The following is a 72,089-nucleotide window of genomic DNA, read 5'->3' as shown; positions in this document are numbered from 1 at the left end:
GTTTGCTAATTTCTAATTTCACTTTAAAGGTCACTTTGTGAGAACAGCAAAAAGACTTTTTTTAATTTCACTTTAAAGGTCACTTTGTGAGAACAGCAAAAAGACTTTTTTTTGAATAACTTACCTGAGTTAACTATATTTTATAACTAATACAGGTTATAAAATGCTTGAAAAAGTAACTGAAATAGGTTACATAACTTAAAACAGTTACACCCCTGACTGTACTATGTAGTATGTACATACAGTCTGCATATGCAATCTTGTGGCTGCCTAATCTTTCAAACCCTTGCACACAATTTAATGAAACTTCACACAAGTGATTAGTACCAACCCTAGTTGTGCACGGTGCATGTTACCTTCTTTTAGATAAATATTCTGCATAGATATGGGACTTTGTTTTTTGTTACTATACTGTATACATACAGTCTATATACATACAGTCCACATAATTATGCAGTCTTGTGTGCGTCAAATTGCAGTGTACTGTGTCAGTGCATGAGGGGGGTACATTCATCACCTTTAGTGAAAGCTCTAGTTGTTTTCTGTTGTTTTTCAGATCACCTGTTGTTTTCTGTTGTTTTTTAGATCACAGTTATCTGTATCTTTCATTAGATAAGTATCATCTTTCAAACTACTGCTGTTGTTTTATCTTGTTGTTTTTTAGATATTTTCATTAGGTAAGTATGATCTTTAAAACTAATGCTGTTATTTTCTTTGTTTTTCAGATGCATGTTGTTTTCTGTTGTTTTTTAGATCACTATTTTTGTATTTTTCATTAAGTAACTGTCATCTTTAAAACTAATGCTGTTGTTTTATCTTGTTGTTTTAGCTCACCTGTCACATAGTGACAAGGTGAGCTTTTGTGATCACCCTTCGTCCGTCATCTGTCGTGTGTCCGTCCATATGTGCGTCCGTCAACAATTTCTTGTCTGCACGATAGTGGTTTCATTTATGATTTTATTTTAACCAAACTTGCACACTTGTATCACCATAAGATCTCGATTCCTTTCTTGAACTGGCCAGATCCCATTATGGGTTCCAGAGTTATGGCCCCTGAAAGGGCCAAAATCAGCTATTTTGACCTTGTCTGCACAATAGCAGCTTTATTTATGATTTGATTTTTAGCAAACTGGCACACAGCTTGTATCACCATAAGATCTTGGTTCCTTTCTTGAACTGGCCAGATCCCATTATGGGTTCCAGATTTATGGCCCCTGAAAGGGCCAGAATTAGCTATTTTGACATTGTCTGCACAATAGCAGCTTCATTTATGATTTGATTTTAACCAAACCTGCACACAACTTGTATCACTATAAGATCTTGGTTCCTTTCTTGAACTGGCTAGATTTCTTTATGTGTTCCAGAGTTATGGCCACTGAAAGGGTCAGAATTAGCTATTTTGACCTTGTCTGCACAATATCAGCTTCATTTTTGATTTGAATTTAATCAAACTTGCACAAAACTTGTGTTGCCATAAGATCTCAGTTCCTTTGTTGAACTGGCCAGATCCCATAATGGGTTCCAGAGTTATTGCCCCTGAAAGGGCCAAAATTGGCTATTTTGACCTTGTCTGCACAATAGCAACTTCATTTATGATTTGATTTTAACCAAACTTGCACACAACTTGTATCACCACAAGATCTTGGTTCCTTTCTTGAACTGGCCAGATTCCATCATGGGTTCCAGAGTTATGGTCCCTTGAAGGTCAAAAATTGGCTATTTTGGCTTTTGCAGCCATATAGAGACTTCGTTTATGGTTTTATTTGATACAGACTTCCAAAATATCTTCAACAACAATAAATCTTGGATTCCATGACAAATCAGATGCAATAGTAGGTTCCAGAGTTATTTTATATCTGATTACCTCCCCTGATTGTAGTCAAAATGGATTTATATCAGTAAGTACTTATAGGTTATAACACACTAAATAGCCACCACTATATATTCTATATAAAATGACAAGTTTTCACAGTGCAGCTATACACACCTAGACCCATTTTAAATTTCTTTAACTTACATTTTCTTGTAGAATAACATTTATACTGTAAAAATATCCAAAGAAAAGTAGGGGTCATGTTTGATGCAAGAAAAATATTTCTGGTCAAATGGACACACCATAATTTTTACACTGAAATGACAATCACAATTTAGGGTAGGGGTGTATGAATAAATTTCACATGTTAAATCAGTTTGGAGTCTTTTTTCAACATGCAAATGCTACCAGTATATCAAGTATAGGCATGCAATATGATTTCAACCAATATATAGCAATGATTTCAAGGAAAAATCCTTCTTACAGCAAAAGAAACTGAGAACTATTTGAATCCGCCATTATGCGACTACCATTTTTAGCTCATCTGATTTTTTGAAAAAAAATGATGAGTTATTGTCATCACTTGAGCGGTTGTCGGCGTCGGCGTCGGTGTCGGCGTCGGCGTCGGCGTCTGCGTCGGCGTTGCCTGGTTAAGTTTTATGTTTAGGTCAGCTTTTCTCCTAAACTATCAAAGCTATTGCTTTGAAACTTGGAATACTTATTTACAATCATAAGCTGACCCTGTATAGCAAGAAACATAACTCCATCTTGCTTTTTGCAAGATTTATGGCCCCTTTTGTACTTAGAAAAATATCAGATTTCTTGGTTAAGTTTTATGTTTAGGTCAACTTTTCTCCTAAACTATCAAAGCTATTGTTTTGGGAAACTTGGAATACTTGTTTACCATCATAAGCAGACCCTGTACATCAAGAAACATAACTCCATCTTGCTTTTTGCAAGAATTATTGCCCTTTTGGACTTAGAAAATCAGTTTTCTTGGTTAAGTTTTATGTTTAGGTCAGCTTTTATCCTAAACTATCAAAGCTATTGCTTTAAAACTTGCAACACCTTGTTCACCACAAATCTTGGTTCCCTTAACTGGCCAATCCATCAGGGTGTTTCAGATTTATGGCCCTTTTTGAAGGTAAAAATTCAGATTTCTTGGTTAAGTTGTTTATGTTTATGTCAGACTTCCTTTCTCTTCAAACTAATCATATGCAATTGCTTGTTCAGATATTGCTATACCTCCTTGTTACATATAAAATGGATATTCAGTAAGCAAGGTAAACAAATAACCCTATCATGCTTATTTGCAATTTAATTTGCCTTTTACACCTTTAGAAAAATCATTTTCTTGTAGAGTATTATGTTTAAGAATATCTGTTTATCAAAACAAACTATTCTTTAAAAATTGCACACATTTTTTACACGAATACAATAAATTGGGTAGGGCTGTATGAATAAAACATAATCTTTGAGCTTTTTGCAATGAAATGCCTTTTCAGATTAGGACAATATGGGTTCACCAATATATCAATATTTCAAAAAAATCACAGCATGATGGAACAGACCCCCCAATGCGAGCTACTTTTTTCATAGGTGCTCAGGCTATTATGTGTCTGTATGCCTATAGTATAGGACTTATTTGAAATTTCATTATTATCATTAGTTGGACTGAGTCAATAAGGGTAGATACCTATGGACTGTTTTTATGTCAAATTACCTCCCTTTATTAACCAGGTTTTCAACGAGTTATTAGATTGGGGTATGTCATTGGTCGGGCGGGCGGATGGCGGCGTCAAACTGGTGTTTCCGGTCAATAACTTTTGTTTCGGTAAAGATATTTGAATAAAACTTGGTATGTATGTAGCTTATATCAAGACAAAGGCTGGCATTGATTTTGGGGTTTCTGGGGTCAAGGTCAAGGTCACTGTTACTTAAAATAGAAAAAGGGTTTCCGGTCAATAACTTAACTTAGGAATGAGCTATCATGATGAAACTTGGTGAATAAAAAATTTATATAAAGTTTGCTTGGATTGTTTTTGGGGTTTTTCGGGGATAAAGGGTCAAGGTCTTTGGTTACAAAAAATAGGGTTGGGGGTTTTGGTTAGCATACTTCTACATAAAAAGGAGGGTTTTGATGAAAGGGGGGCAAAATTTTTCACCTTTCTTTAGACGGAGTGTCAGGCCCCAAGAACCACCCCTGGGCCAAAGGGGCCCCCCCAAAAATTTTTTTCCCCCCTTTAAGTAAAAAGGATACAAAAATTGACAATTTTGCCCGGGAGCATATCTTTTTCATGCAAAGAGGGATTTTGTAAAAAGGGGCCCAAAATTAAAACCCAACCATGAGACAAGGGGGCTTCCAGTTCCCTTCTTTAAAAATTCCCTTCCCTTTTTTGTTACAAATTAAAAGCTTAAAATTGAAAACTTTTCGGTCTAACATCCATTTTTGGGGTGTTTTTTGCCCAATCCTTTGTGGACTACAATTTTTTTTAAAGATTAATTTCCCCTTATTTTTACTAAAAAATAACTTAAATTGTAACTTTTTAAAAATTTGCCCAAAAAGGGAAAAAAACCCAAGACTATTTTTCTTGGACAACATAGTTGTTATTTTCCAAATTTTAAAGGTGTTTTTTTAAGGAAATCTCTACCGGGGAAAGGGAGTTTTTTTGTGAATTTAAAAAAACAAAAGTTTAAACAATGATTACAAAACAAACAAAAAATTTAAAATTTACATCTGCAAATAAAGGGGCAAGTAAAGAAATTTCTGTAAAGGGGCAATTTTGGTGAATTCTGGGCACTCTTTTTTTCTTATGAAAAGCTAATGATTTTTTTTTTGTCTTGTTGTTTTTCCAATTTTTTTCATTTTTAATTTTCATCTTTTAAAGTTATGCAGATTTCGGTTTTTTTCAGATCATGTGTTTTTTTTTCTGTTGTTTCGTTTGATCGCGTTTTTTCTGAAATTTTCTTTTTTTTTTATATTTAGAACTAATGGGGTTTGTTTAATCTTTTTTTTTTTCCCGGATTTTTTCTTTAAATGTATGCATCATCAAAAAACATGTTTTTTTCTGTTGTTTTATTTGATCGCGTTTTCTGTATTTTTTTTTAAATATGTTTTATTTTTTGAACAATGCTTTTGGTTTTATCTAGTTGTTTTTCGATATTTTCATTATGTATCCCTCACCCTTTAAAAACATGTTTTTTGGGGGGTTTTTTTTTTTCCTGATCGTTTGTTTTTTTCTATTTTTTTATTATTTGGGCCTTTTTCAGTTTTTTTTCTTTTTCATACATATGTACCCCGTATGTTCACCTTTCTTTGTTTTCCCGGGGCCCAAAAAAGAAAGTTTCTCAAATTTGGAAAATATAAGCAATATTGTGTTGATTTTTAAAATTTCAAAGTACTTAATATTTTCAACTTATAAATTGCAAGTTTTTATTTCCCCAAAAAAAAGGAGAGAAAAATCCAGAAGAAACAAAAGGGGAAATTTGCACCCCTTGCCTCTTAGTTTCTTTTTTCTGTTGTTTTTCAGATGCTTTTTGTTTTCTGTTTTTTAAAATTTTGATGGGGCATATTTCGGGATTTTTCATTAAGTAATATCATTTTTAGAACTAAGCGTTGTTTTACGGGGGTTTTTTTCGTTATTTTCAAAAATTTAAGGCATCATCTTTAAAATTTTAATTTTTTTTTTTTAATTTTTGTTTTTTATTTGATCCCCGGATTTTCTGGAATGTTTTTTTTAAAAAGAAAAAATTTTTTTTTAGGGTTTTTTTTTTAGAAAATTTTTTAATTGCTTTTTTTTGTTTAACCCTGGTTGTTTTTTTTTTTTTCCGATTTTTAATTTCATTAAAATTTTTTGCCAATGTTTTCTTTTTTTTTTTAAAAAAATTTTTTTGAGGGTTTTTTTTTTTCTTGTTTTGTTTTTCCCTTTGATCGCGTTTTTGTTTTTCCTTTTTTTTTAAATTTTTAAAAAATGGTTTTAATATTTTTTCTTTTTTTCTTTTAACAAAATGTTTTTTTTTTTTCCGTTTTTGTTTTTTTTGGTTTTTTTTAAAACTTTTTTTTCCCCAAGGGCTAAAAACATTTTTTTCTTTTTTTTTCCAATTTTGGCAATTTTTTTTAATTTGAAACAAATTGAATTTTTCTTCAAATTTTGGAAAAATTTTTTTTGGAAACAATGTTTGGGTTTTGAGTTTGAATTTCAAATATTTAAAATATATCAACTTTATATATTGAAAGTTTTTTTTCTAAAAAAAAGGGGAGAAAAAAATCCAAAAAAACTGAAAGGGATTTGAAACCCCTTTTGCCTCTTGCTCTGTTTTCTGTTTTTTTTTTCCAGATGGGGTTTTGGGGTTTCGGTTTTTTTTAATTTGATCGCATATTTCTGTTTTTTTCATTAAGTAGATACCCATATTTAAAACTAATGCTGTTTTTTTATCTTTTTTGTTTTTTTTTGATTTTTTCCCTTTTATGTATCTTCATCTTAAACAAACCCCAGGTTTTCGTTGTTTTTCAGATCGCGTTTTTTGTTTCCCCTTTGGGTTTATTTAGATCCCTTTTTTTCTGTATTTCTCAAAATTTTTTGGAAATGAAATTTCATTTTTAAAAAACAAATTTGTTGTTTTATCTGTTTTTTTTTTCCAATATTTTCATTATTAGGGTTTTATCTTTAAAATTTAACCAGTTTTCTGTTGTTTTAAATGGGAGTTTTTTTTCTGTTGTTTTTTTTTGATCGAAATTTTTTCTGTATTTTTCTTTAAGTAATACAAAAATTTTAGAACAAACCCTGTTGTTTTATGGGGTTGTTTTTTTTTCTAAAATTTTTTTCATTATGAAAGCATCATCTTTAAAACTAATCCATTGTTTTTTTTTTTTTTCAGATCGCTTTTGTTTTTTTTCCTTTGTTTTTTTTAGATCGCCGTTTCTGTATTTCCCCTTATGTATGTTTGTATGTATAATCATTTTTTAAAACTAATTTTGTTGTTTTACTTGTTTTTTTTCCCAAATATTTTTCATTATTAGGGTTTTATCTTTAAGACTTACGCAGTTTTTTTTTGTTGTTTCAACGCGTGTTTTTTTCGTTTTTTTTTCGATTGCGTTTTTTCTGTACCCTTTCATTATGAACCCATCATCTTTAAACTAATGATGTTGTTTTGGTCTTGTTGTTTTTCCAATATTTTCATTATGTATGTATCATCTTTAAAAGTTATGCAGTTTTCTGTTGTTTTTCAGATCATGTGTTGTTTTCTGTTGTTTCGTTTGATCGCGTATTTCTGTATCTTTCTTTAAGTTTTATATTTAGAACTAATGCTGTTGTTTAATATTGTTGTTTTTCTGATATTTTCATTATGTATGCATCATCTTTGAAACTGATGTTGTTTTCTGTTGTTTTATTTGATCGCGATTTTCTGTATGTTTTATTAAGTATGTTTTATATTTAGAACTAATGCTGTTGTTTTATCTAGTTGTTTTTCCGATATTTTCATTATGTATGCATGCATCATCTTTAAAACTGATGTTGTTTTCTGTTGTTTTTCCTTGATCGCGTGTTGTTTTCTATTGTTTTATTATTTAGCGGTTTTCAGTATTTTTCATTTCATACATATGTATCCGTATGTTCATCGTACTTATGACTTGTTTCCAAGGCTAAAGCAGTTTCTTCAAATTTGGCAATATGAAACAATGATTGTCTTCAAATTTGGCAATATGAAACAATGATTGTGTTGAGTTTGAATTTCAAAGTACTTAATATATCAACATTATATATTGCAAGTTTTATTTCTCAAAAAAGGGGAGAGAAAAATCCAGAAGAAACTGAAAGGATTTGCACCCCTTGCCTCTTGAGCTCTGTTTTCTGTTGTTTTCAGATCGCGTGTTGTTTTCTGTTGTTTTATTTGATTGCGTATTTCTGTATCTTTCATTAAGTAGATATCATATTTAGAACTAATGCTGTTGTTTTATCTTGTTGTTTTTCTGATATTTTCATTATGTATGCATCATCTTTAAAACTAATCCTATTGTTTTCTGTTGTTTTTCAGATCGCGTGTTGTTTTCCGTTGTTTATTTAGATCGCCGTTTTCTGTATTTCTCATTATGTATGTTTGTATGTATATATCATCTTTAAAACTAATGTTGTTGTTTTATCTTGTTGTTTTTCCAATATTTTCATTATGTATGTATTATCTTTAAGACTTACGCAGTTTTCTGTTGTTTTAAGATCGCGTGTTGTTTTCTGTTGTTTTATTTGATCGCATATTTCTGTATTTTTCATTAAGTAGATATCATATTTAGAACTAATGCTGTTGTTTTATCTTGTTGTTTTTCTGATATTTTCATTATGTATGCATCATCTTTAAAACTAATCCTATTGTTTTCTGTTGTTTTTCAGATCGCGTGTTGTTTTCCGTTGTTTATTTAGATCGCCGTTTTCTGTATTTCTCATTATGTATGTTTGTATGTATATATCATCTTTTAAAACTAATGTTGTTGTTTTATCTTGTTGTTTTTCCAATATTTTCATTATGTATGTATTATCTTTAAGACTTACGCAGTTTTCTGTTGTTTTCAGATCGCGTGTTGTTTTCTGTTGTTTTTCGATTGCGTATTTCTGTATCTTTCATTATGTAACTATCATCTTTAAGACTAATGATGTTGCTTTGTCTTGTTGTTTTTCCAATATTTTCATTATGTATGTATCATCTTTAAAAGTTATGCAGTTTTCTGTTGTTTTTCAGATCATGTGTTGTTTTCTGTTGTTTCGTTTGATCGCGTATTTCTGTATCTTTCTTTAAGTTTTATATTTAGAACTAATGCTGTTGTTTAATATTGTTGTTTTTCTGATATTTTCATTATGTATGCATCATCTTTGAAACTGATGTTGTTTTCTGTTGTTTTATTTGATCGCGATTTTCTGTATGTTTTATTAAGTATGTTTTATATTTAGAACTAATGCTGTTGTTTTATCTAGTTGTTTTTCCGATATTTTCATTATGTATGCATGCATCATCTTTAAAACTGATGTTGTTTTCTGTTGTTTTTCCTTGATCGCGTGTTGTTTTCTATTGTTTTATTATTTAGCGGTTTTCAGTATTTTTCATTTCATACATATGTATCCGTATGTTCATCGTACTTATGACTTGTTTCCAAGGCTAAAGCAGTTTCTTCAAATTTGGCAATATGAAACAATGATTGTCTTCAAATTTGGCAATATGAAACAATGATTGTGTTGAGTTTGAATTTCAAAGTACTTAATATATCAACATTATATATTGCAAGTTTTATTTCTCAAAAAAGGGGAGAGAAAAATCCAGAAGAAACTGAAAGGGATTTGCACCCCTTGCCTCTTGAGCTCTGTTTTCTGTTGTTTTTCAGATCGCGTGTTGTTTTCTGTTGTTTTATTTGATCGCATATTTCTGTATTTTTCATTAAGTAGATATCATATTTAGAACTAATGCTGTTGTTTTATCTTGTTGTTTTTCTGATATTTTCATTATGTATGCATCATCTTTAAAACTAATCCTATTGTTTCTGTTGTTTTTCAGATCGCGTGTTGTTTTCCGTTGTTTTTTTGATCGCCGTTTTCTGTATTTCCATTATGATGTTTGTATGTATATATCATCTTTAAAACTAATGTTGTTGTTTTATCTTGTTTTTTTCCAATATTTTCATTATGTATGTATTATCTTTAAGACTTACGCAGTTTTCTGTTGTTTTAAGATCGCGTGTTGTTTTCTGTTGTTTTATTTGATCGCATATTTCTGTATTTTTCATTAATAAAATATAAATATTTAGAACTAATGCTGTTGTTTTATCTTGTTGTTTTTCTGATATTTTCATTATGTAGCATCATCTTTAAAACTAATCCTATTGTTTTCTGTTGTTTTTCAGATCGCGTGTTTTTTTTCCGTTGTTTATTTAGATCGCCGTTTTCTGTATTTCTCATTATGTATGTTTGTATGTATATATCATCTTTTAAAACTAATGTTGTTGTTTTATCTTGTTGTTTTTCCAGTATTTTCATTATGTATGTATTATCTTTAAGACTTACGCAGTTTTCTGTTGTTTTCAGATCGCGTGTTGTTTTCTGTTGTTTTTCGATTGCGTATTTCTGTATCTTTCATTATGTAACTATCATCTTTAAGACTAATGATGTTGCTTTGTCTTGTTGTTTTTCCAATATTTTCATTATGTATGTATCATTTTTAAAAGTTAGCAGTTTTCTGTTTTTTTTCCCAGATCATGTGTTGTTTTCTGTTGTTTCGTTTGATCGCGTATTTCTGTATCTTTCTTTAAGTTTTATATTTAGAACTAATGCTGTTGTTTAATATTGTTGTTTTTCTGATATTTCATTATGTATGCATCATCTTTGAAACTGATGTTGTTTCTGTTGTTTTATTTGATCGCGATTTCTGTATGTTTTTATTAAGTATGTTTTATATTTAGAACTAATGCTGTTGTTTTATCTAGTTGTTTTTCCGATATTTTCATTATGTATGCATGCATCATCTTTAAAACTGATGTTGTTTTCTGTTGTTTTTCCTTGATCGCGTGTTGTTTTCTATTGTTTTATTATTTAGCGGTTTTCAGTATTTTTCATTTCATACATATGTATCCGTATGTTCATCGTACTTATGACTTGTTTCCAAGGCTAAAGCAGTTTCTTCAAATTTGGCAATATGAAACAATGATTGTCTTCAAATTTGGCAATATGAAACAATGATTGTGTTGAGTTTGAATTTCAAAGTACTTAATATATCAACATTATATATTGCAAGTTTTATTTCTCAAAAAAGGGGAGAGAAAAATCCAGAAGAAACTGAAAGGGATTTGCACCCCTTGCCTCTTGAGCTCTGTTTTCTGTTGTTTTTCAGATCGCGTGTTGTTTTCTGTTGTTTTATTTGATCGCATATTTCTGTATTTTTCATTAAGTAGATATCATATTTAGAACTAATGCTGTTGTTTTATCTTGTTGTTTTTCTGATATTTTCATTATGTATGCATCATCTTTAAAACTAATCCTATTGTTTTCTGTTGTTTTTCAGATCGCGTGTTGTTTTCCGTTGTTTATTTAGATCGCCGTTTTCTGTATTTCTCATTATGTATGTTTGTATGTATATATCATCTTTAAAACTAATGTTGTTGTTTTATCTTGTTGTTTTTCCAATATTTTCATTATGTATGTATTATCTTTAAGACTTACGCAGTTTTCTGTTGTTTTAAGATCGCGTGTTGTTTTCTGTTGTTTTATTTGATCGCATATTTCTGTATTTTTCATTAAGTAGATATCATATTTAGAACTAATGCTGTTGTTTTATCTTGTTGTTTTTCTGATATTTTCATTATGTATGCATCATCTTTAAAACTAATCCTATTGTTTTCTGTTGTTTTTCAGATCGCGTGTTGTTTTCCGTTGTTTATTTAGATCGCCGTTTTCTGTATTTCTCATTATGTATGTTTGTATGTATATATCATCTTTTAAAACTAATGTTGTTGTTTTATCTTGTTGTTTTTCCAATATTTTCATTATGTATGTATTATCTTTAAGACTTACGCAGTTTTCTGTTGTTTTCAGATCGCGTGTTGTTTTCTGTTGTTTTTCGATTGCGTATTTCTGTATCTTTCATTATGTAACTATCATCTTTAAGACTAATGATGTTGCTTTGTCTTGTTGTTTTTCCAATATTTTCATTATGTATGTATCATCTTTAAAAGTTATGCAGTTTTCTGTTGTTTTTCAGATCATGTGTTGTTTTCTGTTGTTTCGTTTGATCGCGTATTTCTGTATCTTTCTTTAAGTTTTATATTTAGAACTAATGCTGTTGTTTAATATTGTTGTTTTTCTGATATTTTCATTATGTATGCATCATCTTTGAAACTGATGTTGTTTTCTGTTGTTTTATTTGATCGCGATTTTCTGTATGTTTTATTAAGTATGTTTTATATTTAGAACTAATGCTGTTGTTTTATCTAGTTGTTTTTCCGATATTTTCATTATGTATGCATGCATCATCTTTAAAACTGATGTTGTTTTCTGTTGTTTTTCCTTGATCGCGTGTTGTTTTCTATTGTTTTATTATTTAGCGGTTTTCAGTATTTTTCATTTCATACATATGTATCCGTATGTTCATCGTACTTATGACTTGTTTCCAAGGCTAAAGCAGTTTCTTCAAATTTGGCAATATGAAACAATGATTGTCTTCAAATTTGGCAATATGAAACAATGATTGTGTTGAGTTTGAATTTCAAAGTACTTAATATATCAACATTATATATTGCAAGTTTTATTTCTCAAAAAAGGGGAGAGAAAAATCCAGAAGAAACTGAAAGGGATTTGCACCCCTTGCCTCTTGAGCTCTTTTATTATCGAGCAAGAAACAATATTTTTTATTCGGTAATTGTCATCTTTAAAACTAATGCTATTGTTTTCTGTTGTTTTTCAGATTGCGTGTTGTTTTCTTTTGTTTATTTAGATCGCCATTTTCTGTATTTTTAATTATGTATGTATCATCTTTAAAACTAATATTGTTGTTTTATCTTGTTGTTTTTCCAATATTTTCATTATGTATGTATTATGTTTAAAACTTACGCAGATTTCTGTTGTTTGCAGATCGCGTGTTCTTTTCTGTTGTTTTTCTATTGCGTATTTCTGTATTTTTCATTAAGTAAGTATCATATTTAGAACTAATGCTGTTGTTTTATCTTGTTGTTTTTAAAACTAATGCTGTTGTTTTCTGGTTTTTTTTTTCAGATAGCGTGTTGTTTTCTATTGTTTTTCAGATCGTAGATTTCTGTATTTTTCATGAAATAAGTATCATCTTTAAAACTAATGCTGTTGTTTTATTTTGTTGTATTTTTGGTATTTTCATTAGGTAAGTTTTGTTTCGCGCATATAGCCATCTGCGCATTTGGTAAATCGCGCAGCACAAATAATCAATTTGTTATTTACGCAACAATTTGGAAATCGGGCAACCAGCGTCTCAATTCCTGCCCTAAACAGAAGTGTAATGTCCTCCATCAATGTGCCAACTGTGAAGGACCAACCTATGGTGCCTCCAAATGTAACAGACCAGCTATCCAGCGTAAGCCAACACAATCTTCGAAACATCCCTCTAAAAACTGACTTTCTCCTACCTACCCCAATATCTGCTAAGCGTCTGGCTTGGTAACTTTCAGGTTACGACAGAGGTGAAACCTCTAAACTGGTATCAGGTTTCACTGTTGGTTTCCCATTGGGCACTGTAGGTTCCATCCCACCAAGAACTGCAACAAATCACCGTTCTATTTTAGAACACATTTCCTTCGTTCAAGATAAGCTAAGCAAAGAAATTACTGATAAACGTATCAAAGGGCCATACCTGTACCCACCTTTACCAAATTTCTTCTGTAGTCCTCTAGGTGTTGTACCAAAAAAGACACCAAACAGTTACCGTCTCATTCATGACCTATCCTTCTCAAGAGGATTACCTTCCGTAAACTCTATGATACCGAAGAAAATTCTACAGTCACATTAGAAACTTTTGATCATGTTTCTGCCATGGTCCTGCAATCCGGGAGAAATTCCCTGATCTCTAAGGTTGATATTGAAGAAGCTTTTCGTATTGTCCCAATCACACCTTTAGATTACAATAAGCTTGGATTTACCTTCCAAGGCCGTTACTACTTTGACACTTTACCTATGGGAGCTTCCTCTTCGGTAGCTATATTTGAATCCTTAGCACAAAGTATTCAATGGATCTTACAGAACAAATGCAATGTTTCCAAGGTCTCGCATATCATAGATGACTTCATTTTTGTAGGGGCTCAGGACTCGTCAGAATGTAAAATAGCCCTTACCGCCCCACCACCTTATTAAAGAACGGAGATGATGGAAACACAATGGCACGCGCTTGTGTCTCGATCATTTTAATGTCTGTCATAAAAGAGCTATACCGGTAATATCAAAGTAATATAGGTTTTGACTGATTAAAAATGTAATAGCGCTTGACTTTTTTGACTTGACAAAAATAATAATAAATTAATAAAAAAGAAGCGGAAAATGAATACTATAGTCTATAGGATACCCACTCTACATATCATTTATACATTTTTTTATTTATTGAATTATGTTTTGTATCAAATCATCATACTATACTTCAAAAACAAACTGCCATACTGCCACTTATCCAATTGAAATAATATATCTTTATTTGGATCTTTGGTTGTTTGTTTTTACTTTCCATTTTGAAATTTAGCAGAAACGATTAGCAACCGTCCCGTCGCAAAAAAAAAAGTGTAAAAGTTCATTTCACCATTTCACTTCTAGCTAATGTAAACGTGGGTAGTCTTAATCTGAATATCATTGAAAGAAAAACAGACTTTGATCAATACCATAAATATATAGTAATTTGGATGACATATTTTTCAAATGTATTAGATTTATTTTACAGATAAATCAGATATCTGCCGGGACAATTTTTTTCTTCATATTCCGTTTTTCTAGTAAGTTTTTACTTTTTTAAAAAAAATGATTATTATACTATTCAATAACTTTACTGGTATCTTCTGTCCTTTTTCCGCAGAGTATGCATAAGTCTGGAATAAATAGATTCTGTTCTGTTAAAAAAATCAATTATGAATTAGTAGGATACATCTAATTATTACATGTTATTCTTCGTAATCCCATTATCTTCAGGCCATTCGCACCTTTTTTTTTCAGATCTTGGGGGACAATGACTTTCACAGTAGGGTCCCAATAAACAGGAGTCATTGTTTATTGGAAAGTCGGTCTACTTTATATTGTACCGATAAGTGAGAAGAGGGGACAGTTGATTTTATAAAATCATGAATAAATAAATTTTGTTAGAAAACACTTTTAAAATACATATGCGATTACTTTGAAAATTGTGCACATATTTAAATGTGATATTCAAGAAAAGTGTGACATTCATTTTCAGATAAGTGCCGGATGTGTTTGGTTGTTTTTGGTGCTCTGTGCTTCGTGAAAGAGCTACCGATTTTTTTTAATTTGATCCTATCACATTATATACCACCACCACCCATAATAACAACAACAACAAGATAAAAAAAGATGACTGCGCATTTAAGAGAAAATCAGTTTCTTTTCCCTTCTTTTTGTATTGTGCACAAATGTAATGGTAAGATCAAATTCGCAGTTACAACGTGTTTCATTTGCTTTAATGACATTTATAAGCAGATATTTTCAATGCAAAGGTCGCAGAAGTCATGGTTATGATATTTTAACTATGGCGATGATGATTATGACGATGATGATACTTGGAAAATGCTGATAGTCCGCAGACAAAAAAAAGTTTGAATTACGTATGTGAGATGAAAACGCAGACACTGTATTATTGGCGATTATAAGTTAGGATAAGTGAGTAAGTAAATGTTTAATATAAGTTAGAAAACGCAGACGATATAGTTACATAATGAAAACGCAGAGATAGGCCTAGACAATGTGCATATATATGTAAGTAAGTGAGTGAGTGAGTGAGTGAGTAAGTAAATGTTTTTATGTATGGTAGAAAACGCAGGCGATATAGTTACATAGTGAAAACGCAGACGATAGAGTATGTGCATATATAAGTGAGTAAGTAAATGTTTTTATGTATGTTAGAAAACGCAGATAATATAGTTACATAGTGAAAACGCAGACGATAGGGTATGTGCATATATAAGTAAGTAAATGTTTCATGTAAGTTAGAAAACGCAGACGATATAGTTACATAGTGAAAACCCAGACGATAGAGTAAGTGCACATATAAGTAAGTAAGTAGGTAAGTAAGTAAGTAAGTAAATGTTTTTATGTAAGTTAGAAAACGCAGACAATACAGTTACATATAGTGAAAACGCAGACGACAGAGTATGTGCACATATAAGTAAGTAAGAAAGTGTTTTATGTAAGTAAGAAAATGCAGACAATATAGTTACATATAGTGAAAACGGAGGCGATAGAGTATGTACATATATCAGTAAGTAAGTAAGTAAGTAAGTAAGTAAGTAAGTTAGTTAGTTAGTTAGTAAGTATAAGTAAGTGTTTCTATGTAACTTAAAAAACACAGACAATATAGCGCATATGTCAGTAAGTAAGTAAGTAAATTAGTTAGTAACTAAATGTTTTATGTCATTTAAAAATGCAGGCAGTAGTTACATAGTGAAAACACAGATGATGTGCATATGTCAGTAAATAAGTTAGTAAGTCAATGTTTCATATAAGTTAGAAAACGCAGACAAAATATTTATATAGAGAAAACGCTGACGATAGAATCTATGCATATATAAGTAAGTAAGTGAGTAAGTAGATGTTTTTATGTTGTTAGAAACCGCAGACAATATAGTTATTTATTTTATATATATAGAAATTATATATATTTTCCGCAAGTTCATTTGATTAATATTTGTACATTTAAACATAGGCCTGTGTTATTCAAAATTCATATTTCATGTTTTGTTGTTTCTTTTTTTAAAATAAACGCTAGATTTCTATTTATTTTTGCATTCGAAATACAATATACAACGTTGCTTCAGGAGAAAACGAAGTCCATGTCCAAATTGCCCCCTTAAAAATTCCCTCGAATCTTTGTATGTCTAATTATCTTTTCTCAGTTAATATATAAACAAATGAATTAATAATTTTATCGATTATTATCATTTTGTTGAACTTCCTTTGTAAAAACACCTCTTTCATGCAATTAAATATTGTTTTATTAGCCTGTCTGCGTTTTCCAAAAAGTCGTCTGCGTTTTCCCTCTATAACTATATGGTCTGCGCTATTCGTCTGCGTTTTATACAGGCCCCTTATTTACATCTGTTATGGGGGGGGGGGGGGGGGGCAAGGGACAGTAAATTTGAAAACTCAACAACTCTGCGCTGATACCAGTGCGAAAAAAAATCATAAAAAATCCAATTTCGACAAATTCAAGGCAATTGTTAAGCGAATGTCTTGCGTAGACATAGCACTTCATTATGTGACATTTTCAGTCTGCCGATTCTGTTGCTTCTGTGATAAAAACGAGTAAAACGCAGGTTTCAGGACACTAAATTTTTAGACAAAAATGGCCCAAAATGCACACCTTGCGCGACCCGTACCGTATTATCTGCAAATGACTGACCTAAAACACATGCATATTTTTAAAGCATGTGGCCAGACGAAAATAATGGTGGGAAGAAAAGTGTCTCATAACCGTTTACTTTTTCCGCAAATTTGAGCTGAAGCTGGATGGATGGATGGATGACCGTTTCCAATTCGTCTGACTTCCGTTACCTCAGGTAAAGTTTTAGACCCGGCCGTCTACATGGAGCTAGGAAAATCGATACATGCACATATTTATTTTACACAATAATCACTCGTACGCAGGAATCCTTAGTTCTATAAACATCATAAATAACCAGTTGAATATATATGCCTGTAAAGTACATATGTCTATTTTATTTAAAAAACGTACCCGGGCCAAATGCGAAACTGGCCCCTGCCACTTTATATGCGCAGGGTAACTGTGTTGCGCGTTTGGTAAATGAGTCTGCGCTTTTAACATCTGGATGATATCTTCCGGTAAAATTGAATCTCGTAAGAGGGCTAGACTTGTTGGCCTACATAAAATTGTTTAATTTTAAAACTGACGGTGATCAGGCACGCGTAAAGGTGTGAATTGACTTAGTCGCTGTTAATTTGTAAAGAACAAGAAATACATAGATCTGTTTTTCTAAAAGTAAATCAGCGTGTTTATGCGGTAATTTCACGTCCCTGGTAGTTTACGGACTATAAATTTCTGTTGAAGACGGTATTAAGAGCCATTAGTCATAGGTGTTAAAAAACTTTAAAATAACACCAACTATCCAAAGTATATTTTATAAGAAAAGTTTTTTTTTTTTTTTTTTTTGTTGTTTTTTTTTTTTTTTTTTTTTTTTTGTTTGTTTTTTTAACGCCGTAGCCTGTGCGGAAATCTGAAATGACGCCGATATTTCAAATTAATATCATTTCTTACAGATCAGATCGTATTGATATTTTTTTTTAAATGATTTATTGTATAAAAGAGTAAGATGCGTGTCCTGTGCTAATAGAAAATCTGGAAATTACTCTGATAACTTGAATATCTGCCATAAACCATGTTAACTTTCACATTGTTTAACAATTACAGACTAAAATTGTAAATCTTGGTTTTCAAAATAGTTTATTGTTTATTTCAGTCTCATCCATTTACATGTTTACAGTATAAAAACATGACATATACATAATAAAACACAAGTAAATGGCCACTCAAATTTGAATTACAAGAGACTATATATATAAAATTTCTACATATCACATATTTCACAATATAAAAGATACAAATATGTGTCATAAATTTGTTTCAACATCAGTAAATTCATAGCAGTCGGTCACTAGGTTTCAATATCTACCATATCATACAACATGCAATAAAACTCAAACATGCGTGGTGTGATTTCCTTCGGGTAGCACACATCGTCCTCTCTATTTTTCATAACTAAAGTCTTTTTACTTCATTTGATCTCACACAGTCATTTTATACCGGATATTGAACATAAAGAAGACGTACATAAAAGAAATGAAATGCCACACACTTAGCACATTGAAAAGCGCAATTCTTTTTACCAACGTGGGCATATCTTTTGACATGGCTAAGATTAAAAATAAAATAAAAATAAGCAGAATTAAAAGACAATTCGTACAGATCTTTAATATTTAATTTTTTTATGTTTTATAGTGAAACAGATAAAATAACTTGTTATTTTCGTCAAAATGTAAACGAAATTTTACATTTTGTAGCTGCGCAAGATGTTTGTCCTGCGCTAATAGAAAATCTGAAAATTACTCCAATAACTTGAATATCTTTTACAAACCATATAAACTTTTACTTCGTTTTCCGATTACAATCTAAAATTTAAGCTTTGCAAAATAATGTTACATCTATAGTCTGTGCGGGATGTTGTTCCTGCGCAAATAGCAAATCTTGAACTGACGCCGATATTTCAAACATATTTCAATTCCAAAAGTTACAATTTATGTAACTTCTTAAAAAAAATGTTTCCAGAGTAGAAACCAATTAGAAGGAAAAGTGATTTTCACCATAACGAGAACGAAATTTTACATTTGTTATCTGCGCAAGTTGTGTGTCCTGTGCTAATTAAAAAATCTGGAAATAATCCTGGTTTCTTGAATATCTTCCATGTTAACTTTACCATTGTTTTATGATTACAGGCTGAATTGTAGCTTTTGAAAAAATGAATATTTTGTAACCTCTGTATCCTGCGCGGGATGTCGGTCCTGCGCTAATAGCAAATCCTGAATTGACGCCTGTATTTCAAACATATTTCAATTCTAAAAGACACTATTTATGTAATTTCTTAAAAATGTATTCAGAGTAGAAACTAATTAGAAAGAAAAATGATTTTCGTCACAACGGGAACGAAATATTATATTTGTTATCTGCGCAAGATGTGTGCCCTGCGCTAATAAAAAATCTAGAAATAATCCTTATTAATTGAATATCTTTCATAAAACATGATAACTTTAATTTTGTTTTACGATTACTAGCTGAAATTGTAGCTTTTGCCAAAATGAATATTTTGTAACATCTGTAACCTGCGCGGGATGTCGGTCCTGCGCTATTATAATAGCAAATCCTGAAATGACGCCGATATTTCAAACATATTTCAGTTCTAAAAGATACTATTTATGTAACTTCTTAAAAATTGTTTTCAGAGTAGAAAATAATTATAAAGTAAAGTGATTTTTACCAGAACTAGAACGAAATATTACATTAAAATTTTGTTAACTGCGCAAGATGTGTGCTCTGCGCTAATAAAAAAATTCTGGAAATAATCCTGATTACTTGAATATCTTTCATAAACCATGCTAACTTTAACTTTGTTTTATGGTTACAGACTAAAGTTGTTGTTTTTGTAAAGACGAATGTAATGTTAATTCTGTAACCCGCGCGGGATGTCAGTTCTGCTCTAATAGCAAATCCTGAATTCAAAAATATTTCATTTATAAAACATATATCATTTATGTACCTTTTAAAAATGTAGTAGAAAATAAATAGAACAAAAAGTGACTTCCGTCATAACGAGAACGAAATATTGTCTGTTTAATCTGTGCAAGGTGTATGTCCTGCGCTAATAGAAAATTTTAACATTACTCCGATAATTCCATACGTTATACGTCAACTTTAATTTTGTTATACCATTACAGACTAAAATTGTAGCTAGAATGTAAGGTTACTGCGGGATGATGGTCCTGCACTAATTGCAATTCCTGAAATAACAACGACATTTCAAATATATGTCATTTCTTACAAATCTAATTGATATTATTTTTTCATGCTTTTATAATACAAAATTAGTAGCAGATTTGTAATACCTCTACATTTAATTAAACAATCAATCTTTCTATTTTAGGTAAGTATAAAACCATGCCACAAAAAAGATATTTCAGTCGTATTTTACTTATTTGATATTAAATTGTATTGTACTTATATGTATAAACTGTCAGCCAAAATTGACAAGTATTATATTTTGTTATTGTTTAAAGATATGGGGCGGGGGGATATCGTGTGAATTAATAAATATCGAAGAGAAATACCTAAAATATCAGCGCAATTTTGCTTTTAGCGCAGACCAGGTAATAACTAGAAATAACCAGCGTAATTAGATAAATATATACGAGATTCATGTTATTAAAAGTTTGGTGAGGATTTCTTAAGTTATTTATTGATATTGATTGCAAAATAAAGGTATATTATAATATCATATTCTATTTCCTTTCTACTAAAGAAGTCGATTCTGTGCTAATGCCAATATATATTCCTGTAATGAAGACATATTTCTATCATCCTATTGATATTATTTTTTCGCGATTTGATATTTATGCAGGCCAGGCAAGCAGCGAAATCAACCAATGTAATAAATGATTAAACAAATACATGATTATGAGATTTATGTATTTTTTTAAGTTGGTGCTTATTTCTAAGGTGTTCGTTGAATTGTTTGTAACAATAAAGACATATTACAATAAAAAGAACATATATTGTAAATATTGAACTAGTTACTGTTTTTGTTATACTATGATTGTTGAAGAGAATTGAGCCGCGCCATGAGAAAACCAGCATAGTGCGTTTGTGACTAGCATGGATCCAGAAGAGCCTGCACATCCGGGTAGTCTGGTCAGGTCGCTAATTTAAGGCTTTGAAAGCGAACAACATGGACCCTGACCAGACCCCCTACCAAAATGAAAAGTTTGCGGCAACGTTAAATTTGCCGTAAACAGTTTAGTTCACCAGAACAGAGTAATAAATGTTTGCAGGAGTTTGCCGGTAGCGGCGATTTTTCGGCAAACGTTTCGGTGACTTTGCTGCAAACTCACCATAGACTTTACTGAATGAAGAGTTTGCCACAAGTTAAAGCATAGCAAAAGTTCCTTCTAGGGCACATCTATATAAATATATAATGATCATCTTGTAACATTTGGGTTGCAATGTCTGTTTAAAATATTGGTCATCAGTGTGCGGAACCCCAGAATCAGACACAAGGACAAGACTATTCTACCATATTGACATTCCGTATCCTCTCGTTTAATCAGGGAGTCAGTGGCGCAGTGGTTAGCAGTTTGGACTACGCCAGCGATCCGCGTTCGATTACCGGACCCGGATCGATTCCCGGTTGCGGCTGATATCCCGACTAGTGTTCAGTACTGGGTGATTTACTTTAATTTGGTACTGTTTACAACAGTATCGGTCTAGACTGGATGCTGGGGAGGTAAATGACGCCTGCCGTGACCTCGGCTGGAAATAAGTACGTTGTTCCATTAGGTGAGGACTTTCGTCAAGAAGAAACTTTACTTACTTTTTAAGCGCACATGGGGTCGTTACATTTTGCACCAAGAGTGCGTTTATTTCTGTACCAAAATAACACTAAAATTTAAAAAAAGAACTATGTTGTTTTATACTGCTTAAAAATGTCAAGTAGGTATTTATGTAGACAAGCTTACTGTCGCTGAGTGGCTGCTTTTTAATTTCTGACTTTGCAGCCACCGCAGTTTGACCGTCACAATATAAAACAATCTGTATACGTCGGATTAGTCCGACTAGTATTTATGCTAACATAAATTGTTAAATCCAACACTAAAGAAAATACGTTACCACTTTCAGTGGAGTAAATACAGCAATAAGAATACACCGGCTATACACATTTGACCCGGTCAATCCAATTCCACATGTTGCGTGAATTTGTTACATATAATTAGAGGGTCGCAATGGGATTTGTTTTCGCATATTGGACCATGCATTCGAAGGAAATGATAATTATTTTGTTGTTTACATGTAAATTTGCTGATATATGTCTATCTGTTTGTACACATGTTATGCTCTTCAAGAATAGAGGAAATAAAAGAATCAATCAATCATCCTATGTTATCCGTAGAACGCGTTCAGTCAGAGTCGCCTCAATTAGAAAATGGCATACACTTATTTGTGGAATGGAATGAGATACTTATTCCATTCCATTCCATTCCAATATCTCATTCCATTCCATTCCATTCCAATATCTCATTCCATTCCATTCCATTCCAAAACTTACTGATTTGTTTACATCTTAAGGTCATACCTCGTTGCCCTCATTGCCAAAGTTCAACTTCAGGTAGACTGTTAGCTAGACAGTCTCCAGGGATATGACTTGCAGAATATCTGGCAGTTAAATGTTATTGCTATATTTGAAATTATTCAAATGGCTATGTTTTAGTTGTTTTGCCAGGAATAACAATTAGATTCCTTTAGAGTCTTATTTTATTTAATTAAGGTGGAAGAGAGCGGGTGGGATGGGGGTGGGGGATAGGCACTGATATCAGAATGAATTAGTTGTCTTGACTTGCTTTGAAACATATGGAGAGGTTATTTATTCTGATATTGGCACTTGTGATTAAGTCCTGCAAATAGGTCGGAAATCATTGGTACATATTCAATACTCTAATCTTTGTCCACATTTTCAAAGGAGAAGTATAAAAATAATATAACAGATTTTGATACATTTTTTAAAGTTATACCAGTATAATGGTATGTTTTATTAATAGGGGGTGGGGGGGGGGGTGTAAACACTTCAAACTCAAAACTTTTCATAACATACCACACCCAAAATGCGGACTGAGTAAAGTGAGATATTGGGACAATTATTGTTAAGCTCCAGCGCGTGTAATTCTTGGCAGTGTTACAAATATCACTGGCACTGACTTTAACTTCCTGTCTGAAGTGAACATGGTCTGAACCACACAGGTACCTAGATATAGAATAAAAAGATTATTTAACATTGTACTGTACAATACGAGATATATGTGGACACGTACCCACCTGAGAAAACCATACTGAGCTCGCCTAGCGGCTCGTCCAATATGGTTTTCTCAGCTGGGTATATATAGCCGGCCACCATGGCGTCCACCTCGGGATCGGGAGGTCGAAGGTTCGAGCCCCATGGGGATCGTTCGTCCGGGGGATGTTTGTCATGGGACTCGTTCCAAAATGGCCGGTTCGTGAGCCGCGAGCTAGTTAAATGAATGGTTACCGACTCCTATCCGCCTGGCGCCTGGCATAGTGGTAGGAGTTGGGAGGTAATTGGTACGCACAATAAAGGTGTCTCATAAGCCAAATTGGCTGGCCCTTTCAATAGGGGTGACACTATAATAAACAAGACCTTTACCTTTACCTTTTATATCTCCGTATTGAACAGAACAATGTTAAATAACCTAATAAAGTAGTATTTAGAAAAAATGATAACCTCCAGCTTTTTTTTTAGAGAAGGCACCCATCTAGTATGGAAGTTGATCTAACAAATAAAGGCCCCATCACATCTGTCAAGAGCTTACTGCATCCTAAGAATATTGATGAACACAGAGAAAATGTGTAGAAATCTGCACTTTTTTCAACAAAAATGCCATTACAAAGTTCCTACTACATCCTGCCAATGTTTGCATTACTTTCGTACTATCACACTCCAAATACGTCATATAAGATGAAACTACGTTATTGGTTTAGTTAGTAAAGTCATACCATGCTCTTATATTTGCGTTCCACGTAATCACTGCATATGGGGGGATGCGGGTTATAGAATGTTTTTAGAAATCAACATAAAGGTGCATTTTCTGAACATATAAATTTTGTATAAATTTATTCTAAAAGAAAACAAAATACAAAAGCACAATAAAGGCAAAGTTTTAAATGTATATATGTCGAAAATGAGATCATAGCAGTCTCCGAGGTATCCCCTGGCCACTAATAACTCATGAAGTTATCACCAAACTAATCCATTTTAATACTGCAGTAGCTGCCAGATTTTAGCAGATATTTTCATTCAAAACAATTGGCATTCATTTCCAAGGTCAAGTTATAACCTGTTTTATTTCAGTACAGTAGTGGTAATTTAATTTGAACCCAAGTTAATTTCCAGAATTACTGGATACATAATTAGAAAAAATTAAAGGCCAGTCTGGTGTAGGCCCCACACGTAAACTGAATGAGGAGCTTCCTAAATATGTGAATGTGAGTGAGGTCAAGAACTGGTTAGTTTGTTCCATCCAGGTGATTCAGCTGACTGACCCTGATAAAAGATATTAGTAGAGTATTTGATCCCTGTTGCTGATCAACTATACATGTACATATGGTCAGAGGAAGTATTTATAATTTACTGCTAGGATTAGTTGAGTGAAGAAAAATGGAAGATACATAAGTGAATTGTGTTGTACTCTTAACAGTTGAATTTCAAACAGGCTCTGGTAACATGGTAAAAAAATTAGGGTTTGTAGGTCGGACATATTTTTTCTTTTTGGATATTTTTTTATTAAGGGATACTTTTCAGAAATTATTTTTGTGTCAAAACATGAATACAAATAAGGGGGTAATGCCTTTAGAGCATCAGTAAGTTGTCTAACATAAAAGATATTCTCCATGACCATAAAAACATTTAAAGTCCGGCCAAAAATTTATGGTAGGTCGGGATACCGGAAACAAACAATTTTTATGCCTAAGTTCTTATCTATTTCAAAAATGTTAATTAAAGGTACAGGAAAATATCTCATTGGAGCAAAATTTTGCAGGCGAAATTTGTTTGTTTCTTTGAATATGCAATGATTGACATTTTGTGGCCCAGGAGCCTTTCCTTTTTTACTGAGCACTGGCAAGAAATCTCCAGCAGCTTTTATATAGCAGAGCCTTTGCTTTGCTAGAAAGAACTCATGTTGTTTTTTTTACATACGCCATGGCACCAATGTAGCAGATGTGAAAAATCCACAAAGAAACGTATAACGCTAGGACAGGAATTTGAATCCACATACACAAGGCAAACACTTTACCTCGCCATAAGGCTGGCTCAATGCTTATTATTTACAAGACAACTATATATATATACCAAATTAGTTAACGATTTGATATGTGGTTTCAAGATTGACAGAGATATTTTCTGCTATTTGATCTGCTAACTTCGTTTTTGGTCCCACATGATCAAGTTGCACAGACATGGTTTCCCAAATATCTGAACATGAGGCAATTTTTTTGACCCAATCAGATTGGCATCAGATTTGATTAAATTGTGGTCTCTAGGGTAAAAAGAACTCCCTCTGTTTTCTGACCTGGTGTCCTCTTCTTTGTTTCCATTCCATTCCATTCCAAAATGAATGGAAGTTTGGAATGGAATGGAATGAGATACTGGAATGGAATGATATTATATCTCATTCCATTCCACAAATAAGTGTATGCCTTAGAAAATTATATGTTTAACGTCACAGAATATTTCTAAGGTCACGGAGTTTGATTGGTCAGCTCGTAATGACAACAGATTTCGAGGTCACTTGCTTAGTCAAGTGTGACTTACCGGCCCAATAACATCGCCAGAAACTTTATCACATGATTTTGTTCACCAAAACGTCACCATTGAAGTGTAGCAGTGTGTATATAATGTATATAATTTGTCTATGATATCGATTGTCCGATTAGCTCAGATGGTAGAGCATCTGACTTGCAAGCAGAAGGTCGCAGGTTCGAGTCCTGTATCGGGCTGCACATTTTTCCGCTCCTATAACAGAAGTTATCGGAGCAATTTCCAGATTTACTATTTTCTGGGGGTTATTTTCTTTGTTTTCGTAAGTCTGCTATGTTGCACAATATGATTACTGTTTAAATGTCCGTATTTGATGCGGCTTATTTTCAAACTCTTGAATAAGATTAAACTTTTTATTAAACTTGTTTTATAACAAATAATTTCCTCACTTCAATCAACTATTAACACATATAATTCTACTAGTGTAAATTTTGACACATTTCATTCGGTCAATCAACAACTTCTCATGCAATTAATAAATACCATCAACACCTTCCAATCAGCCCAATCAACGCATTTTAATGTGATTAATAATCTTTAACACCTTTCATATGCAGGGATATGCTCATTCTACTTCATTTTAGAAACCACCGTCTCCCTACTTCTGAAGTTTTTTTTTATTTTAATGACAAAAATAAATATAAAGCATGTTGGTTATTTTTAGTAAAACATAAGTGACAGATATTAGTTGTTTATTTATTCTTTATTGTATTTCTAATTAAAACTTTCTTTCATTATGACCAGGGGTAAGGATTTATTGCTCCCTCTTTTCTTACTATGATTTATAAACAGTTAAATTTTCTATTATACCATATTTTTCATACTAAGGGCATTGTATTTATTTTTATTTTATTTTATTTCAGTTAATTGTCTTATATTTTCAGTATATTTCTTTTATTATTTTATCAAACCTAATTATCTAAAGTTGATATTTCCAGTATAACTCCTTCAAAACTCACGATGATTTTAAATACAAGTTTTCAAAGTAAAAAGGTGACAAAATTTCCAAAAGGGGGACGAATTGACCAAAAGGGGGACGAGTTGACCAAATTTTATCATGAGGGGGACGAAATGACCAATTTTGGGGGACGAAATGACCAAATCGGGGACGAGTTGACTGGGGGACGAGTTATTACAAATTACGTAAATATTTTGCTAAATTTTACTATCGTAATTCTGATTTAGTTTTAAAATTCAATAGTAATTTAAAGACACTTCTGCGAGAAGGTATTTCTAAACCCGTTTTTATGGGGATGTGGTTTACAAACTTCGTAAGATCTTGGGGCATGGTAATTAATTTTCCAAATGTATTTGGTAAAATTATAAAACGTTTTATTAAAAGAGGTTACGACCCAACTATTTTGAGACATACCGCATGTTTAGTGTTCAACCCGTTTACAGTTGGACACTACGCTTCCCTCTTTGATTGTGTCTGACGGAAGAGGTAGACTCTTCCACGCGTTAGATACTACATATCTGTATTCGATAAGACAGATCAGTGTAACAGACTACCTATTCTACAACATGGACAATATAGTTGACTGGAAGCGCTTATCAATTGTGTATTGTCTAAACCTTCATAGTTGTAGGTTTAACTTGTTATGCTAGGTGACTGAACAATCCTTTCAGGGTTAATAAGACAATGTACATGTACTATATGCATTAAATACCAAGGTTTAACCTACATGACCTGAGCTACACATTTCTCTTTGGGAAAGCCTGACTATTTTTAGATTAGCATTCGCGCGGTGGATTATGGTATTCGTACAGAAATCTGTACGTTTTCGATAAGACAGATCAGTGTAACAGACTAACGGAAGAGGGTGAGGACTCTATGATAAGAATATGATCAGGTCGGCATGACGTCACATCCGGAGCAATCGATTATGCAAATCACCTTGGAGGTGAAAGGAGGACCCGGCAATTCGTAGTGAATTAACTAGCGGTGTGGGTTGTGATGTTTTCATTTTCAAATAAAACAAATCAAGAGTCATTTTTTTTATCTACAGTCCTTACGCTGTGGTACAATCTATATATTTTTCAAAAAAGTAGGGTTTTTGTAATAATTGATTTTGTGGCATTTTATGTATTGTCAGCTCTTCAGCGCTACGGAAAAGTTATAATTAAAACAAGTTTCCAAGCTTATTCAACATTTTCTCAGTTTGCATATATAAATATTAAGCTAAACTAAATATCTGAGAACATAGCAATTTTTTTTTTTATTCAACTTCTTTGTTTAAAATCATAGCAGTTGTTTCTTTCATCTTTCAGCGAATCTTTAAGTGTCTTGAAAAAGAATGTTTTTTTTTTCAAGAATGAACAGATCAAATAAATAAGTAAATTAATTTTCTGATTTTTTTATGTGTTTTTTTTTTTTTTTTTTTTTTTTTTAAATAAGCTGATTTTCTATATGTTTTAATGCTCTGAAATAATTATATTGTTGCCATTTTCTGAAATGTACTTTGTGCGATATATTTTATTTAGTTTTATGTAAAATGCTGTAATGCCGAAGTACATTAAGTATGAAAGTCATTTAAATAAAGTTGAAAATTTATACTTTATTCTATGTAATCTATTACAGTCATTTTTTAAGAAGAAGAAGAAATGAGAAATGTCCTTTCAGTCAAAAATTAGTTTGGTGAATTGAGGATTCACCTGGAGGGGATTACTTTTATTTACACTGTCCCATGTCTTTGGAACATGGTGGGGGTAAGAGTAAGGTTGGGTGCGCACCATAAACCGGTTTAAGCTCCCCAGTCGTGTTTTTGCCACTGACCGTTCCAAGGCGGTGCCCCACTGTGTTCCTTTGTTTGTTCGTTTTGTCCTCTTGTGTAGGCTTTGTGTGTGTGTGCGCGTGTATGGTGTTCCTTTGTTTGTTCGTTTTATCATCGTGTGTTGGCTTTGTGTGCACGTGTATGTGTGTGTGTGTGTGTGTGTGTGTGTGTGTGTGTGTGTGTGTGTGGTGTGCACGTCTGCGTGCTATAGGTTTCATTTTGGGGAGGCTGCGATTTTGGTACGTGGCATTCCCTGTTTGATATTTGTCTTTGTTTTTTGACTAGGGGACGAGTTGAATTGATACCCTGTGAATTTACTGATATAGAAACAAATTTATGACACATAATATAAGTACCAAGATATTCAGCATTTGACATTTATATTTATTAATAAATTGAACAACTGCATGATTTATCAAATATGAAATGCAAATTACTGATATATAAAGTTACATTTGTTATTTGCGCTGCGCATTTAATAAATCGTGCAGGTTAAATTTATCCTGCGCAACGATTGGTAAATTGTTGCGCATATAACCAATGTACAAAAATGTGTTATGCGCTGCGCTTTGGTAGGTTATAACACACTAAATAGTTGTTGTTCTTTATTTTATATAAAACTGACCTAATTCCAATGACCGCAGCACACATCAGGACCCATTTTAAATTTCTGTAACCTACATTTTCTTGAAGAATATTGTCTGTACTAACTAAAAATCAAAAGAAAAGTGGGGGTCATGTTTGATGCAAGAAAAATAATTTCAGTCAAACACACAAACTGCAAAGTCAGCTCAAAAATGAGACCCCCAAATTATACTGGTGGTGTATGATTTACGTTTCCATGAAAAATTTTGTTATTTCATTATGAAAATGCTACCTACATGTCAAGCATAGATCTGTTATGTGATTTTAGCAAAAAAAAATGCAAATAAAATGAGGAAAATAGCTCTACAGAGCAAAAAAAAACTGAGGACTATTTGTATCCGCCATTATGCGATACCATTTTTTTTTCGCGCCATTTTTCTTTTTAGTGTCTGTATGCCTGGTAAATAGCGCAGATTGGTTATTTGCGCTCAACAGTTATACCAGTGAGAATATGTTCTGTTTTTCAATCAAGCTCGCCAAAATAAAAACATGGCATCTTCAGAAAGTGTAGTATTTCAAGGGTTTACAGGTTTGATATGCATATATATGTTTGAATAAATCTAAAAAAATTTGAAAGTTATCGGATCAATATCAGTAATGTAAAAGATTTTAGATAAAATTCTTGTTCCCGAAAAACATCAAAATTGCCTCGAATTCGGACAGAGTCAATTCGAATGCACACTTCAAGTTTGGTAACCACTAACGAGCCACAGTCACGAGTATCGGACCAGGGGTGAAAATAAATGACCAGACAGATAACACCTACTGTTTTCATCCTTAATCAATCCAGAATGAAAAGTATGTTGTGAAATATGAGCACCTTTATGATATCCCCGTGACATTGGTTTTTGACGATGCAAGGAATCATACGATTGCCAAAAATAGGAAAGGAGAATAATTAAATTGCCTACTTGTCAAGCGACAAAACAATACAAGACCTTCACTTTGTGTGTGGTTATTATCCGGAAGTCTGATTTTTGCAAGTTCAGTTCGGATAAAAACGGAAGTTGGTTGAAAGCACCTGCGCGCACTTTACGACTTACGTATTCGACGGTTCCCGCCAATCACGCTAAAAATCTATACACTACATTGAATTTAGTACAAATCATCACCTATCACGAGAAACAGCCATTTTTATGCATTTTATCAATGTTTTAACCGTATTCAACGGTGTTTAATATATTTTCAGTGAGTTATTAGTAAGTCCTATTCAAATTTGCATTTATTAAATATTATTGATTGTTAAACTTTGGGCACCTTGCATAAATTGGCTCTGCTCCGTCAGCATTCCCATTCACACAAAAATCCGCGTAATTCACGCATAAAAGTCACTCGCACGCAAGTTTTAAAATTCCACGGGTACAATGCACGCGTAAAAAATCTGACAGAAAATACATTTTTCGACGATAAAGAGCCGAAATTCAAGTAACCAGACATTATTTTTGATCTGTACACGCAAATTACCGCAATACACACTGATGACAATTTGCTACATGTCAAGACGAGTTGAATACATGCCGATAGCATAATTTAAGCTCCGCCTATTCCAGGTACTGGCATTCGCTGCACAATTATTTGGTCTCCATTGTAAAAGAAAGACTCGTAAGCTGCTTGTTTATTAATATTTACAAAATGACTGGTTGCGGACTGACTTTCATCGGGCAATTTTTCATTTTTATTCGAGTCCGATACTGTTCATGCTAAATACGTATTACCAGCCAAGTTTTTATTTTATAACATTTTTTTGTTGCTATATAATGTTGCAGCAAGATATAGCAGCAAAAAAAAAATGTTATAAAAACTCGGCGGTTGATACTTATCAGCGTCTGCTTAAATTTTTGAGCACGTTTTTTTTTTCAGAATTATGGAATAAAGAAAAACTTTTTGCATTGAAAATGATGTATCTAAGAAAATGAATGGTCACATCAATAGTTTTTATCGATAAAGAAACAAGAAAATTATAACCATCTTTCCAAATTGCTTCACAAGCTTGCTGGGTGTGTGTGGTGGTGGTGGTGGGGGGGGGGGGGGTATACTAAGTTAGAAATGATGTTCATAAATTTCTGTTTTTCAACTAGAAGTCTCTCCACTTTTCTATAAGGACAGGGTTTGAATTTAGCCAGATTTTCTACTTGCATTTTTTCGCAAGTGGTATGTTTTTTAACTTGCTAAATGAAAAAACAACTTGCATTTTCCGCGACTTGTCACTTTATTAGAACATTAATTCTAATTGGAGGACATGTTTGCTGGTGCAAATGACTTGCGAGTTTTGCAGACGATTTTTGTCACGTGGTCACCTTCAACATCATACTGCAGATCTATATTAAACTCTTTCATCCATTTCTTAACAGTTTTTAAGCTAGGGGATACACCCTTAGCCGATGCCTTTTCCACTCCAACTTTTACCTTTTTCTCATCGACATCGGCTTCTTTACTAGTGCTAGTGCTGGGCCTTTTCAAAAACTTGTCCATTTTTATTTCGCCGGTGCAGCCTGCTATGATATAAAAGTTGGGAAACCAAACATCCACGTGACGAGTCCAGCCAATCGTATTTGCGCTATATAAATAGTAACTTATTATAGATTACCAAAAAACCCACCGGATGCGGTAAACGTCATCAGAATTGGCGCAGGTACTTGTCAGCAATTGAAAAGACATGCGCACGGGACATGTATCGAGTGTAAACTTCCGTTTATGAAGAGAGAAAGCGTTAATCATATATGCAGTATCGAATATGACTATAGGTAGTACACTGAGCGTACAATACACTGACTAGAGGTTAGGGTTAGGTTTAACATAGGTATATGATACTGTACTACCACCAATAACATCAGTACTGCATCTAGAGCTAACCGAAGAAAGAGTGCTCCGAAATTCGTTCTGCAAATGACAATGCGCTGCAATGACCGCGAGTTGTTAAAGAAAGAACAGTGTAAGATCGAGACGACCGTTAGAAATGCACATTATTCGGCCAAAAATTTTCACTCGCAAAAAAATGCTGGTGTCTGAAATCTCACCTCGCAGTTTGAAATTTGCACTCGCATTTCGCAAGTATGCGAGCTTAAATTCGAACCCTGAAGGAGAAGTGACTTTTAGCTGTATCCCTGTGGTGCATGTGTAAAACAAACCACTTTCATTAACACAGGCTGAATAAAAGTGTCACTTCCCATATACTTCTTTATAATTTTGTTTCAGTTGGAACATTTTTTTCAATTGGTATGGTTTGTACCCAACTTTTTTTATCATGTACGCACATTTTCTAAAGTATGTGGGTACATGTACCCACTTTTTAAAAAGTCAGTGGGAATGCTGTCCGTGTTACTCATGTAGATCTTTGCACCCAACCGTAACATTTATTAAGTAACACCCATTTAACAATGTAGATGGAATTTTTTTTATCAGTTTCTGCCTGAGTTGTTAACAATTAGCATTTGCAATGTAAGTACAACTTAAAGAATGGCTTTAACGTTCTTAGTTTATTCTGCAAGGGAGTCATCTAAATCATGATATTTTTACTGTATGGTATAGGTTTTTTTAAAAGCATGACACGACCAATAACAACAAAGATGGCCTTGTCTGCAGATGAACATCTAAACTATTGTCATGCTTGTAAGTGATTAAATGAGAGTGTCACTGAAGTACCAGTTTTGGGATTAATAAAAGATGTATAAAACGGTATGTTGATATTAATTTATCATTTTACTTTCCATTTTTATTTGATTAAGTTATAAAATGTTGACATGTGTAGAACTTTGTTTATTCTACCAAAATACCACGTGATCAACACTTGACATGCGCGGGATATGCAGATTAACCGGAAATACCGACATCGTCAAAAACGCATGTCCGTCGAAAACGTAAGTCGTGGGGATATATAAAGGGCTATGAACTGTCCCCAGAAGACAAAAAGTAGATATATATATGATCTAAACAAGGCCAGAATCCAGAGATCTATCTGAGCCTTAGCTAAAAAATTTCCACACAGAGATCTTTTTATGCTGTCGTGGATCTCTGAGCTGAGTCCCGTATTGAAACCTAACCAGAAATTGTGCCAGAAGTCTGTCGCGCTATAAGTATGATTTCCTCAAATGAAATGCCATGGACTCGTCTTTTACTTTAAAATAGTTTCTTATCAATTTTTCATTTGATCTGACATAAAATAAACAACACAACAAATTCTGAACACAGATTATTCACACAAGTTTCAATGAGTATCGCTGTCTACAGAATTTTGGCCGCCATTGCAGTTATGACCTTATCAGGGTACTCTCCATTTTGAAAACAAATAGGCCATACAGAATCGTTATTTATTGATCTTTTCTGTGTAAGATTTTTTTCATGAACTTTGTTAAAAAATGGTTATATTTATAATTTAATGAAAACCCGCCCACTTATCTCAGTAGGGAGAGCATTTGTCTATGGATCGTGGGGTCACGATTTCGATCCCCGGGTGGGGTGTATGTTTTCCATGACAATTTGATAAAAGACACTGTGTCTGACATCATTCGTCCTCCACCTCTGGTAATTCATGTGGGGAAGTTGGCAGTTACTTGCGGAGAACAGGTTTGTACTGGTACAGAATCCAGGAACACTGATTAGGTTAACTCCCTGCCGTTACATGACTGAAATACTGTTGAAAAATAGCGTTAAACCCAAAAATAAAAAAAACAAAATTCAAAAACAAATACAAAATGTTGATCTTGATTTTCAAAAATAACCACGTTCTATTAACTTTGCATGACGTCATCAGTTTCTCACAAGTGTTGGTGCAAGATGTTGCGGTTCTACACTGGTTAGGTAACCAAATAGTGTTAATGGACGTGAACATCAGAAAATAAAAATAGCCTCAGTTAAGTTATGGTAGTCAGAACTATCTGAGCCTGTGAGCAATGGGTTCACTTCCCATACTGTTTTGAAATAAATTCTCCAGAATATAATAGTGGCTCCAAATGGGATAGGCAGCGGACGCCCTGATATTACGTACAGTATCACTATTTCACATAATATGTATTTACCGTATAACCCCGTATTAAAGCCCCCCCCCACGTTTTTTTGGCGAAAATAAAAAAATCTTACCTTCAAAAATTGGTCCTAGATCCAACACAATAATATCCAGATAATAACAATTCCATAACAATACAAATGAATTAAAAAAAACACACACTTTATTAACACAAACTTTTAAACGTCAACAGGCATGGCACAAATAAATCTACTGTGTGTAAGTATAGATCGAATTTAACTCGGATCACGTCACTCAGCGCGCGACTTTACACAGATTCCCAGTATCGGGTTATGTCAGTGCATGAATTGGGATGAAAAGGGGGGCATTTATACGAGTTACTGACATTGTTTGGATCTAATTTTTCGTAAAATGCATCGCCCCCGGGGGCGTTTAAACGGGGTTATACGGTAGTTACAAAATAAGACCAGCCACAAGTCACTAGCCCTTCCTGTTGTAGTGATGGTAGGTTTATCAGGGGTGGCAAATTCAATTGTCCGTATTGCCCAGGTTGTCCCAAAGCTTGTACGGACAAGTGAAATTTGACCAGAATTTACTATATGACTATCATACGGACAAGTACAAAATAGCAGTTGACAAGAACAGACAAGCAATTCAAAATCAGATTTCGCCACCCCTGTTTATGGGCCACTTCCAACAACCTTGCTGTTGCGTTAACCCTTCTAACGATGTGGTTTGAGTGTCCACCTACAGATCACGAGGTCCAGGGTTCGAGCCCCAATAGGGGCTTTGGTATTTTCTCTCCTTGGGTTTACTTTACCGTTTATGAAATATTCATCAGGAAACGATAACCTTCCTGCTGTTAGTTCAAGGTAGATAAAAATGCATAAGGTTTCTGTATGATCTTTCAAAAATAACAGGTTTAATTTTTGCACATTTGTTGTTTTTTTTTCAGTTTTAAGTGTTGAATCTCAAATGGTTATCTGTATCCTTTATTTATATGATAATAGAAATTTCTACAATTTAGATGTTGAATGGACATTATGTGTACTCTGATTGAGTCTGAAGGAATAACCACATTTATGATTGAATTTCGAGCCAGATTCAAAGAGTGACAAAACAAACTAATGAAGTGGAGTGTTGCATCATTGGTATCAATGTACATGTGTTTGGTGTTGCTTTTGTCACTAACATTACATAATAGTGTAATATCTATAACTGTATGTACATGTAGTTATATTTGCTCTACATTGAGTACATCAGTTGATAAGAAACTAAGAATAAAATTTAAACAACTCGGACTGTCCAAGTTCCTACTTTGTCCAGATTTTCCAGGTTTTCTCCTAATACAGCCTTGAAATATCTGAATTTAAATCATAACAGAATCAGATTTAAATTGCATCATTTATTTACTGTATTTATGATTAACCTCAAATAGATATTTATCATTTATAGTGTTGCCTATGAAAATAGAAGAGAAGAGCACATGTCTACACTACATATATGTCAAGGAACACAGCATAAGAGATACGCATCAGTGCAAACCAAAAGGAAGAACTCTTTTTGCTCTTAATGTCCCACCTTATTGTGAAGAGGTTTGTATGTTTTATTAGCCCACCATCATCAAATGGTGGACTATTCAAATCACTCTGCGTCCGTGGTCCGTCCGTTAACAATTTCTCGTTGTCGCATCTCCTCAGAAACTACTGGGGGGATTTTAACCAAACTTTGTCGGAATGATGTATTGGTACCCTAGTTGTGTCCCTCTGAAAATCAGACTGGTTCAACAATTTTTGAATGGGTTATGGCCCTTTGTTTATTTTTATAATTTACATAGGTTTATATAGGGAAAAACTTTGAAACACTTCCTGTCCAAAACCACAGGGCCTAGGGCTTTGATACTTTGTATGTTACATCATCTAGTGGTCCTCTATTAAGATTGTTCAAATTATTCCCCTAGGTTCAAATATGACCCCGCCCTGGGGGTCAGATGGTTTACATAGACTTATATAGGGAAAAACTTTGAAAATCTTCTTGTCCAAACCACAAAGCCTAGGGCTTTGATATTTGTAATGTACATGTAGCATCATCTAGTGGTTTTCTACCAAGTTTGTTCAAATTATCCCCCTAGGGTCAGATATGGCCCGTCCTGGGGGTCACATGGTTCATTTAGACTTATATAGGGAAAAACTTTTAAAATCTTCTTGTCCATAACCTACAAATTTCAAATTTGGACCACATGAGTTTTGAGTTGACCTTGATCTTGACCTAGTGACCTACTTTCACATATCTGTAGCTACATCCTTCAAATTTGGACCACATGCATAGGTTTGTGTACCGAAACAAACTTTGACATTGACATTGACCTAGTGACCTACTTTAACACTTTCGAAGGTACAGGCTTCAAATTTGGACCACATGCATAGTTTGTATTCCGAAATGAAATTTGACCTTGATTTTGACCTGTTGACCTACTTTTACATTTCTCAAGCTACAGCCTTCAAATTTGGACCACTTCCATAGTTTTGTTTACCGAAATGAACTTTGACCTTGAGATTGACCTAGTGACCTACTTTCACATTTCTGAAGCTACATGCTTCAAATTTGGACCACTTGCATAGTTTTGTGTTCAGAATTGAAATTTAACCTTGATATTTATCTAGTACCTACTTCCACATTTCTCAAGCTACTGCCTTCAAATTTGAAGCACATGGCATAGTTTTGTGTACCAAAATGAACTTTGACCTTGAAATTGATCGAGTGACCTTCTTTCACATTTCTCAAGCTACAGCTTTCAAATTTGGACCACATGCACAGTTTTGTGTACCCAAATGAACTTTGACCTTGATTTTGACCTTGAGCTAGTCTTGAAATTTGGAACATTTAAAAACGGCTCAATGGTGGGCGCCAAGATCACTCTGTGGTCTCTTGTATTTCAGAAGATATCATTATTTCTTTCTTGCTGTCAACACTTGCCGAGGTTTGCATTTTGTGCGTTGCTTTTAACTTTATGGAAATGGAGAAGATTTAATAAATTTAACTGGGAATTTTATCAGGCTTTTTTTTAAAAAAAATACTAGCAGAGTACATAGTTTTGCAGTAGAAAATGTTGCAATATTTAGTTGTGTTTTTGATAAATTTAAATGAAGCAGATATATGTGAGCTGTGTTGCACCTGTTATTAGCTGTGCATCATCTAATTACACTATGTGCATTGTGTATTAGCATTGAAATTTGACAATTAATAGAAGCTAGTACTTTTTCTTCTTTCATGTTTTGACAAATACCCTGTCACAAAAGCACCATGAAACCAATAATTGTAATGCTTTAAGACGTGAAGTTGTTTACATAAACAAGCTTAAACATTGTATTCAAATATCACTTCCATCTGTGAATTCTATTGGACTATATTTACTGATACAGGAACATTTTAAAGAAATGTTTGCAAGTTATGGTACCGTACAGAGAGTGTACTTCCACTCTAAACCAACATCAGGGCTGCCGGCCGTCAACACATCAGCATTCTTCCCGACAGCACCAGTTATACAGGTAGGTAACAGTTTAATGTTTCTGAATATTTGGATTATAAAATCCATTTGAGCTGCAACCAACATAGTGCGAGAAATAGTGAGAAAACCAACATAGTGCATTTGCGACCAGCATGGATGCAGACCAGCCTGCACATCTGCGCAGACTAGTCAGGATCCACGCTGTTCACTTTCAAAGCCTATTGCAATTAGAGAAACCGTTAGCGAACAGCATGGATCCTTACCAGACTGCGCGTCTGCGCAGGCTGGTCTGGATCCTTGCTGGTCGCAAATGCACTATGTTGGTTTTCTAATGGTGCAGAATATTTGGATTATAAAATCCATTTGAACTGCACCATGACAAAACCAACATAGTGCATTTGCAACCAGCAAGGATCCAGATCAGCCTGCGCATCCGAGCTGTTCGCTAACAATTTCTCTAATTGCAAAAGGCTTTGAAAGCGAACAGCATGGATCCAGATCCAGATCCTTGCTGGTCGCAAATGCACTATGTTGGTTTTCTCATGGTGCGGCTCATTTCTAATATTTCCTACTGCATTTATTGAAAGTAACAGACTAAGTACTAAAAAGTCTAGCTGTTAGTTAGATAAGATCTTCTAATTGTGTCGAGGGACTAAGAATGGGGATTATCAATTCATATTGTAATGTGGTAAAATGTTCCCAGTCAGATGCTTGCATTGTACATTTAATCCATGCTTCAGCATCGTATATCTACAAGAATGGGAACACTGTTGTATTGGGTGTATCAGTTTCAAAATTTTATTCTGCATTACATATCTTTTACTGTTGAATCATGATATATCAGTATATTTGTAAAAAGGAAAAAATTAGGCAGAGAAGACTAACATGTTTATTTATTTGAACTGTTGAAGGGTTACAAAGTAGCGTACCTTGTGTTCAAGAAGGCATCTTCTGTAAAGACAATAACATCCCTACCGTATGATAAACCACTGATTATGCACAAAGATGGTGGACATGTCATTGACACAGGACTCAGCAGTAAGTTCAGTTTGTTTATTGATAAGGGTTTAGCCTTTACCCTGCTAAATTTCTAAAGTGGACTTGTCTATCATTCAGTTCGGGCAGTACCATTATTCGAAGGGATGTTCACTGAAAATTTACTGACTAAATAGCAACCAGTGCAGACCAAGATGTGCAGGCTGATCTTGGTCAGGCAGAATCATTTGCCGCCACCAGGCTATAGGTTATCGAACAGTTACCTGAATCAGTGGAGCACCAGAATCGGTGTATTTTGTTTAAGCATACGCCTTGTTTGGACAGGGAGTCATATGACATAATAAGTTTTTCCACCGGTTGTGTAAACTTATTAACTTATTAACTACATCACAGCTGTCAAACTTTGCGAAATGTGACATAAATAAAAAGTGATGATGATTTAAAATACCCATGAGTAAATTTTCATGAATTTCTTATTACTTTTTACCACTGTTACAAAATCTCCTCCATTTTCCACACTTTATAACTAATTGAAACAATGATTTGTAGGATGTAGTCTTAACATCTGCCGAAATAATACATATATAGTAAAATAATGTGCATTACCCAGAATTAGCAAACAGGGTATTCCCAAAATTTCATCTTCTTATATATTTTCCTTGTAAAAAGTACTGTTTTACCTCCATTTGTTTTCTATGTGGATGTAAATAAATCTTGTTTATCAGGCAGAAATGGAAAGATTGCAGTTAAATAGTTGCATCTCATTTGTATTCACTCAGTTGGGACAATGTAATTACAAAGGATGTCACCATCATCCACCTCTTATACTGCTGCTTGCAAATGGCAGTTAGACTTCATGGTGGTTTTCACTGCCAGTGCTATGGTTAACCTTACTTGTTACAAATATTACAAATACCAGTTAATATATTCATTTTCATGATAACAACATATTGCTTTTATGATAACTTTAATGTTTTGGACATACTTCTCTATTTTAATATCACTTTGCCATATGGACTATGAGTACACCGATTCAGGTGACAGCATTTAGACAAACTGTTTATAGGGGTCATGTTATTAAAATGGCTCTGATTTGAAATTGAAAGCTGGTTTTAAATAGTTTGGATCTCTTTAGGATGCACAAGTAAATAATGTATCAAAATAAGTTCATTTTGATATATTTAACCAAAGTTTAGATAAATGCATAGGAGATGAATCCTTATCCCCATCAATACTGGAAACTCCAGGCTTATGTCATTTTAACAGTATTAATGAGCCGTGCCATGAGAAAACCAACATAGTGGGTTTGCGACCAGCATGGATCCAGACCAGCCTGCGCATCCGCGCAGTCTGGTCAGGCTCCATGCTGTTCGCTTTTAAAGCCTATTGGAATTGGAGAAACTGTTAGCGAACAGCATGGATCCTGACCAGACTGCGCGGATGCGCAGGCTGGTCTGGATCCATGCTGGTCACAAACCTACTATGTTGGTTTTCTCATGGCGCGGCTCATTTCAGTTTTGTAAAGCTTATCAGACAGCTTGGCATGTGTTCCTAGGTAGTGTACCAGAACTGACTTTCAGCAAATAATTTACAATGTCTCATTATTAACCAGAGGTTGAAGATGAATGACTTGAGACATATTGCTGTACCAGAAATCTGGGAGGACATCTGTCTCCTTGCTAACTCAAATAATCTCTTGTGATTTATAGTCCTGTGCTCAGCCTTCTCAGTTCAGCATGTTTCAAGTATGAAACTGACACTCTCATTCCTTGAATTCTGGACGTAGTGTATGAGACTGCTGATTGTGAAATTGCTGAATTAAGTCTACACAAAAATTACCTGAGCCGCGCCATGAGAAAACCAACATAGTGGCTTTGCGACCAGCATGGATCCAGACCAGCCTGTGCATCTGCGCAGTCTGGTCAGGATCCATGCTGTTCGCTTTGAAAGTCTATTGCAATTAGAGAAACTGTTAGCAAATTGCATGGATCCTGACCAGACTGCGCGGATGTGCAGGCAGGTCTGGATACATGCTGGTTGCAAAGCCACTATGTTGGTTTTCCCATGGCGCGGCTCACCTAAAAATCCACAGCAAGAATGTGTCATGTACCATACTAGAGAGAAGAAGCTTGATCCTAGTTAGATTGTAAATCAAGTACTATAGATAAAATGCATGATTGATGACTTGAAGTGAGAACAACAATGGAGTTATGCATTAAATTTATAATTTGAAACAGTTCTAAATCTGCCTTCAGCTGCTCATATTAAGGCATGGACTAAAGTTAGGAAGTGCATGTATAATGCATACAAGATGAGGAATTATTTATTGGTTGAGATATCAATTGATTATAGATATGAATTTCAACCTCTTCAAGGGAAAGGACCTGACCATGATTTAATTATTAAAGCTAGAAGTTTGTGTAAACTCAATCTAGTTTAATATACTCCTTATAGACTGCTTAAAGTCCTGGTATATTACAGAATGGGTTAGACAATACAGAGAAGATGTGGTAGATACTGAGGCATTACAGTCAGAAATTGATAAGTACATGGAGGAATATGATGAAAAAATACAAAAGGTAATGATTGGCTTTAAATACTGTATCATTCAATGACTTTTTTACCATAATTTTCCAGCCACAGTGGTATATGACAAACTAAAGAAGAAAAGAAGTTGCTTTATGGTATAAATGTCTGTTTATGCTTGCTACTGTTCTTAATTTCTGACTCATTTATACCTATACTGAAGCCTGCAAAGAAAATTTGTATAATTTGCTATGGTGTTAAATGTACAACAAATGAAGCAAGGGCTTTTATTGCCTGGCATGTTAGTAAAGTCAGTGTTGGAGAGCTTTAAAGTTCAAGAGCAGAGCCCTAGCTGGATGACAGATTGTCAGTTATCTAGCTGGCTTGCAGAAAGATCCATTGCTGTACCAAGGTGCCAGTCTAGAAGGGTGTGTAGAGTCTACCTTCACCGTTGAAAGCAGGAAAACTGCCACATGACCTTAATTGTATCAATGAGGCTTAAAACCCAACCAAGTCAGTCAGCAAACAATTTAGTTGTAGAATTACTACAGATATTACTAGCATACTGCTAGCACTGTCGAGGAGATTCCTGGATATATAATGACAGGTATGTAATCAGCTTTCAGTAAGTAAAGCATACAACAAATGTAGTGCACGCAAATATGATGGTATAGACATGTGCACAAAACACTCAAGTTAGGGAAAAAGATTAATGAATTGGCTAGTGTCTATGAAGTATTTACAGATGTATCTTCTTTGTTCCACAGGAGATAGAGGAAGCAAAAGCCAATGAAGGAATAGCTGATGATGATGGATGGGTCACAGTTACAAAATATGGTAAAAATAAAGGCGCACCACGAACAGAGGCACACGAGAAAGCTCTCACACGCAAAGAGAAAAAGCGAAGAAAAGACAAGGTAGTTACTAGTTGATATTTTGGTTCACATTTTTGTCCCTTAATATAAATATGATTTTTCTTAATTTCACAGATTGACGCAACAAAATCCTGAAAAATTAGCCCTCCAGGAATATTAATGAATTCACCATATTTCTGTATTGTTTAACATTGAAGTGTTCTACTAAAAAATGTTACATAATTTATTTGTAATATTCAAGAGAAATGCTTAAATCGTTTTATGTTTGAATTGAACACACAACTAATAAAAAATCACAAGTCAGTAAATCTTCCAACTTGAAGAAAAAATTTACAAGTCTAAAATTTGGTAGTCTCAGGTAAGTCATGAATCATTATCAACACAAACAAAAAAACAGAACCCTGAACATGTTATTATAATTCCTTTGTGTTTCATATATTTCAGGAGCTGCTTAACTTCTACAGTTTTCAGATGAGGGAAACAAAAAGGGAACGTAAGTACATTTTGTTTTAGGACATACGTGTTTCTGATAAAAGTCTGCCAGTTCAGAGAAAATCATTTCTTGTTGCAGGATAAAATTTCAGGGGCCTTCTTCACCTTTCAAAGAAGTAAAATCTAATAAGAATGGCATTTTTATGTTTTTCATTCCAAGTTTTAAAGCCAGTGATTCCCTGTAGAGCATATTATGAAACCAAAGGTAATGTATAAGTATATAAGTTATTAGGATCTAAAACAAAAATTTCCCAGTTGTAAATTTACAGGACATTTATTAATATTTCAAAACTTTATTTCAGAAATTGCAAATCTGCGTAAGAAGTTTGAAGAAGACAAACAGCGAATAGCTTTGATGAAGGCATCAAGAAAATTCAGACCTTATTGAATTGTATTATATTTCCATTTATGTTTACATATTAAATCATTATAAAGTACAAATAATTTGGTTGTATTTTAATCATTTTTAGCTCTCACATTTATGAACCTTTCAAAATTAATGGCATTACATATCCAGCAATTCAGTCAAAATGTCCTAGAAACACGTCCTTTCACCAAAGATTTTGAAATATTTATGTTAACTTATATAGATTTCCAGAAAATTTGATGAAATACTTGACTAAAAAGTTGAGATAATCAAGTCATTTAAACTTTCCTGTTTTATTACATTTTTAGCACACCTGAACTTTGTTCAGGGTGAGCTATTCGTATGGGTGGATAGTGCGGCATCCATTGTCCTGCTTAATCATTTTTACTTAAACATCTTCTCCTCTGAAACTACTAGTCAGAATTACACCAAACTTGGCCAGTAGCACCCTGGCATGGATCTATATCCAGTTTGTTCAAATGGTTTTAGGGGCTGCCAGAGCTAAAATAGATAAAACCTTTAAAGAACTTCTTTTCATGAACCGCTTGATGGATTTCATCAAACTTGTTCTGTAGCATCATTATTAGGTCCTTTCCCAAGTTTGTTCAAATGGGGGCACTTGGCCCCTTTCAAGGGCTGCTAGAGCTTAAATTAGAAATACCTTTAAGGTAATGGACCCATAATAGTGTACCTTATTTTGAAGAGTATTCAGTTCCTACTATAAACCCATTTTGATTAATTTTTTCAGGAGGGTGTAGGTTCAAGCCGCACTAGGACCAAACTTTTTTTCTTAATATTTCTTTTTCTAGTAAGTTAAACTGTATTTCAAGACTTATTATTGATTTAATGTATAAAAGTGGAATTCTTTCATTTGAAAAGCCATTTCATGCTGTTTAAAGTGAATTTTACCTCTAATACAGAAGGGTGCAGGGTTAGACATCTTTGAAAATACAGAGTTTGCGGTAAAAGTTCGCCTTTACTCTTTAGTTTACATATTGTGGAAGAAATGTAGGCAGGTTCTACTTCTGCCCCATGGTTAATTTTGAATGTAGAGTGACTACCATAAGTTTTCAGTGCTGGAGCTAAATTTCTATTCGATAAAATCCTTTTACTCGAGACTCCCTAGAAAAAAATGTTCTCAACAGTTTTATTTTGTGTTTTATAATTGTTTATCAATACTTTTAGGTTTCTTTTATCAAAATTATTGGTATAATGAATTCTCTGTGAACGTTTTGTACAGTGGTTATCACTTTGAATTTGTATCTATTTGAGCTTGAGGAAATATCATAAATGACTGGTATACAAATTGTTTAAAAAAGGACATAGTAAAAATTGCAACATTATGCGAAACGATGTTAACTTAAGACTGTATCAAGTTAACGCATTTTTTTAAACATTACTATTAAGGGTTCACTACCTTAAACTTCTCATGAACCGCTTGATGGATTTTCATCAAACTTCGTCAGTAACATTATTGTAAGGTCCTCCCTTTTTGTGGCCACTAGAGCTAAAAATAGAAATACCTTTAAAAGACTTCTTCTAATGAGCTGCTGGATGGATCATCGTCAAATGTGGTCTGTAGCATCATTATAAGGTTCTCTCCCAATTTTTAGCTTGACTATTCGAAGAATAAGTAGAGCTATCCTACTCACCACGGCATCGGCGTCACACCTTGGGTTAAGTTTTTCGTACCAGTCCACATTTTGACAAAGTCTTTTGAGATAAAGCTTTGAAACTTTCAACACTTGTTTACCATCATCATGGCCAGTTATAGGCAAGAGCACATAACTCAGTCAAGGATTTTGGCTGAATTATGGCCCCTTTTGACTTAGAAATCATGGTTAAGTTTTTCGTACCAGTTCATATTTTGACAAAGTCTTTTGAGATAAAGCTTTGAAACTTTCAATATTTGTTTACCATCACCATGTCCAGTTATAGGCAAGAGCACATAACTCCATCAAGGATTTTGGCTGAATTATGGCCCTTTTTGACTTAGAAATCTGGGTTAATTTTTCGTACCAGTTCATATTTCGACAGTCTTTTGAGATAAAGCTTTGAAACTTCAACACCTGTTTACCATCACCATGTCCAGTTATAGGCAAGAGTACATAACTCCATCAAGGATTTTGGCTGAATTATGGCCCCTTTTGTCTTAGAAATCATGGTTAAGTTTTTCGTACCAGTTCATATTTTGACAAAGTCTTTTGAGATAAAGCCTTGAAACTTTCAATACTTGTTTACCATCACCATGTCCAGTTATAGGCAAGAGTACATAACTCCATCAAGGACTTTGGCTGAATTATGGCCCTTTTTGACTTAGAAATCTGGGTTAATATTTCGTACCAGTTCATATTTTGCAAAGTCTTTTGAGATAAAGCTTTGAAACTTTCAACACCTGTTTAACCATCACCATGTCCAGTTATAGGCAAGAGTACATAACCCCATCAAGGATTTTGGCTGAATTATGCCCATTTTGACTTAGAAATCTTTGTTAAGTTTTTCGTACCAGTTCATATTTTTTGTAAAGTGTTTTGACATATGGCTTTGAAACTTTTATCACTTGTTTAGTATAATAGTCTCTATCTGTAGGAAAGAGAACATAACTCTGTTATCTATTTTGGCTGAATTATGGTCCTTATTGGATTTTGAAATTGGTTCTGTTTTCATACAAGTCCATGTTTTGTCAAAACTATTTGACATATGGCTTTTAAACTTTGAACACTTGTTTATCATTATGATTTCCATCTGTAGGCAAGAGTACATAACTATTTTGACTGAATTATGGCCCTTTTTGAACTTTGAAATTGGCTCATATATTGCCATTTAGTGCAAGACTTATCGAAATCAAAGTAATACAGGAACATTGTTTGTCTAATCTATTTATTCCTTTTGTCTGAATATCCGTGGAAATATTTTGACCCCATTCTTCAATCAATTCTTTAAATAGTCGAGCGCGCTGTCACCAGACAGCTCTTGTATACAAATGTGGGCACTTGGCCCCTTTTAGGAGATGCTAGAGCTAAAATTAGAAATACCTTTAAACATCTTCATCTTATGAACCACTAGATTGATATTCATCAAACTTGGTCAGTAACATTATTGTAATGTCCTCTCCCAATTTTGTACAAATAGGGGCACTTGGGCCCTTTTAGGGGCCACTAGAGCATAAAATAGAAATACCTTTAAAGTACTTCTCATGAACCGCTTGATGGATCTTCATCAAACTTTGTCTGTAACATCATTATAAAGTTGTATGCCAAATTTGTTCAAATTGGGGCATGTGGGCCCTTTTAGGGGCCACTAGAGTTAAAATAGAAATTTCTTTAAATGATTTCTTCTGATGGTTGTGTGTTTTTGGTGCTTGACAGCAAAATATAGAAAACTAGATGCCCACGGGCAACATGTCGAGCCCGCCAGCTGTCAAAAGGACTGGGAGTTGTACATGACACTCCTTGTCTCATTGAGGCAAACATTTATGCCAAATAAAAAAGAGATTGCAAAAAGTTACAATATAAGTTATTTAAAGTAACAACAAAGGAACGTAAATCTTAAAAAACAAGAGGACCATGATGGTCCTGAATCGCTCACCTCTTCCCATATGACCCAGTTTTGAGTATGACGTCATTTTTTTCTATTATCTGACATAGTGACCTAGTTTTTGAGCTCATGTGACCCAGTTTTGAACTTTACCTAGATATTATCAAGATAAAAATTCTGACCAATTTTCATGAAGATCCATTGAAAAATATGGTCTCTAGAGAGGTCAAAAGATTTTAATAATTTTAGACCTACTGACCTAGTTTTTGACCACAGTTGACCCAGTTTCAAATTTGACTTAGATACCATCAAGATGAACATTCAGACCAACTTTCATACAGATCCCATGAAAAGTATGGCCTCTAGAGAGGTCACAAGGTTTTTTTATTATTTGACCTACTGACCTAGTTTTTATGGCATGTGACCCAGTTTCAAACTTGACCTAGATATCATCAAGATGAACATTCTGACCAATTTTTATGGAGATCCATTCACAAGTATGGTCTCTAGAGAGGTCACAAGGTTTTTCTATTTTTAGACCTAATGACCTAGTTTTTGACCACACATGACCCTGTTTCAAACTGGACCTAGATATCATCAAGATGAACATTCAGACCAATTTTCATACAGATCCCATGAAAAATATGGCCTTTAGAGAGGTCACAAGGTTTTTCTATTATTTGACCTACTGACCTAGTTTTTGATGGCACATGACCCACTTTCAAACTTGACCTAGATATCATCAAGATGAACATTCAGACCAATTTTCATACAGATCCCATGAAAAAATTTGGCCTCTAGAGAGGTCACAAGGTTTTTCTATTATTTGACCTACTGACCTAGTTTTTGACCGCACATGACGCACTTTCGAACTTGGCCTAGATATCATCAAGGTGAACATTCTGACCAATTTTCATGAAGATCTCATGAAATATATGGCCTCTAGAGAGGTCACAAGGTTTTTCTATTTTTAGACCTACTGACCTAGTTTTTGACCGCACATGACCCAGTTTCGAACTTGACCTAGATATCATCAAGATGAATATTCAGACCAACTTTCATACATATCCCATGAAAAATATGGCCTCTAGAGAGGTCACAAGGTTTTTCTATTATTTGGCCTACTGACCTAGTTTTTGATGGCACGTGACCCAGTTTCGAACTTGACCTAGATATTATCAAGGTGAACGTTCTCACTAATTTTCATGAAGATCTTATGAAATATATGGCCTCTAGAGAGGTCACAAGGTTTTTCTATTTTTAGACCTACTGACCTAGTTTTTGATGGCACGTGACCCAGTTTCGAACTTGACCTAGATATCATCAAGGTGAACATTCTGACCAAGTTTCATGAAGATCTTATGAAATATATGGCCTCTAGAGAGGTCACAAGGTTTTTCTATTTTTAGACCTACTGACCTAGTTTTTGAAGGCACTTGACCCAGTTTCGAACTTGACCTAGATATCATCAAGATGAACATTCTGACCAACTTTCATAAAGATCCCATGAAAAATGTGACCTCTAGAGTGGTCACAAGCAAAAGTTTACGGACGGATGGACGCACGGACGACGGACACCGCACGATCACTAAAGCTCACCTTGTCACTTTGTGACAGGTGAGCTAAAAAAGAAAAATATTAAAATACACCTGAATATTGGATGTAACATGCATGTTGTACTACAGAAAAGTGGTCTTGATTTTTAGCTCGACTATTCAAAGAATAGTAGAGCTATTGGACTCACTCATGGGTCGGCGTCTGCGTCTGCATCGGCGTCCCGATTTGGTTAAGGTTTTGTATGTAAGCTGGTATCTCAGTAACCACTTGTGGGAATGGATTGAAACTTCACACACTTATTAGCTGTGATAAACTGACCTACACTGCACAGGTTCCATAACTCTATTTTGCTTTTTTACAAAATTATGCCCCTTTTTCGACTTAGAAATTCTTGGTTAAGGTTTTGTATGTAAGCTGGTTTCTCAGTAACCACTTGTGGGAATGGATTGAAACTTCACACACTTATTCACTGTGATAAACTGACCTATATTGCACATGTTCCATAACTCTATTTTGCGTTTTTACAAAATTATGCCCCTTTTTCGACTTAGAAATTCTTGGTTAAGGTTTTGTATGTAAGCTGGTATCTCAGTACCCACTAATGGCAATGGATTGAAACTTCACACACTTGTTCACTGTCATGATCTGACATGCACTGTGTAGGTCCCATAACTCTACTTTTCTTTTTTTGTTAAATTATGCCCCTTTTTCGACTTAGCAGTTTTTGGTTAAGTTTTTGTATGTAAGCTTGTATTTCAGTATCCACTTAGGGAAAGGATTGAAACTTCACTTGTTCACTTTATGAGCTGATAAGCACTATGAAGGTTCCATAACCCTTTTTTCCATTTTTACAAAACTATGCCCTTTTTCGACTTGTATTCATTCAACTGACAAGGCTGTTGAATAGTCGAGCGTTGCTGTCCTCCGACAGCTCTTGTTCCCTACAACCAGTAATAAAAAAGTTACAAATATAAGCTATTTATGTTCAAGGTCATTGTGACCTTTCCTTTCGACCAACTGACCCTAAGAATATTCTTATTATTATTTACCAGATTTTTATAGCGCTCTTTTCATCTATAAAATAAACGCTCAAAAGCGCTATTAAGGGTCATCTTCTGACCACAGGAAATCATATTTAACTTGCCTTTTTAAAGGTCAAAGTCGCCTTAGATTCTCCCTCCCCATGACCTTCAATTTATTTTTGTACAACATGATTGCGTTCTTTCCTCTCACAAAACAGTATTAATCAGAGTTAGCAATAGCTGTAGTTTCTTCTAGAATTGTGCCCCTTTTTTGATCATGCACATATTGTCTGGAGTTTCATGTTCCATTTTTTTAGCTCACCTGTCACATAGTGACAAGGTGAGCTTTTGTGATCACGCAGCGTCCGTCTTCCGTTCTTCCGTCCGTAAACTTTTGCTTGTGACCACTCTAGAGGTCACATTTATTTTTTTGTGGGATCTTTATGAAAGTTGGTCAGAATGTTCATCTTGATGTTATCTAGGTCAAGTTCGAAACTGGGTCACGTGCCGTCAAAAACTAGGTATGTAGGTCTAAAAATAGGAAAACCTTGTGACCTCTCTAGAGGCCATATATTTCACAAGATCTTCATGAAAATTGGTCAGAATGTTCATCTTGATGATATCTAGGTCAAGTTCGAAACTGGGTCACGTGCCATCAAAAACTAGGTCAGTAGGTCTAAAAATAGAAAAACCTTGTGACCTCTCTAGAGGCCATATATTTCAATGGATCTTCATGAAAATTGGTCAGAACGTTCATCTTGATGATATCTAGGTCAAGTTCGAAACTGGGTCACGTGCCATCTAAAACTAGGTCAGTAGGTCAAATAATAGAAAAACCTTGTGACCTCTCTAAAGGCCATATTTTTCATGGGATCTGTATGAAAGTTGGTCTGAATGTTCATCTTGATGATATCTAGGTCAAATTCGAAACTGGGTCATGTGCGGTCAAAAACTAGGTCAGTAGGTCTAAAAATAGAAAAACCTTGTTACCTCTCTAGAGGCCATATATTTCATGAGATCTTCATGAAAGTTGGTCAGAATGTTCACCTTGATGATATCTAGGTCAAGTTCGAAAGTGGGTCACATGCGGTCAAAAACTAGGTCAGTAGGTCAAATAATAGAAAAACCTTGTGACCTCTATAGAGGCCATATTTTTCATGGGATCTGTATGAAAGTTGGTCTGAATGTTCATCTTGAATATATCTAGGTCAAGTTCGAAACTGGGTCATGTGCGGTCAAAAACTAGGTCAGTAGGTCTAAAAATAGAAAAACCTTGTGACCTCTCTAGAGGCCATACTTATGAATGGATCTCCATACGAATCGGTCAGAATGTTCATCTTGATGATATCTAGGTCAAGTTTGAAACTGGGTCATGTGCAATAAGAAAACTAGGTCAGTAGGTCAAATAATAAAAAAACCTTGTGACCTCTCTAGAGGCCATTCTTTTCAAGGGATCTGTATGAAAGTTGGTCTGAATGTTCATCTTGATGATATCTAGGTCAAGTTTGAAACTGGGTCAACTGCGGTCAAAAACTAGGTCAGTAGGTCTAAAATTATTAAAATCTTTCGACCTCTCATGTTTTTCAATGGATCTTCATGAAAATTGATCTGAATGTTCACCTTGATGATATCTAGGTCAGTTTCGAAACTGGGTCATGTACAGTCAAAAACTAGGCCAGTAGGTATAAAAATAGAAAAACCTTGTGACCTCTCTAAAGGCCTATTTTTTCATGAGATACTCATGAAAATTAGTGAGAATGTTCACCTTGATGATATCTAGGTAAAGTTCAAAACAGGGTCACATACCTTCGAAAACTAGGTCAATAGGTCAGATAATAGAAAAACCTTGTGACCTCTCTTAGAGACCATATTTTTCAATGGATCTTCATGAAAATTGGTCAGAATTTTTATCTTGATAATATCTAGGTCAAGTTCAAAACTGGGTCACATGAGCTCAACAACTAGGTCACTATGTCAAATAATAGAAAAAACGACGTAATACTCAAAACTGAGTCATGTGGGAAGAGGTGAGCGATTCAGGACCATCATGGTCCTCTTGTTTTAGTTAGTCTGATGTTTGCACTTTCTAATATAGTTCTACCGGCTATTTATACTTTGCGGAACGGAATGAAACGGATTGGAACAAACATTGGGGCATCACATGGGGCATAGACTTATTTCATGTAGCCTGTTTAATACACAATTTATGTTGTTGAGTTTTTCTTTCTAGAAAATCTTATTAAAGTGCATATGTACATTTTGCAATAATTTCTGCAAAATAGATATTTTCATTTGTAGTTTCTACACCACTCTGTTCTGTTTCTCAAAGTTAACTAACATGGTAATTATACTTTGGGAAACGAAACGAAAGAAAATAAGTTATTTTTATTTATATTCAAGGCTTATGAAATATGAAAAAAACTGTTCCAAGCCTGGAACTCTGGAATTTATACTGTTATCTTTGCACTGAAGACATTATCATTTAAAAAAGTAGAGAAAAAATCTAAATGTTTAAAGAAAAAAAATAACAAAGGAAATTTGTTTTTAACCAAATAAAACAAATCTAATTTTCTTATTTTAAGGGGAATTCCTACAGTTTTTTATGCGCATCTTTCTGTGCAGCCGATACTATCTATGAAAAAAAGTGAAGTGAAGTCAACATTTGTTGAAAGTTTCAAACATGTGATAGACAATCTTAAATATGAGGAATCTTGTATAAAATAACATCTTTCAATAATTTGTATCAGTAATCAAATGTTGATACTGGTTTATGTTGTATTGACATGTATCATGCCTGGCATGTATCATGCAACTTGCCATTTGTGGCTGTGTTTTGACAGCGCATTTTAGTACAAAGACGGTATTGTTCATATAATGTTAGACAATTCACTTTGTATTGATAAGACAATAACTCCTTTCAAATCATCTAGTATTTGGTAAAGAAAACACATGCAATATGACAAAGTACCCTCAACTGTGTGTTTGATTGGTTCAAAAGTGACAGGTCTGAAGCTGATTAATTATAATATTGAAAATACACTGCCATACCTTTGTACACACATACAATTTGGATATATCCCGAAACTGTACATGTTGTTTATGAACATTTCTCAACGCTTCATTTCGTCTCAATAAATGAATAAATCCACTGCCCCAACTAAGCACTTGTGTTCGTGGGCAAGTTCATGCGGCTCCTTGGATGTTTGGCCGCTAATGTCTTAAAAAATTACGGCTCAGCTGAGAAAATTCTCAAGACTTGAGAAAAAGTTTAGTGAAAGCCAACTTGAGAAATTTCTCAGCTGAGACAATTCTCAGACAATTCTGAGAAAATCTTGAGCTGAGAATTTTCTCACTTTGAGAACGTTAGTGAAAGCGAGGCCAGGTCTTAACATACAATTTAGCCTGGTGACCCATACTTCTTTTGCCATTTTTATGTTCAGAATACAATTATCTATACACAAAGAAAACAGAAAAAAATTCTATGAAACATTTATTTCAAAATTAAAAAAAATAAATTCTTTACTACGAGTATTTTTCATTGAAAAAAGTTCACAAAAGTGAATAAACAAGATTTTTTTTTTCATTTGTACCCATCATTGTAATGATATTATATTACAAATATGACTATGATATGAAATAAATATATAAACCTTATTGTGCTGTCTTGATTTATGTTTTTGTTGGTATTTATAAAAAAAAAGCTGAAAATTATGAAAATGTTGAAAAATCTCTAGCAGTTTCAGCAACAGTGGGTGTGTTCAAAACAATTTTTCACAAAAACGAGCCTGGTGACCCATTTTTTTTATTTGTTCACTGTTTTCAGTACAAAATTTCCTATCAGATATGTGAATTTGAAAAAAATCTATGAAATAAAAAAAACTATAGGAATTCTCTTTAAATTAGCAATTATTCACAACTGCTTTAAATTACATTTTTAAATCAATGTATTAAGAGAGATTAGTGTGTTAATGATTTTAATTAGTTATTAATTCTGTTTGATCTTTCTTTGATGTTATAAACATCTAAGTTAATTGTTTGTTCACTGTAAGCTGTGTTCAACTCATTAAAGTAAACTGGTAAGACAATTAAAATGCAAACTGTAAAACAATGGGAAGATTTCCCAATAAATACTGACCAGACAACAGACCCAAGCCAAAACACTTTGACTTTGTAGAGAAACACATTGAGCAGAATTATACCAAGCTGACTAGAAGACCTCATTATACTAGAGAACAAAAGTACCATCAATAATACACTAGAGAACAAAACAATTATAAACATGGATGTCATGACAGCAGCTTCAACTCTACGCAACCAGCTGGTGGCTTTACACAACAGTGACAAAACAGTCTCTCAGTTAGGTAAAGAAATGTTTTACTGAGCATCTTTAATTCATGATAAATACTGTAGTAACTTAAAAAAAAATCACATTGATGTTAATACAGACATGAAAACTGAACTCGTCTGCTTTACAATAAATAATATGCATAGTGATTTTTTTTTTTTTTTTTTTTAAATCTCTCTGTTGTGGATGTATACACTCATCTCTTATTAAATGTTTTATTTTTATTTTTCAGACAGTGGTATTACCATTCTAGGTCAGCAGTGCCTGATGTCAGCTATAGAAGATAACAAGTTTCAGCATCTGTGTCTGCTTCTACGTCTATCAGTCAGTGAGGGAGTGTGTCACATGTACAAACAGTATTCCAACAGGAAGTGGGCTGAGGTAAGTTAAGTTAGTGTGTGTGTATGTTCGTGTTTAATGTATTTTTCAGTCATAGCCCATGGTGTCTGCTTGAGCACAATGCCACATCACCTGACACCCCACCCAGTCACATTAAACTGACACCGTCTTAGCGGTATCCTCTTTATGCTGAGCGCAAAGTGAGGAAGCCACCAGTACCATTTTTTACGTCGTATGACGCGGTCAGGGATCGAACCCTGAACCTCCCACACTGTCGGTAATACATATTCCAATTATGAATTGCAATTGTCACACACACTTTTCCTAAAATTTTATGAAAGATCATGTTGGTGGAGAAATTGAAATAACACTATCCAGATACCATTTTGGTCCTACCAGAGTTCATCAGTGGTTTTTACTGTTGAACTGAATAATGTTTTTACTCCAATTTTGTTTATAGTAAGTATAATTATGCTGTGACTTTTTGTATAATTATAATGAAATGTTTCTAAATGTTATTCTTTCTATTGCAGGTACAATCTACAGCCAAGTCAATCAAGATCAGTCTAGAAGCAGAAGATAATGAGCAGACTACTCCAGAGATGACATCACCAACAGGGGGCAGCACAAGTCCAGACAAGGCTGCTGGAGAGTGGACCAGTGTATTTTGTGAACATTCTAGATATGATTGACAGTTGTGTCAGGACAATGCTGAAATTCATTGTTATGTTAAGAAATGTTAACTATTTTTTTTCTTGATTGAATGTGCTGTAAAATGTTTGTGAATTGTTGGCTATAAAAAAAGAAAAAAATTATGTTTTGTTTTCCTGATTCTGCAAAATTTCCTAACTAAGCAAATTTCAGTGACTCTTCTTTCTACAATGATAATCGATTACCATACTCATACTGCACTTGTCCAAATATACAAAAACACTTTCACATTAATCCAAGAACCCTGATGTTTTCCAGCTGTACTGCTGTTTACTTAATTAGATAAAATGTAATAATAAGTTTACCAAAAACTTCAGAAATGTACAATTCTAGATTTCGATGCTTAACCCTTATCATGCTGACAAGTGATCAGTGTAGATCATGATTAGCCTGCACATCCATGCAGTCTGATCAAGATCTGCACTGTTCGCCATTCAGTCAGTATCTTTTTGGTAAGCACCCCTTTTCACAGTTAATGGTACTGTCCAAACTGAAAGATGGACAAGTTCATAATAGAAATTTAGCAGGGTAAGTGTTAACCTGATCTATAATGCTTCAACTCTTCTTACAACAAATTGCAATTTAGTAATGGTGTATTTGTGATTGATTAAGTATAAACTGTAAAATAAAAAAGTATATTTTTTAGCAATTTCAAATATTCCTAATTAGTTACTTAACAAGGCAGTCTGAAAGACAGCTAAATCCCCCGCCACTGCAATGGATAGTGAAAGGGTAAACTTTTGATTTCAGCTGTGACCTTGACCTTGAACTGACATGGCTGACTCATGAATTCTGAACAACGTCTTGATGAGGTGATCATTTGACCCAAGTTTCATGAAAATCCTTCAAGGGGTTTATGAGATACAGAGCTGAAACCGTTGACCTTCAGTTGTGACCTTGAGTTGACATGGCTGACTCATGAGTTCTTGATGAGGTGATCATTTGACCCAAGTTTGATGAAAATCCTTCAAGGGGTTTAGGAGATACAGAGTGGACACAAAATAGAAGGCTCAAACCTTCGACCCTCAGTTGTGACCTTGACCTTGAACTGGCATGGTTGACTCATAATTTCTGCACATCGTTTTGATGAGGTAATCATTTTACCCAAGTTTTATAAAATTCCTTCAAGGGGTTTAGGAGATATAAAGTGGACACGAAATGGAAGGCTCAAACCTTTGACCTTCAGTTGTGACCTTGACCTTGAGCCGACATGGCTGACTCATAAGTTCTGCACATCACCTTGATGAGGTGATTGTTTGACCCAAGTTTGATGAAAATCCTTCAAGGAGATATAGAGCAGACACAAAATGGAAGTCTCAAACCTTTGACCCTAAGTTGTGACCTTGACCTTGAGCCGGCATGACTGACTCATGGGTTCTGCACATCGTCTTGATGAGGTGATCATTTGACCCAAGTTTGATAAAATTCCTTCAAGGGGTTTAGGAGATATAGAGCGGACACAAAATGGAAGGCTCAAACCTTTGACCTCGAGTTGTGACCTTGATCTTGAGCCGACAAGGCTGACCCATGGGTTCTGCACATCGTCTTGATGAGGTGATCATTTGACCCAAGTTTCATGAAAATCCTTCAAGGAGTTTAGAAGATATAGAGCGGACACAAAATGGAAGGCTCAAAACTTTTGACCCTAAGTTGTGACCTTGAACTTGAGCCGGCATGGCTGACTCATGGGTTCTGCACATCGTCTTGATGAGGTGATCATTTGACCCAAGTTTTATAAAATTCCTTCAAGGGGTTTATGAGATATAGAGCGGACACAAAATGGCAGACCCAAACCTTTGACCTTGAGTTGTGACCTTGACCTTGAACCAACAAGGCTGACTCATGGGTTCTGCACATCGTCTTGATGAGGTGATCATTTGACCCAAGTTTCATGAAAATCCTTCAAGGGGTTTAGGAGATATGGACCGGACACGATTTTGTTACAGACGGAAGGAAGGACGGACAGACGCAGACCATTCCTACAATCCCTCCGCCACGGCGGGGGATTAATAAGATATGTAGTAACATGCATAAATGATTCTCATGTAAGTCTTGTCTAATTATATATGACACTGCTTTAACACAGGCCCCACAAGTTGGAGGGAACAGAATTTGACTGTACAGCAAAAACTATTTTCATAAAATGTTATTCACCATCTTAAATGCAAAGTGACTGTAAAGAAAAACAAATTCTTAAAATACTTGTAGCAATTTATTTCAATACATTGCACATGAAACCTGGCACATGTAAAAGTGATTCTGGATGATATGAAGAGAACTGTCTCATGACAAGTCCATAGGTTCTTGCTTCCCGTATCTCATGGTCAGGATCATCTGCATCAATCTACAAAACAAGGAAGAAATATGGAATGAAAAGCTGTGATATTTTTGTGAAAATTTCCAAATGAAAATGTCTTAGTCCAGATAATTCCTGCTGTATAAGAGTTTCACTGATTAGCCAAAAGTGTAGCAGAAACCATCCTCAGGTGTAGTGTGAAATCATTGATTTGATGGGTATGAAATAGCGTATGAATTCATAGATTTCCTTGGGATTTTGTTCCAGTGATTGTTTTGTTGTTGTTTTTTTGTTAGCTCACCTGTCACATAATGACAAGGTGAGCATTTGTGATCGCGCAGCGTCCGTGCGTGCATAAACTTTTGCTTGTGACCACTCTAGAGGTCACATTTTTTGTGGGATCTTTATGAAAGTTGGTCAGAATGTTCATCTTGATGATGATATCTAGGTCAAGTTCGAAACTGGGTCATGTGCCATCAAAAACTAGGTCAGTAGGTCTAAAAATAGAAAAACCTTGTGACCTCTCTAGAGGCCATATATTTCTCAAAATCTTCATGAAAATTGGTCAGAATGTTCACCTTGATGATATCTAGGTCAAGTTCGAAACTGGGTCATGTGCCGTCAAAAACTAGGTCAGTAGGTCTAAAAATAGAAAAACCTTGTGACCTCTCTAGAGGCCAAATATTTCATAAGATCTTCATGAAAACTGGTCAGAACGTTAACCTTGATGATATCTAGGTCAAGTTCAAAACTGGGTCACGTGCCGTAAAAAACTAGGTCAGTAGGTCAAATAATAGAAAAACCTTGTGACCTCTCTAAAGGCCATAATTTTCATGGGATCTGTATGAAAGTTGGTCTGAATGTTCATCTTGATGATATCTAGGTCAAGTTCGAAACTGGGTCACGTGCAGTCAAAAACTAGGTCAGTAGGTCTAAAAATAGAAAAACCTTGTGACCTCTCTAGAGGCCATACTTGTGAATGGACCTTCACAAAAATTGGTCCTATAACCACTCGCCAAAGAAAGTCCTTTTGTTATTTACGCAGCCATGAATCCATGAAAATGAGTTCCCCATGAACATCAATGACTTCACAGTATGTTATATTAATATAAGCAGGGAATCATCTTGGTGCCAGGTGGTCTCCTAGGTAACACATGAAAGATTACTGACCTAGATCAAGATTCAATCCTCTGGTCTATATGTAAACCTCTACAATCATTATTTTACCAAACACCTGAATGAGTTTGTACACCATAACTAAGTATTAGTTATCAAAGTGTAAAATGACTTAGAAAAATAGCAGTTTGTCACATTTGAAAAATTCTAGTATTAAATTAATAAATAAAATCTACTCAAAGGGATTTTTATCAGATGATCCTTTCATAGTCCTTGTCTTATTTTCTGTTCAGAACACATGTACTACTGTTGTTAGTAGTTTCTAAAATCAAATTTAGTAGGAAATAAATACCTGTTCTGTGGAAGTCCTTCGCAAACTTGTCTAATGTCAAACTTCCCTGAAATTGTAAAAATGTTTTAAACCAATAAGTTTTGAAGACAAGACGGTCATTGACCCTAAAGCACTCACCTGTGTACAAGGCTTCAAGTGTGTTTGTATTAGTACAGAATTAGGCTTTTCTATATTATATACATTTCACACCCATTTTTGAACCTAGTGCAATGATTAGAATAATTACAGTAGAAATTACAAATCTGATATCACATGCCAAATATCAAGGCCCTAGCCATTATTGATTCAGAGAAGAAGATTTTCAAAATTTCTTATATAAAAGCCTATAGTAAGTACATATCAGACATAGGGGCATGGCCATTTTTTTACCTTAGAGTAATAATTTGGACACGTATGGTAGCAAGTCAAACCCTCATATCAAAGCTCTAGAGAAAAGGATTTTTAAAGTCTGATAGCTAAAAACCTAATTTTAACAAAAAAGACCATATGTTCAATGAACCTGAACCATTTGAACAACTTTGAAAGAGGGCTACCAAGAGATCATTTGTGTAAAGTTTCATCAAAATCCATTCCATGGTTTTGGAGGAGATATTGTTTAAAGGAATTGTTGATGAAAAGTGACCACTCCCTCTGGCGGCCATGTTTTTGACGAATCAGAAAATTTTTAACAATATTTGTAGAAGGTCACACAAGAACTATTTGTGTAAAAATATTTTAAAATCTGGCTAGCAGTTTCACACAAGAAGATTTTAAGTTTCCAGTCTATATACATAAAGGGAATAGTGACCACCCCCTCTGGAGGCCATGTTTTTTTTACGACTCAAAATCATTTAAATAATCTTGGTAGAGGGTAACACAAGAACTATTTGTGTAAAATTATTTTAAAATCGGCTAGCAGTTTCACACAAGAAGATTTTTTTTAATTTCCACTATATACATATAGGGAAAGGTGACCACACCCTCTGGCGGCCATGTTTTTTGACGAATCAAAATAATTTGAACAATCTTTGTAGAAGGTCACACAAGGATCATTTGTGTAAAATTATTTTAAAATCAGGCAAGCAGTTTCACACAAGAAGATTTTTTAAATTTCCACTATATACATATAGGGAAAAGTGACCACACCCCCTGGCGGCCATGTCGTTTGAAAATTTTGCTATTTTTAGCTCTGGCAGCCCCTATGTGCAACCAAGCGGAACCGTTTGAATAATTTTGGTAGAGGACCATCCAAGGAACATCCATGCAAAGTTTCATCAAAATCCATTCAGTGGTTTTGGAGGAGATTGAGTCTTTTAAACACAATCGTTGACAATGGACGGACGAACAAACGGATGCACGACAGACATAGCGTGATCACAACAGCTCACCCTAAGCATTGCTCAGGTGAGCTAAAAAAATGTGTATGGTGCACCTGCAGTTGTTGGCCTACTTCATGATGATAAAGTTTTAAACCTTGTATAGAATTCAAGATAAGTGGACGTCCATGGTAAACAAATTTTAACTAAGAAATGCAAATTTTGTTAAGTACATAATTTTGACAAAATTGAAGAAAGAGTTATTGTTCTTGAACTACTTGCTACTTATACAGAACTTCAAACCTTGTAAACAGATTTACTGTTGTTGGCCTACTTCATGATGATAAAGTTTTAAACCTTGTATAGAATTCAAGATAAGTGGACGTCCATGATAAACAAATTTTAACTAAGAAATGCATATTTTGTTAAGTAAAATAATTTTGACAAAATGGAAGAAAGAGTTATTGTCCTTGACCAACTTACTACTAATACAGAATTCAAAGCTAAATAGCTCATATGTTTTTCAAGAAAAGTAGACATAAACAAAAATCTAAACTGATGGTATCAGATACAGATGATGGTGATCAAGTGATGACTATATCTCATTATTGTATTTTTTAAACTCAGCTAAAAATGCAGACCTACCTGGAAGACTATTGGTTGTCAGGGCAACCTGTATGATTTGAGCAAGTCTGTCTGTTGATGTGTTAACAACAGGTAATAACTGCTCTGAGCACTGCCCTCCTTTATAAAATACTGCAAGTGTCTTAGACACTATAAATAGGTCTGTAAAGGTCAACAGGTGCTCTTGAAGTTCCATACTTTTGTAAGCTTGTAAACTTTGTAGCACTGCCAGGTGTAATCTTGGAAATAAACTTTGTAATTTCTCATCTGTGAAAGTCACAGCTTTTAAAGCACTGGACTGTTCCATTTTAGAGTGACCTGATGCGTTTTTATCTGAACCACTACTTGCTGTCACTAGAGGTCCCAGAATGCACCAGCGAACCAGTCCACCGATTGGACAGGTAAATGTTGATTGAATACGAACCAGTCTAACAGAGTCTGAACACAAACAAGAATCAGATGAGATCCAGTCTACAATACATTCTAATAGCACAGGTGGTGGAGATTTGCTAGCATCTACAATAAATGAAATAACGTAGTTTTGCATGAAAATAATCTACAAATGCAATTAAACTCTGTTAAAAAGCCATAATCCAATACTAGTCAGTCATCATAAAATTTTGCTCATGTCTGCGAAGAAAGGAATTGTGCTTCTGAGATTGTGCAATAGCTTTTTTAGCAATACAAGCTAATTCTCTACAATAGTACACAGTCTCTATACAAATTTCTACATCTACATCTTTCACCCAACTGTCGATTTCCGACTATCACTGGGCGGCGCTGTCAGAGAAACAGTTGTTAAAGAAATGATATGTTACAATGTTAAAAGAATAAAAGCTAAAAAGACAGTATGCTACAGTTAAAATGGGACAGAGGCAACAGAATTAGATACTGACCACCGCCAGCCTCTCTCTAAAGATACTGAGACCGGGGCTAGATTTAACATAAGTTGGTAGGGAGTTCCAGAGTCGGATGGTCCTTGGGAAGTAGAAGTTAGAAAAGTACTGAGTGTGAGACATGGGGATTAAGTAATTTAGGTTTCTAGTTGGAATAAGATGAGATTGGTCGACTGCAACTGTCTGGGTCCTTATTTTTATAAAACATTACTAATGAATTGTGTAACCTTCTATATTGGAGTGTATTCCATTCTAAAGTTTTCAGCATTTGTGTAACACTACTGGTGTAACTTTGCTAGTGAGGGGTTTTTTGCCAAGGATGCCAGACGCTTGAACAGTACTCAAGTTGAGGGCGGACATAGGTGTTATAGGCAGCAATTTTGACCTTTTTATTGTCAGTTTTGACATTTCGTTGTATGAAGCGAAGAGTGGAAGTTGCTTTGGAAGTGATATTGTCAACGTGTTTGGACCAGTTTAGATCTTTGGAAATGGTTATGCCCAAGTATTTAGCTGCCTCACAAGTTTTTAACTCTATGTTGTGAAGTTTGTAGGGGTAGACCACAGGATTTTTCTTTCTAAAGATTCTAAGGACTTCACACTTGTACGGGCTGAACTCCATGGACCATGTCTTCTCCTAGGTTTCTAAGCTAATGAGGTCTTGTTGCAGAGATATACTATCTGAAATGGAGTTGATGGTAAGGTATATTATGGTGTCATCTGCAAACATTCTTGCGTTACATTTGACGGTGTCTGGTAAGTCATTGTTATATACCAGGAAGAGACACGGCCCAAGAACAGACCCCTGGGAAACTCCAGACAGTACAGGAAGTTCACTGGAAAAAGTACCATCAACAGCGACTTTCTGGGAGTGGTTGGACAGGAAAGATTTGACCCATTTGGTAATTTGTGGGTTGACACAAAGGCTTTGTAGTTTATAAATTAGTCTAATGTGTTCGACCTTGTCAAACGCCTTGGAGAAGTCCATGACAATAACATCTGTTTGTTGACTCTGTGCAGTGTTATTGTAAAGTTCCTGAGTGAAATTAATGAGCTGTGACCTGATCTAAAGCCGTGCTGGAACTGGCTAAGTAGCTTATGCTTGTCAAAATAGGTCATAAGATTGGAAACAACAATGTGTTCAAGGAGTTTAGAAGCAATGCAAGTTAGGGAAATTGGGCGATAGTTACTAGGTTTAGACTTTAGACCTTTTTTAAATACGGGGGCTATGGTGGCTTTTTTCCAATCACTGGGTACTAGGCCAGATTCGAGAGATAACCTGTATATATGGGCAAGTACAGGAGCAATTTCATGGTGGAGTTCTTTTAGGATGCGTGGGGATAATTCATCAGATCCTGAGGCTTTATGTGGGGATAGGCCATGGAGCAGTTTTTCCACACCTTCAGTGGTGACCTGGATCTTATTCATCTTGAATACTGGGGATGAGAGGATGCTGGAACATATATGCTTCAGACTAAGGGGCTGGGGAGGGGAAAAGACAGATTCAAATTGCTTGTTTAAGATAGTAGCCTTTTGGATGGGGTCTGTGTAGGTAAGACCAGATTTGAGGGGGCAATGCCGACATTTTCTTTTTTGTTGTGCTTGATGAAGCTGTAGAACTTTTTGTTTTTACCAGGTTGTGAGTCATGGTCAAATATGATGCTTTCCATATATGACCAGTATTGGGCTCTTATTTGCTTCTGGATAGAAGACTTAACGGATTTGAATCTTTGTTGGTGGGCTGGGGAGGGAGATTTGTGTAGTTTCTGGTACAGTTTATCATGCTTGTGTATTAGCCTGATAATTCTCGGGGTTAACCATGGCAAGTCGGCACGGGGTTTAGACATTTTAGATGGAATGTGTTTTGACTGGGATTCATTAAGACAGTCCTTGAATGAATTCCACGCTATTTCAGGGTCTGAATGGGTTTCGGTGAAAAAGCTAGCACCAAAAGCCTTCATGTCAGATTTTAGCCCTTCCCAATTAGCCTTCATGTAGAGTTTTATAGGGCGTCTAAGTTGGGTTGGGCGGCCCCTATTAAGATTCAATTCATGAAAAATTATATCATGATCCGAGGTGGCTAGACTCGGTAGGGATTTAACCAAATGGACATGGGATGGATGGTTTGTAAAGAAGAGATCAAGGGTGTTGGATAACCTAGTTGGGATCTTAACTATTTGTTCAAGATTATAACGGATATATCTTTCAATAAATTCTTCATAAAAGGATCTGTTTTTACAAGATTGTTTAGGGGACTCTTTTGACCAGTCAATGTCGGGGAGGTTGAAGTCTCCAAGTAGCCATACTATGCTGCCCTTGGGTATTTTACTAAGGGATAACCAGAGTTGGGATAGGGAGTCGGCGTCTAATTCTTGGGGTTCATAGAAGGCTCCGACAAAGATATCTTTAAGGCCAGTGATGGTAATTTTGGCCCAGGTTATATTGCATAAAGACTTGAGGTCTGGTTGTTCTTGGCTGATCAGTGAGTTAGATATAGCTATCATCACTCCTCCGCCTTGACCTTCACTCCTGTCATCCCTATATACCTTATAATTAAGATTATCAGGAAATATTTCGGAGGAACTGATGTCTGGCTTAAGCCATGTTTCAGTAAGGCAAATAACATCTGGTTTAATTTGGTCAATGACTAGGTGTAATTCAGGGATTTTGTTTTTGACAGAGCGACAATTAATGTTAAGGACTGTGAGACGTTCAGATGTTTTTAGTTTAGGTTTGGGAGTAACCTTTTTCTTTTTAGGGATTGGGGTAGATGAGGCCTTTGGGGTTTCTGGGTGGGCTCATGGAGAAAAGAAGAGCTATTTAAGCTGAAACTTACTTTACTGTGGTCGTGACTTAGAGGGGAATAGTAAGAAGTGTCACTGAGAGTATCTAGGGATTCAGTCAGTGAACTTGAGTGGTTTAGAGAGCCGCACTGTTGACAGTACCAGCTGAACTTTGAGTCTGAGAGTTTATCGTAAGTATGACTGCCAATGCCTTCGCAGTCTGTGTGAAACCAAGTTTCGCAATTGTCACACAGGATGCCTTTTTGTGACCAGGACACATTTTGGGAACATATCCCGCACGGGTACTGGGTAGGACAGGAAGCGCCTGGCGGGCCTGGGTTTGGTTCAATGTCTGGGGTCTGACATGCCAGAAGACAAAAAAGAAATAATGAGGTCTTACTAGCACTGGGATTCTCTTTGTGCTTTCTAGATGGAATTACTGTTTTGAGGACGTTGGCAACTGAGATACCAACAATACTGGATTTTGGACAGAAATGGTCGCACAGTAAATTACTCTGATTTGCTGAGCAGGGAAAAATATAATGTGCAACTATAAAGATGAAAAGGCATAACGATGTCAGCCTTAGTTCCATCCTTGCTGGATTAGTATGATTCTAGACCAACGAATTTCATGACACTTACATAGATATGTAATGAAACAAGTGTTGCAAGAACAAGATGAATATCTGTTTAGTCATGGTATTAATGACCCCTGTTTTCAGAGTTCAAAAGCACAACCTTTAGGACTTGTGGCTGAACAAATGATAAAAAGCCAAAACTTCTGTTCAAATTTCTTTCACTAGTCTTTGGTTAAGTTCAAAATCACATCCTCTAGGTTTTAAGACGGACTAAAAAGTGACCAATAAAACAAAATTTTCTACATACCTGTGTATGGATAGATTGTGGTAAGTGCTGTCATAAAGTTGCATGTGAACAATGAAGATACTTTAGGTAGGTTCTTGAATGCCTTGCTCACGTTGGGGTATAGCATACAATAATCATCCACAAGTTTCTGCGCCAGATCACACACACTCTGGCTCTGACTGCCCTGCTCCTGTAACGTTCAATTATTTTGCTTTTGTTTGTGGGTTTTAATGTAACACAGACACAATTATAGGTCATACTGCAACTATTTAGCTTTTCATGGTGGGGGAAGACCCAGGGTGCCCCTCCCGGCATTATTTCTCATAGGCTGCATTTAGGTAGAACCACAGACCTTCCGTAAACCAGACTGATGACTTTCTCATATGAAGAATTCTACGCCACAAGTGAGGCTCAAACCCACATGTATGAGGGGCAAGTGATTTGAAGTTGGTGACCATAGCCATTCAGCCATGGAGGTACCTACACAATTGGGAAGGAAAATTAAATTTAGATAATCGTTCTTTGATTAATTTCATTTAACCATCTTAAAGCTGTCTTAGCCGTTTTTCTTTTCTTTGCTCGCTTTCCTTGTGAATGAAGGTTTTTGCTAAATATTTCTATTTAGTACATGTATGTATTACAATCAAAATGCCTATTAAACAAATGTCTTAGAAATAATACAAGAATGGTGCCAATGATTCTAAGGTCTACATGACCTATGACATTCATCCTCTTAAAATTAACTAGAGCTGCTTTTGAGAAAAATAAATTACATCCTAGCTATGTACTTCAGACTTTGTTCAGATTATACTTTATATCCAACTTATACAAGCAAGATACTTGGTAATAACTACAGCTGAAATTCAATAACTTGAACTAGCTTATCTAAAAATTCTGTTTATCTTGAAGACATCAAGTCCAGTTCCAAAAACAAGTGCACAAAATATCATTTTAAGTCAAATTTCGGTTATCTTGAAGTAAAATACTCAATCCCTTGGAACTGAGATATCGAGTTTCAACTGTATTTAGTTTAGTTTGTAGATATCAGTATATCTCGTAGTATTAATTAATATTTGCTGATATGTATTACCTGCATCCATATGGCTGCACATCCTAGCACAGGACCACAACTTACAGATATTGCCATGGAAACCAATTGAGTCATTAAGTTGATCTTGAAAGGGTCAACATGGCCACCAAATATGGCTGAGAAGATGCTGTAACAAGCATGCTCTGGTGCCTCTTGCAAGGCTGAACATAACATCTCAAGCAGCTGTAGCTCATGGACAGCATTTAATTTCTGAAAGAGGCAATACATTGTGTATTACAGTTTGATCTGTTCTGTTTTAGTTGGGTTTATCATCAGAACAACACAATTATAGATCCTACTGCAACTTCCCAGGTTTTGAAAGTGGAGGAAGGCCCCAGCTCCAGGTCCCCCTCAGTGCATTATTACACCATGGGTGGGCATCTGGGTAGAACCAGCGACCTGCCATAAGCCAGCTGGATAGCTTCTTAACATGAAGAATTCAATGCCCAAAGCAAGGCTCAAACCCAGTGTATGAAAGTAATATCACATATATTTGGTGATTTTTACATCACTTTTATTCGATGAAATCATAACTTTCATTTTCTGAAGTCTCAATATATTTGTAATTTAAATGCTCTTTTGCTCAAAATATCTGACCATCCATACTAGACTTAGACAATCATACATACCTTAGACATGAGATTCATCACAGCTTAACACTTAGTCAGATACGTAATAAACATTGAAATTTTAAACCTACATGGGCAAACGTGCATGAAGGACATATTAATCAATATCCTCTTAGGTATCAAACATCAGAATAATGAAATAAGAACCAAACTTGGACAGACTCTCTAACAGAACATATCAAGTAGCTGATAGCCACTGCTTCTAGTAACACATCATTTACACACTGTGTAAGCTAACATCACATCTCAATAGCTTTGGTACATTTATATATCATTTTGATTATGAAAACAATGAAAAATTGTAATACATATAATTATACAAATTTAAACTTTAACTGTTACATCATACACCAATATCTATAAAATAATGCTACACAAACAAACATTATTCTTACTCTATGTTTATGCCCCTTCCTTCTTGACATATCAATAATATACTCCTGTGCCACCTCCACTGCAATATTTTCACTAGCTCCTGCCCTTCCTGGAACACCCCTGTGCGGGTCTGAAGCATAATTCCTCACTATATAGTTCAGGGCTTCTTTTGTACATTCCGGGAACTCTAGATACTGCAGTTTCTTCAGTATACTGCTCATCTAGGCTCTGTGGGTAAAAATTGTATTTTAGAAAGCGTTTAAATTATTATTTACAAAAATTCTTGCAATTCTTGAATCAGCAAAAGCATTTACAATACAACAATGAAGTTGTAGTCATTGCCTTTAACAAAGGAGGGGAAACTATGACTTGTGTATGTTATGACACTTTGACCCAAAAACACCTTGACCCTTAAAGTGGCATTATGCGCATCTTACAGTACGTAGTGTGTTTTTGGTAAATGTTTTATAAAAGCTAGTTTTCGGTTGCTGTGCATTCAAATGTGTTTAACATTTTGTTTAATTAACAATAATGCCGCATAAGTATTTGAAAGTGATGCTTTAGAAATGAAGAAATCGGACTTATAAAAAATAGTTCATTTCTTCAGTCTTGTACGCAATGATCTCCCTTACCTATAAGTAGATATTTCTGAGGCTGAAGGGAAGCAACTCCTGCAAGCAGTTTGACTTTTCTTAAAAAGACTGCCCCAGTCAAAATAAGTAAAGTCATATTTAAAAAGTTATTATTTCGTAATGGTAACAGGAAGAGTTTGGTATACTGGGTTAAAAGCTATAATTTCCTCCACCCTTTTTACACACATATCTATTTGTGCTGTATTTTTACTTGAAAAATGCGTATAATTCCACTTTAAATTCAAAATCCTAAAACAATTCAAAATCCTAAAACAATTTAACACCTCCTAAAATATCTCATAAGTATATTTTTATGTCATTTTATCATTTTCTTGTGTTTGCTTTACATTTGATATACAATTTTGACCAAAATGTATGATAACAATGATACTTGTGCTGAATGAGAAGTATGCATATTTAATATGTTTGGTAATAACATATATAAGAACAGACCATCACTATTTCTCTCTCTTCATGAAATAAAATCATATTATATTGTATTTATGAAAATATAAATTGGTTTCATCCAACAGAGATGTCTGAAGCTGGCAGATTATATTAAATATATATGCAAGTACTTTATCACTTGGTCATATTTGACAAATATCTCATCAGACATTGTAGACCATTACACTGAAACAGAAAAATGATGAACCTCTAGGTATATACATGCCTTATTTCAAAGTTCCAAGACACACAATACTTTCTAACCATCCAGTAATCGAAAGCTTAGCCTATGTTCTAGCTGTCTGGTAACTGGACACCTAGTTTGCCCTCTAGTCGGGTTTTCTATATAGACAATCAGTAATCAGTTTGTTTATGAATTTAATAGTTTTCTATTTTTTGAAAGTATTTCATTATATTGTACATATTACAAGTTTAAATGTTGGCAGTGGCTACGATTACGGTACCGTAATCCTAGCCTCCGGTTCTAGGATTACGGAAGATCCGTATTCCTAGACAACCCTATGAGAATAGGCTAGGATTACGGAAGAATTTAAGAGGCATCAAATTATGTTAGGACATGCATAAATGACATTGTAAACTTACTCATTCACATAATTTCACTAATATTTCGTGCTATCGATCGGCGGTTTTGGGTTAGTATAAATTATCTAAATGGCGGTGCGTGGAAATATTATAGAATTATCTATGTTTCGTATATACCTGCATTTTTTTTTCATCAAGTCAACACAAATGGTCTTTAATAACATAAAATATGGTTAAAATCATTAAATTCAAAGTATAGATTATTTTAAAAAAATCTTAACTTTGACACCTCATATTTCTAACATATTTCCGCGCGCCGCCATTAAGATTATGCTAACCCAAAACGGCGGATTGAAAACATGAAATAATAAGGCAGGCATGAGAAATTAAGTGAAATAAGTAAGTTTACAACATCATTTATGCGTGTCCTAACATATACTTTATGCCTCTTAATATACTTCCGTAATCCTAGCCTATCCTCATAGGGTTGTCTATAAATACGGAACTTCCGTAATCCTAGAACCGGAGGCTAGGATTACGGTACCGTAATCGTAGCCACTGTCTTAAATGTTTCGAAGGTGCAAACATGCAGGTAGCGGCTGCAAGTGTATAAACTCTGATTTTGGAATGTTCCACAAGTTTGCTGAGTAGCTTCCCATAGCGTTACGCTCGTATAGTTCACCTTTTCAATGTATATGATACTGTGACCGGATTTTTTGTCATCAATTTTTTTTTTCATTTGACTAACATATAAAAAGTATATTTGTGTGAAAAAAGGGATTTTTTCTATTAAACAAAAAATATACACTGGACCCGTGCCTGTGTTTGATAATGGCTATTTTCTCATTTGTTGATTATGGCCTAGTCGAACTAATCCAACGTATACAGTTTGTTTTATATTGTGACGGTCAAACTGTAACCACCACGGTGGTTGCAAAAGTCAGAAATTAAAAAGCAGCCACTCAGCGACAGTAAGCTTGTCTAGATTATGGCCATCTGTAATAAACAGTGAAATATATTTATTTTGAATTTTGAAAAAAATAAATGTCCAAGCATATCATAAAATGAGGTCGGAGCTTGGATCGAAATGTCTTGGGGTCGAAATGTCTTGGGATCGAAATGTCTTGCTAACATAACAAGCGAATATTTTCATAGATAATGAGTTTTCAATAGCAAAACTGTTATGAAAATTTCAAATAAAAAAGTTCATATAATTCAAGGTATTGTTTGTTTCTTACGTTATCAGTACAGAAAATATTTTCAGTGTCTGGGAAATCTTCAAGCGGCATCAACTCTTAGAACGAATTTTCGTACCCGGAAACACTTATTTTAGGGAGTAATAATTACTGAGAGAAAAAAACAACAACAAAATCCAACATATCTTACTGCAGGTTTATTTTATTTATACCAATTAAATAATTAAGATATTTCACATTAAATGAAATAAACATTTTAGAGTATAAATAATGATCTTAAATAAATTATCTACTCAATTAACAACTGATCCTGCGTAAACAAACCAGGTAGGGGCTCAGGTACATTACTTTAGATTTTTTACGTAAAAAAGTTATGAGAGACTTAATACAAGAAAAATATCAAGAATTTGATACTTTTTCTTTTAGATTAGAGTTATTATATTTGATGTCAATTGATACATACTGGTCACAGTTACATTGGTACATACTGGTCAAAGCAAGAGGCAAATAAGAAGGCAGAAGCATTCCAAATGATAGCATTGCAGAACTTCTTCATTTGCTAAGAAATTTCTAACTACACAGATGTGTAGATAGGAAGTGTCTAATACCAGTTATTTTTCTTTCATGCCAATTAGGTTTATCTCTCACTATTTCACTAAAAATGTGACGTGCACTTATTCATAAATTTTCACATGTCCAAAACATTGTGAATGTTTACTTATTTCACTTGGTACATGTACATTTTACGGACTTTAATCATAAGACTACTGTGTAAAATCTCAAACTTTTAACTAAAATAAAGCTATTAAATCGATATGATATTTCAATGAAACTTCAAAGTTTTGTCGTTTGTAGCATCATCTGGGACATGAGCAGTGAAAAATCTTAATTTGATTTCTAAAATGCTGTGATATTTGTTTCTAAAGTCACTATATGTTCATTGTAAATATACTTTGTTATACCCAAGTGGAAACTGGCAGGTACTTGAAAATGCAGCTCTCTGATTGGTCAGTTAGAACCCCTAATGTACTGTGATGTCATGATAAAGTTATGAATTAAGTTATTTCCTGCCAATAACACTCGCGTGATCGGGTGGCAGCTAGTATCCAGAGATAGATAGATTATTATCCTTATCCATGCAAACGGTGTGTACAAGAATTTTAGATATATAGATCTATTGCAATTAAAAGACTATTACAATATAACAAAATCTGCATCATGTTAATTTAATTGTTAAGAGTTTGCCGAAGGCTCTCAGTCTCTACTGGTCCAAATAATTTGATGTCAGAACTGATTCTGAGATATTTTTCTGATAGGGCAGAATCCCACTCTTTACTTGTACCTGTGCAAAAATTATCACAATATCGCGACTTGCGTACAATTAGTTGGACTAAGTCTCTACACAACTATCATGCTGTTAATTTTCTTTATCTGCATGACCATAATTTATACCAATTATTTTTTGTTGTCCACATGTTGATCATGCTGATTATTCTTGTTATTCGAACAAAGATCAAGCCTAGAAAATCATGCTCATTTTTTTTTAAAAACTGTTTACATAAAATTATAGTTGTTATAAAATTTAGTTGTTTCCTACTTATTATGTCTCCCACACAACTGTGGTGGGAGACATATTGATTTACTCCTGTCTGTGTGTGTGTGTCCATCAGTCTGTCACAAATCTTGTCCGCACTCTTAAGTCGAACATTTCTCATCCGATCTTCACCAAACTTGAACAAAATGTGTTTATCAATAAGTCCTCAGCCAAGTTCGATAACTAGCCAAATCGGCCCAGGCACTTCGGAATTATGGCCCTTGAACCGAAAATACTGATGCCAGTGATACAGGTCTTGGTGCATGGATGTCTCAGATACATAATGGAGAAGAAATGCCAATCTACTCTAGATGATTAGGCAGTTGTGGGAGACATGCGCTTTTCTCAAAAGCAGCTCTAGTTAGATCTACATTACACAAATTATTTGACAATTCATAGCGATGCCACCCTTTAATAAGTTAATAATTAGCAGCAGTGTTTGATTAAGGTGCCTATATATACACATGTTATGTAGATATAATATGTTGAGTAACATACATGTGATTTATTGAATGACAAACGTAATATGAATAATTAGAAACATGGAATTAAGGTATGATGATATAATAAAGTAAACATTATTAATTAATCCAGTATTAAAGTAATTAGCGAACAAATAAAATAAAAAGGACATACAGAAAAATTACATGCAATGAAATTAATACAACCACAATATGTGTTGCTAACTTTTGGCATTATGTTTGTAATTCTTCAGATGGGTATGCAGGAAAAACTTAACTTCATATTTATCTATTTAGTAGTCATTGGTAACTAAAAGTTATTAGAATGATAGTTGTGTGAGTAATGAAAATAATCAGCACATTTTTACCATGATGCTGATAAAGAAAATAATCTGTATGACCATCATGCAGACAGCCTTGGCCATTGATATACTGTTACAGATAAGACCAACTTTCAGTTAAGTAATGGAAGCCAGAACTACTTTAGACAGATAAGCCCCCCCCCTCCCCCCCCCCCCCCCCCCCCAAAAAAAAAAAAAAAGAAAAGAAAGTGC

The 72,089-nt window shown here is 34.5% G+C and overlaps 3 protein-coding genes across 4 annotated transcripts; 2 read left to right on the top strand and 1 right to left on the bottom strand.

The window, feature by feature from the left end:
* The first annotated feature begins 29,485 nt into the window (after nucleotides 1–29,485).
* LOC123564562 (ribosomal RNA-processing protein 7 homolog A-like) lies at nucleotides 29,486–42,911 on the top strand. Its single transcript, XM_045358231.2, has 8 exons — nucleotides 29,486–29,636; nucleotides 35,526–35,665; nucleotides 37,493–37,618; nucleotides 38,490–38,616; nucleotides 41,056–41,153; nucleotides 41,868–42,017; nucleotides 42,420–42,468; nucleotides 42,770–42,911. Exons 1-8 carry the CDS (start codon nucleotides 29,597–29,599, stop codon nucleotides 42,853–42,855), a joined length of 816 nt encoding a protein of 271 aa, XP_045214166.1. The 5' UTR covers nucleotides 29,486–29,596; the 3' UTR covers nucleotides 42,856–42,911.
* A 9,972-nt stretch (nucleotides 42,912–52,883) lies between these two features.
* LOC123562900 (uncharacterized) lies at nucleotides 52,884–54,420 on the top strand. The gene is made up of 3 exons (XM_045355486.2): nucleotides 52,884–53,311; nucleotides 53,528–53,676; nucleotides 54,168–54,420. Exons 1-3 carry the CDS (start codon nucleotides 53,230–53,232, stop codon nucleotides 54,324–54,326), a joined length of 390 nt encoding a protein of 129 aa, XP_045211421.2. The 5' UTR covers nucleotides 52,884–53,229; the 3' UTR covers nucleotides 54,327–54,420.
* Nucleotides 54,421–56,544: 2,124 nt separating this feature from the next.
* On the bottom strand, nucleotides 56,545–69,622 carry LOC123564561 (integrator complex subunit 15-like). 2 transcript variants are annotated; one of them, XM_045358230.2, is made up of 7 exons: nucleotides 69,523–69,622; nucleotides 66,683–66,890; nucleotides 65,659–65,868; nucleotides 64,590–64,758; nucleotides 60,050–60,544; nucleotides 58,110–58,155; nucleotides 56,545–56,689 (listed from the first exon to the last, which is right to left on the bottom strand). In XM_045358230.2, exons 2-7 carry the CDS (start codon nucleotides 66,881–66,883, stop codon nucleotides 56,629–56,631), a joined length of 1,182 nt encoding a protein of 393 aa, XP_045214165.2. In that variant the 5' UTR covers nucleotides 66,884–66,890; nucleotides 69,523–69,622; the 3' UTR covers nucleotides 56,545–56,628. The 2 variants fall into 2 exon arrangements, with proteins under 2 accessions (XP_045214165.2, XP_045214164.2); XM_045358229.2 differs by lacking the exon at nucleotides 69,523–69,622 and adding an exon at nucleotides 67,968–68,115.
* Nucleotides 69,623–72,089: the final 2,467 nt, after the last annotated feature.

This window comes from Mercenaria mercenaria, chromosome 2 (assembly GCF_021730395.1).
Source record: "Mercenaria mercenaria strain notata chromosome 2, MADL_Memer_1, whole genome shotgun sequence".
NCBI lineage: Eukaryota > Metazoa > Mollusca > Bivalvia > Venerida > Veneridae > Mercenaria > Mercenaria mercenaria.
This window is presented reverse-complemented; position numbering and strand designations above follow the sequence as displayed.

Bases quoted from the DNA above. Each gene is read 5' to 3' on its own strand.
- LOC123564562 (XM_045358231.2), top strand. From the start codon at position 29,597: ATGGCATCTTCAGAAAGTGTAGTATTTCAAGGGTTTACAG. The intron at 35,666-37,492 runs GTTTGTATGTTT...TTACTGATACAG, and splicing joins TCCCACCTTATTGTGAAGAG to GAACATTTTAAAGAAATGTT. The intron at 41,154-41,867 runs GTAATGATTGGC...TTTGTTCCACAG, and splicing joins ATGATGAAAAAATACAAAAG to GAGATAGAGGAAGCAAAAGC.
- LOC123562900 (XM_045355486.2), top strand. From the start codon at position 53,230: ATGGATGTCATGACAGCAGCTTCAACTCTACGCAACCAGCTGGTGGCT. The intron at 53,312-53,527 runs GTAAAGAAATGT...TTTATTTTTCAG, and splicing joins CAAAACAGTCTCTCAGTTAG to ACAGTGGTATTACCATTCTA. The intron at 53,677-54,167 runs GTAAGTTAAGTT...TTTCTATTGCAG, and splicing joins CCAACAGGAAGTGGGCTGAG to GTACAATCTACAGCCAAGTC.
- LOC123564561 (XM_045358230.2), bottom strand. From the start codon at position 66,883: ATGAGCAGTATACTGAAGAAACTGCAGTATCTAGAGTTCCCGGAATGT. The intron at 60,545-64,589 runs GTATGTAGAAAA...CATTTATTGTAG, and splicing joins CACAATCTATCCATACACAG to ATGCTAGCAAATCTCCACCA. The intron at 56,690-58,109 runs GTATTTATTTCC...CTTGTTTTGTAG, and splicing joins GAAGGACTTCCACAGAACAG to ATTGATGCAGATGATCCTGA.